Source organism: Muscardinus avellanarius (assembly GCF_963383645.1).
Source record: "Muscardinus avellanarius genome assembly, chromosome: 10".
NCBI classification, from domain to species: domain Eukaryota; kingdom Metazoa; phylum Chordata; class Mammalia; order Rodentia; family Gliridae; genus Muscardinus; species Muscardinus avellanarius.
In genome coordinates this window covers 19,795,183-19,866,645 of record NC_137796.1, presented here as the reverse complement: position 1 = coordinate 19,866,645, position 71,463 = coordinate 19,795,183, and the positions used below count along the sequence as shown (strand labels likewise).

The 71,463-nt window shown below is 50.4% G+C and overlaps 1 protein-coding gene across 1 annotated transcript; it reads left to right on the top strand.

Annotated features, from left to right (window-relative positions):
* Nucleotides 1-44,635: 44,635 nt before the first annotated feature.
* On the top strand, nt 44,636-69,771 carry CDH5 (cadherin 5; the record flags this gene model as incomplete). Its single annotated transcript, XM_080703508.1, has 11 exons — nt 44,636-44,830; nt 53,149-53,437; nt 54,593-54,709; nt 56,440-56,604; nt 57,449-57,636; nt 59,225-59,475; nt 62,306-62,448; nt 63,687-63,811; nt 64,370-64,478; nt 66,669-66,914; nt 69,266-69,771. Exons 1-11 carry the CDS (start codon nt 44,639-44,641, stop codon nt 69,769-69,771), a joined length of 2,331 nt encoding a protein of 776 aa, XP_080559634.1. The 5' UTR covers nt 44,636-44,638.
* Nucleotides 69,772-71,463: the final 1,692 nt, after the last annotated feature.

The following is a 71,463-nucleotide window of genomic DNA, read 5'->3' as shown; positions in this document are numbered from 1 at the left end:
ATCCCCAAAGCCCAGGTGGAGACCTGAGATTACTCCAGAGAGCCTCCTGCTGCAGACAACCTACCTCAAGTGATAGAAGACAGTGACTTTTAATCAAGGTATCACCAGAAAAAGCTATGAAACTTCTTAAAACTGCACCTGCCCCCTAATGTTTTTCTTTGTTGTTTGTTTGTTTGTTTGTTTGTTTGTTTGTTTGTTTTGAGGGTATGGAGATGGAACCCAGGGGCATTCGACCTCCAAGCTACGTCCCCTGCCCTATTTTTTATTCTTTACTTTGAAACAGGGTCTCACTAAGTTGCAGAGGGCCTCACTAAGTCGCTGAGGCTGTCTGAGAACTGCGATCCTCCTGTCTCAGCCTCCCGAATGATGGGATTACAGGCGTGAGCCACCACATCCGGCTGGCCCCCTAGTTTCTGCACCTGCTTCTCAAAGGCTCCTTGAGATATTCTTCCAGACCAGCTCAGACTGACCAACGTACAGACTTGAATAGGTCAGTGTAGACCTAGGATCACAGGCTCAAATCCCTAAAGGGCTCAGACACACATCACTGTTACAGGAAATGAGTTGGGAGAGAACGGGTCTAATGCAAAGTGGAGAGCGCACGTATCCCTACTCAGAAAGGGCAATCAGGACTCAGATCCAACTGGTAGACAGAAAAATGGGAGTGGAGTCTTGATGAGGCAGGAGATTTCCAGGTCATCTAAAATTCCAGACTTTTAAATGTTGGCAATTAATTCAAATATTCTGAAACACCATGACTGATTCCTTCATTGAACCATGTCTTCATCCTTGATGAAGACATGGCTGGTCCTAGGCTGGACACTGCAAAACTTCCTGGATTCACCAACATGGTCAGTCCTGGGCAGAACAGAACATAAAATTGTTGATCTGTGGATCTGGTTCTGTTCTTGAGGTACTGATTCATGACTTCTGGGTGGGTCATTCCAGCCCAAGCGGTATGAGGAGTCCTGTATAGTATGGTATAGATCATCCATTGACCAATATAGTCTTGAACTGGCAGGTTAGACTATCCTGAATTTGACAGCATGGGCAGCCCTGCTGGAAAGTGTAGACCACACCACATTAGCCAGTATGGGCAGTCCTAAACTGGATACTGGAGACCAATTTTTCTTAACCAGGAAGTGATATTTTCCTCTTAGAAGATATTTGTCAATGTCTGGAGACAATTTTTATTGTCACAGCTTGAGAGTTCGTCAACATCTAGTGGTCAGAGGCCAACAATTCTGCTAAATATCATACAATGCACAAGACAGTCACCCTCACACCCACAAAGAACCATCTGTCCTAAAAATCATGGGGCCATTATTGAAAAATAATGATGGGGACCATCCTTGATGAAGACATGGCTGGTCCTAGGCTAGACACTGCAAAACTTCCTGGACTCACCAACATGGCCAGTCCTGGGCAGAACAGTACAGAACTGTGCATTCCAAAACATTAGCAACTAGCCATATACAGCAACCGCGCATTTGCAACGTAGCTGCCGAAACTGAGGAACTGAATATTTTATTTTACCTTAATTCAATTTATAGCTCACAAAAACTGATCACTAATTAAGTATTTTCAATGGAATAGTAACATCTGAATTGAGATGTGCTAAAAGTATAAAATATATATGTATCTATACTTACATACATATATAGACTTCTATCCGTATAAATATATATACTATAAATATAGAATACTTATACCAAATTTCAAATCCATAGTGTAAAAAATGTAAAATAGCTTATTGATCATTTTTATATCAACTACATGTTGATTTGATCATTTTGTGTGTGTGTGTGTTTAGTATTGAAGATTGAACCCTGGGGCATCCTACCTCCAAGCTATCCCCTCAGTCCATTTTTATTTTTTGTCTTGAAACAGAGTCTTGGGAGGTTGATGAGAATCTCACTACCTTGCTGAGGCTGTCCTCAAACTTTCCATTCTTCTGTCTCAGGCTCCCAAGTACTAGGATCATAGGTGTGCACTGCCACACCCAGCTGATTTGATAATATATTGATCTACTGAATTAAATAAATATCACGAACATTGATTCCTCCTGTTTCTTTTCGTCTTTTTGAATGTGCCTGTGAGGAAGAATCAAGCATGTGGCACGTGTTACATTCCTGTTGGACAGAGCTGTCTGCAGACAGAGTGGACCATGGCTGAATCTCTCAGCATGGAGAACTCTGAGTGAAGCAAGGCAGATCACTCTGGGTGGGGAAGTGGGAAGGGGTGAACGTGATAAGGAGATCAGGGTGAAGGTGGGTCTCCCCCGCTCTGGCGAGGGGTCTGCGCCTCCCCTGAACTAAGCGCACAGGGAGACGCTGACGGGATGTCCTCCGGTTCGTGTTTTATGCAGATCCCTCTGGCAACGGAGTGCAAAATGGAATGGAAAAAGACAAGTCGGGCTTTTACACAGAAGACGACCCAGCAGAGGCTGTGACTGCATTTTTCTCCTCACTGCGTCCCCTGTGCCATCTGGCACAATAAATACGTGAATGAAGGAATCAGTCAGTCTGTCAATCAATGTCAGGGTGTTAAAGGAACCTTGAACTCTGTTCCCTCACGCAGAGCCACACCTGAGCCCAAGACGGCAGGGCCTTTTTCTTACCTTTTGTGAGTAAAGATTAATTCCCAGCTCCCACTTTTTTAAGAGGGGGGGGGAGAGAGAGAGAGAAAGGAGAGATTTCATTTCTTGGTGGCTGTTTTACCTCTTCAAAATCTTTAGCAAGATTATATTATTTAGAGAGATCAAAGGCATAAAACCCAGCATCCACATGCCCCAAACAATTCGTTTCTTTTCTGTGCAGAGATGAGATGGCGGAGGCAATCGGAACCCCCTGCAGCTGGGGAACGGGTGCTTGGGAGCCACCGAGAGAGCAAGGGACCAGCTTGATGAGGACATAGGGGCCGCCTGGGAGGGGGACATGGACTCCAGTGCCCCGCCCAGACCTCATGTGGTCCAGGCTGTGATGTTGCGCAAATCGGCACAACCTCTCAGGGCTCCCCCTGGGCCCCAGGGATGGTGACATTAGCCCAGGGGCCTGCATCAAAGGGTCCTGTCAGAAGATGAGCAGGCGCACTGAGGAGCAGGGCAGGGTGCGGGGACGGGGACAGGGGTTGGGAGGAACTCGAGTGTGTGTCTTCGAGGGCTATTGTGGTTGGGAACTGTCCCTAAGCTCCTGGCTGTGTGTGAACTCTCCTCTGTGGAGCGTGTGCCCCACAAGATGGACCCGAGGAAGTCACAGTGGGCGTGTGATGTCTGAGGCCGGGGTGGAGAGGCGGGAACAGGAGCAGCTTCCAGAGCGCACGTGGGCTGGGGGCTCAGGAGCAGCCCAAAGCCCCCTTCCCAGGAGATGGTAGAGACCTCCTCCCCACTCTCCACAAATCCTCCACCGGTTCATATCTGATGAAGGAGCCTCTCCTTCCCCTCCTGCAGCCTGGCGCTGCCTCAGCCCACCCCCAACAGAGAGGAAACAATGAGAAGGACATTTTTTTACTACAACTGAGGGGCCAGGGACAGATGCTTTTCCAGCGTGGTGAGGCCTGTATAGCCTGCTAGCAGTAAGCTAACCTGCGCAGGGTCAGCGCTCTGACTGTGTCCTGAAGCTGGGACAACCTGAGGGCTCCTCCCCCTGGACTCTCCACCTTTAGGACCAATTTCCAAAAGGGGCCTTAGGGGAAGCACCCAGCAGGGGTAAGTGGGACCTTAGGAGAACAGAGAACTGAGAGGGCTGGAAGAATGACAGACAGGAAGGAGACCCAGAAGAATCTGCCTCCCTTGAAGAAGTGGACAGAGGCCCCACATACCACAACAGAGCCAACCCCCCCCCACCAAGGGAGATGCCAAAGTGACAAGTCACCCCCACCGATGGGTGTGAACTGTCAGGTGGTTCCTTGAAATCAGCTTGGGAGCTTGGGGAAAAGGGGAGTGATTTCTCTGATTCTTTGTAATTTATTTCCCTCCTTGAGCCTGCAGGACACAACACAATTTATTGTGCTTTCCCACACGAGGCTCCCCCGGCTCCCACTAGGGGGCTCTGCTCCCACAGATCAGAGAAAGCGAATCCTCAGGCCGACCGACCTTCCTTCCTTCCTTCCTTCCTTCCTTCCTTCCTTCCTTCCTTCCAGGATAAAGGCCACCGGCTCCTCCAGCTCCCCTGACCTCACAGGCCTCCTTCTATTAAATGGCTGTTGCTTTTTAAGTATGGACCAGTACACTCCCATATAACAGGTAATACCTGAGGCCCCAGGGTCGGGTCCCCGGGCCTTCATACATTCACTGAGGCTGAAGGAGACTCAAGCCCTGAGCACCTGCACCCCTCCCCCTCCATGTCACTACCTCCATCGCCACCACCTGAGAGGCAGCTGACACGAGGAGGTGCAAAGGGTGCAGGCTTTGGAGTTGGATACCCTGGGTACAAACCCTAGCTCTGTCACCTCCCCGGCTTGTGATTTGGGGAGACGGCCTTTTCGCCTTATCTGTCAGGAGCCAAGTAACCTCAGCTGCACACTGGAGCCATGGTGATACAGGCCTGCTAGCATTTGGACCTTGAGTGTCTCCCAAAGGCCCATGTGTTAAAGGCCTGGACCCCAGGCTGATGGAGCCTTTAAGAGGTGGGGCTAAACGAGAGGTCTTTAGGTCATTGGTGGAGTGCCCTCAAAGGGGATTGTGGGATCCCAGTCCCTTCCACCTCTTTTATGTTTTTTCTTCCCCTTTCCTGGCTGACAAGGTTTTTCTCTGCTATATCTTCCTGCATGATATGATGATTGATTGTCACAGGCCCAATCAATCAATCAATCAGGAACTGGAACCTCCAAAACTGTGAGCCAAAACAGCCCTTTTCTCTTGAAAGTCGGTTGCCCCCAGTATTTTGTAACAGTGTTAGGAGGCTGACTAATGGGACCCCATGGAATAGCCCAGAGCAGATGAGGCAGTGGGGACGCGGCTCCCGGCACCAGGCATCACTGTCAACACCACAGTGACAGGACGCCGCAGAGGAGACCCAAGGGCCCCAAGACGCACCTGCCCAAGGTCCCAGGCGGGATCCCTGCAGGGCTGCAGACTCAGGTGTCCTGGAGCCAAGTTCAGGGCTGTTTTTTTTTCTTTTCTTTTTCCTTTTTCTATCTATTTATTTATTTATTTATTTATTTATTTATTTTGCAGTACTAGGGAAGGAACCCAGGAGCATTCTACCTCCAAGCTACATCCCTGGTCCCATTATACATACATGCATATATATACATATATATACATATATATGTATGTGTATATGTGTGTGTATATATATATTAGTATATATATATATATATGTATATATATATATATATATATGTATATATATATATATATATATATATATTTGTGTGTGTGTGTGTGTGTGTGTGTGTTTGTGTGTGGTACTGGGGGTGGAACCCAGAGGCTTTCTACCTACGGGCTATATTCCCAGCCCTATTTTGTATTTTATTTGGAAACGGTCTCACTAAGTTGCTGAGAGCCTCACTAAGTAGCCGAGGCTGGCTTCGAAACTACGCCATCCTCCTGTCTCAGCCTCCCAAGCGCTGCGATTACAAGCGTGCGCCACCACGCCCGGCTAGTCTTTATGTTTTTTGAATCAGGGCCTCACTGAGTTGCAAAGGGCCTTGCTAAGTAGCTGAGGCTGTCTGCGAACTACAATCTTCTGTTCTCCGCCTCCCGAACGCTGGGACTACAAGCATGTGCCACCATGCCTGGCTCTTCTATTTTTTATTTTTTCTGAACTTGGTTTCCAAACAGGCTGAATAGCCAAGAGCCCGACTTCTGCAGAGGCCAACCAAGGAGACTTGGGGGTTGCTAGAGCATCTGTACCCCACAGTCCCCCAGATCAGACAAAGAGGACAGGGCTTAGCAAACACAGCTCTCTGGCCACTCCCCAGGAGGCTGGCAGGGCATCAGCCACAAAGGAAACCCTGCCCAGGGACTCAGGAAGCCGCCCTGCACTGGGGCATTTAGGAAATGCCCACTGCTGCCCTCCAGTGTCCCTGTGAAGAATGGCAACCACTCCCAGGCGTGGCATTTATAATCCAAAAGAAAAAAAAAGTGCATCTGGGGAACCAATAGCCAGAAGATGTGTTCGATTCAGCAACTGTTTCTCATATTAAATTGGGTTGTGCCACTTCCTTTCATTGAAATCCTACAGTGCTGCCCTCTAGTGGTGTGTCTATTATAGTAGCACTTAGTCAACTGGGGCAAGGTGAATTTAAATTTAAAATTAAAATCTGAGCCGGGCATGGTGGTCCCTACTTATAATCCCAGTACTCAGGAGGCTGAGACGGAGGATCGCAGGTTCAAGGCCAGCCTCGGCTACTTATTGAGGCCCTCCGCAACTTAGTGACACTCTGTGGCTTGAAGGTAGAATGCCCTGGTCCAATCTCCAATACCACAAAATTAATTAATTAATTAATTAGTTAACTAAACAGAATTAATTAATTAATTAAGCTAATTAATTAATTAATTAATTAACCAACAGAATCTCTAGCCACATTCCAAGTGGAGTGGCCATCATATGGGCTGGCACAGATACAGGCCATTTCCGTTATCATAGAAGTTTCTTAGGACGAACACGTGTCCCGTCTCTCGTCCGGGCGGCCAGCCTGCCTTCCCCTCCAGCCTCATCTTGAGTCACTCTATGTCTTTTTGGAAAACTGGGGCTTATTGACTTTCCCCAAATCAACATAGTTTAAAAACTGTTGAAACTCGGACTTGAACCCATGTCTGGTCTGCAAGCATTCGCCATTCCTTTCAAGCTCTTTATCACTACGTGGCATTGAGGTTTGGCCCCTTGTCCCGTTCTTCCCAAGTACAGCTCAGCCCCGCTTTCACGACCCCCTTCCACGAGGCAAAAGCTGAGCTGCCCAAGGGCAGGCCAGGGTCAAAGGCAGAGTAAGTACTCAGGACGTGGCCCGGGCTCTCCTCTCCTCTCCCCACCTGCTGACTTTTGCTGGAGTGACAGAGAAGGAAGCAGAAAGACTTAATTTATTTTATTTTTTATTTTTTGCAGTACTAGGGATTGAACCCAGGGGCATTCTACCTCCAAGCTACAACCCCAGTCCTATATTTTATTTTTTTAATTATTTGTGTGTGTGTGGGTGTGGGTGTTTTTTTGTTATTGTTTTTTGGGGTTTGTTGTTGTTGTTGTTGTTGTTGTTGTTGTTGTTGTTGTTTGGGGTTTTTTATGGTACTTACTGGAGATGGAACCCAGGGGCCTTCTACCTCCGGGCTACACTCCCAGACCTATTTTATATTTTATTTGGAAACAGGGTCTCTTAAACCAGCCAAGGCTGGCTTCGAACCTGCGTGATCCTCCTGTCTCAGCCTCCCAAGCACGAGGATTACAAGCGTGCGCCACCACACCCAGCTTATTATTGTTTATTTTTGAAACAGGGTCTGGGTTGCAAAGGGCCTCACTACAAAGTAGCTGAGGCTGGCTTTGAACCTGCGCGATCCTCCTGTCTCAGCCTCCCGAATATTGGGATTACAAGCGTGCGCCACCGCACCTGGCTAGGAAGACTTATTATTTGTGTGTGTGTGTGTGTGTGTGTGTGGTGCTGGGGGTGGAACCCAGGGGCTTTCTACCTCCAGGCTACACAACCAGACCTTTTTTTTAAATATATATATTTTATTTGGAATCAGGGTCTCACTAGGTTGCTGAGAGCCTCACTAAATAGCTGAGGCTGGCTTTGAACCTGTGCGATCCTCCTGTCTCAGCCTCCCAAGCACTGGGATTACAAGTGTGTGCCACCACGCCCGGCAGGAAGACTCATTCTTAACCAAAATATACTTCTTGGAAGACATTTCTTGATGGCATCGTCTATGTCAAATGCGTGTTCACATGCGGGAACACACATATTGGCTGTTACACATCATGCACATATGCAGATAAACACATTTAAGGGCACACATGCTTGTTAGCATAGTCCGATGACACATTCACAAGCACAGCCAGGAAAGTGCTCCCAGCCCACTGCAGAGCAGCTTCTTTGAAGGCCTTCCCGCTTCATGTCCGATAAATCAAACTTCAGAAATAAGTGCCCATGAAGGCTGTTCAGAGGCAGCACGCAGTCTCGCACGTGGGCTGAAAGCCAAGGGATGGGCAGGAAAGGTGTGGAAAGGTGGCCCACAGGTGTCAACAACGATGGGACCTGGGAAATAAGCCGTCCTCTCTCAGCACCCAGCCAGACAAGGCAGATGCCGGAGCCGCCACCTCTGGGTCTCCCCTGCCGAAGTGTGAGGCTCCACAGCACCCAGGAGCCCAGTTCAAGCCCCTAAACAACAGCAGCCATCAGATGCCCGCAGGGAGAAGGGGGGGGATGAGGCCCGCAGCAGGAGCTCAAGATGAGTGTGAAAACCGTGAACCAAAGACAGCTCTGGCCCTCTGTAATGGCCCCATGCAGGAGAGATCCCAGGGAAGGATAAATAAATGGAGAAACGGGGTGCAACATATTACCAAGAGCTTAAAAGGTAAATATTAACCCGGGCGTGGTGGTGCACGCTTCTAATCCCCATGCTTGGGAGGCTGAGACAGGAGGATCGCACAGGTTTGAAACCAGCCTCAGCTACTTAGTGAGGATCTCAGCAACTTAGTGAGACCCTGTTTCCAAATAAAATATAAGATAGGTCTGGGAGTATAGCCCGGAGGTAGAAAGCCCCTGGGTTCCACCCCCAGTGCCACAAAAAAAAAAAGTAAATATTAACACAGTACAGACAGAACTTTGAGCAAAAAAAAAAAAAGTAGACACACAAATGCGTGTGATTGTGTGACTGTCTTTATATCAAATTCAGTAGTTGATGAGAGCAATCTGTGCAGGCAGTCAGGCGAGCACTCTCCTCTGGTGGGGCAGGAATTGCTGAGGACTTGGAAGGAATATGAGGGTGGCTAGAGATGGTTTTTGTTCACTGAGCCACACACAAAAGACGTATAAACTTAATTCCGTGCATGTTATTCTTCAATAACTTTTTTTGGTATTAGGGCTTGATCCGAGAGGCATTTACCTCTTCCTTTTTATTTTGTATTTTGATTTTTTTTTTTTTTTTTTTTTTTTTTTTTTTTTTTTTTTTGGTGGTACTGGGGTGGAACCCAGAGGCTTTCTACCTCCGGACCTATTTTCTATTTTATTTGGAAACAGGGTCTCACTAAGTTGCTGAGAGCCTCACTAAGTAGCTGAGGCTGGCTTCGAACCTGTGCAGTCCTCCTGTCTCAGCCTCCCAAGCGCGGATTACAAGCGTGGGCCACCATGCCCGGCTCTTATTTTGTATTTTGAAACAGAGTCTCACTAAGTTGCTAAAGGACTCACTAAGTTGCTGAGGCTGACCTTGAACTTGCAATCCTCTTGTCTCAGCAACCCAAATACTGGAATTGCAGGCATTCACCACTGTACCCAGCTTCAATAACTTTTTTTCTTAGAGTTTTTTCTAGAGAGAAGGAATCTGCTGGCCAAATAAATCCAAAAGAATTGCTGCAGGTGCGGGCTGGAGCTGCCCCTGCTGGGCCTGCCCCTGCATAGGGTGCCCTTCTTACCTACCTGGCCCTGCTACATCCTCTTCCAGGGGCAGCAAAGTAGCCCCAGCAGGTCTCATGAAGGGGTCTTTTGTAGGAAACAATCCAAGCCAGCAAACACCTCCACCCCAGCTAGGAGGGGGGTTTTATTTTTTCTTTGCGATACTGAGGATTGAACTCAGGGGCATTCTACCCTGAGCTACACCCCCAGCCCTATTTTTTCATTCTTTCTTTCTTTCTTTAGTGTGTGTGTGTGTGTGTGTGTGTGTGTGTGTGTGTGTGTGTGTGTGTGTTATTGGAGGTGGAATCCAGGGGCTTTTCTACCTCCGGGCTATCCTCCCAGACCTATTTTATGCTTTATTTGGAAACAGGGTCTCACTAAGTTGCTGAGAGCCTCGCTGAGTAGCTGAGGCTGGTTTCGAACCTGTGCGATCCTCCTGTCTCAGCCTCCCAAGTGCTGGGATTACAAGCGTGCCCCACCATGTCCGATTTCATTCTTTATTTTGAAACAGGTTCTGACTAAGTTGCAGAGCGCCTCACTACGTAGCGGAGGCTGGCCACGAACCTGAGATCCTTCTGTCTAAGCCTCCCAAGTACTGGGATGACAAGCGTGCACCACCACACCCAGTTTAGGAAGGGGGCTTTAGGTCCCATATATACCCCATGCCCCATTCACTACCAACCCCACCAGAAAGCCCTGCTGGGGCTGCACATGGGCAGGGCTCTCCCTCTCCCCCTTCCAAAATTGTCCCTTCTGCTGGAGAAAATAACTGAAAATGCCAGAATTCTCTGGAGAACTGTCTGGTCCTGGGCTTAGGCTGTGAGTTTCATCCTGGACATCCTTAGCACCTGAGAAACACACTTAGAAGTTAAGGTCACCCCAGACCCTGCTGTCACCAGACCTCAGGCCAGCAGAGCTGTGGCGAGGACATCACAAAGCTCTGCTGCTCCATTTGGTAGACGTGAAGGCTGAGGCCAGAATGGACAGCAATTGGTCCACTGGGGTTGTACAGCCAGCCATGTCCACACCGGAACTAGAACATGGTCTCTGGATGTCCAGCTCAGAGAAGACAACCATTGACCCAGTTTATTCCTGGCGGGGGCAGATAATGCCTATGTACATGGAAACGGCAGAGAAGGCCCCTTGAGATCTGAGTATCCTGTCATCCCACAAGCACTGAGGCACCTTCACCAGCTGCTGTGCTCCCAGGAAGCTCCTTGATCCTAAGGGCCATGGAGAAACAGTTCCCCAAGGAAGGGTGTCAGGTCTGCAAGAATGTGCTCAGATGCACATAGGGGCCAGATCACCGTGACAACCAGCCTGGAGAGTTTGGAAGGCAGCCCAGCTTAGCCTCAGCAGTGGCCGAGCCCTGACCCCTTAAACGAGGCCCTAGCTAGGGAGGGGAGGTAGTGAATAGAGAGGAAGACGTGGGTCCATGGAACAGATATCTAGGAGGGAGGCATCTCAGAAATACAGTTGATTCTATGGGAGTGGAGAAAAGGAGAGAGAAGTTAGATGACAGGGTTGTCTTGTGTCCCTGAATCTGAGAATACAGGCCAGGAAGCAAGATTGGAATAAATGGAACATTCTGGTGCTATTCATTCGACCATTTGCTAAATGAGCCTGAAATTCAGAAGAGTAGTTTGAGTGCAATTGGAATTCTAAGCATCAAAAGCTGGGCGTGGTGGCGCACGCTTGTAATCCCAGTACTTGGGAGGCTGAAACAGAAGGATTGCAGGTTTGAAGCCAGGCTCAGCTACCTAGTGAGGCCCTCCACAACTTAGTGAGACTCTGTTTCAAAATAAAAAATAGGGCTGGGAGTGTGGTTCCGAGGAAGAATGCCTTTGGGTTCAATTCCCAGTACCACCAAAAAAAAAAAAAAAAAAGACATCAACTAAAATACAGGAGAAGGCCGGGTATGATGGCACATACTTGTAATCCCAGCATTTGGGAGGCTGAGACTGGAGGATCACAGTTTGAAGACAGCCTCGGCTACTACATAGTGAAGGCCGTCTCAACTCAGTGAGAGCCTGTTTCAAAATAAAAAATAAAAAATATGGCTGGGGGTCTAGCTCAGAGGTACAATGCCCCTGGGTTCAATTCCCATTACTACAAAAAAAAATCAACTAAAATACAGGAGAAGGGAGGCAAATACATTTCATCTCCATTGCCAACCCTGACTGATTGGTAGTGAGGGTTCTCAAACTATGTGTTAGTTAGGATCAGTAACATAAGCTGCAATAACATCTAGCTCCCAAATCTTGGTGACTTAATAAAATAGTGAGTCATTTCTGGCTTATATTACAGTCCAAACCTGTTCAGATGGATCTCCAAGCAAATTCTCTTCAAGTGGAAACTCAGCCATCCAAACTCCTTTAACTCTATGACACTGCCATCTCCCACAGAGGTGTGTCCTGGTGTATAGATGGAGTTATGGTTGCTGACCAGTGCTTGAGATGGGGAGATTTTCTTGGAATATCTGGGTGGGCCCAGTGTCATCACAAGGGTTCATAAGCACAAGAGGGAGACAGGAGTTAGAGTCAGAGAAGGAGATACGGCAACAGAGCCAAAGTTAGACATACGGGATTGCTGCCTTTGAAGATGACGTGGTGGCAGATGCTGGTAATCTCGGGATTTGGGAGACTGAGACAGGAGGATCACCAGCCTGGGGAACTTAGTGAGACCTTGTTATTTTAGTGAAGCCTTATTATTTTGAGATCTTGCCTCAAAATAATAAAATAAAAAAGGCTGGGTATAGCTTAGTGATACACTGAGTTTTAATTCCCACTAACAGACAAGGAAGAAGAGGAGGAGGTGGTGGAGGGAGAGGAGGAGGAGGAGAGAAGGAAGGAGGGAGGAGAAGGAGAAAGAGATAACAATGGAGTTAACAAGCCATGGAATGCAGGTGGCCTCTAGAACCTGAGAAAAGCGAGGAAACACATTCCCCCGGAAGCTCTGGAAGGAGTGTAGCCGACATGCTGACGTTACCCTGTGAGCCCTTTGTCAGGCTTCTGACCTCCAGGCCTGTAAGATAATAATTTCGTGTTGTTTGAAGCCACCTGTTGTGCAGCAAACTGTCGCAATGCAACAGGAAACCTGTACGTGATGGCGTTTCAGTCATCGGCCAGTTGTCAGGGGATTCAGAAAGGAAGGCTGTGGGGGCATCAGAAGACTCTGGAGTTTCGTAAAGTCAGATGGGAGAAGGTGAGTGGTTGTGATGCCCACCCACTCAATACAGACAGGTTGAGCCCCTACCGTGTGACAGGAAAGTGGGGGTGGGGAAACTGAGGTCAGCCCAGAGCCCGGCAGAGAGGCGTTCTGTATAGGGCATTCCCTACGATGCTGCCCTGGGTGGGGCAGGGGCACAGAGTCCAGCAGCTCCCTCTTTGCTGGGGGCTCGAGGGCAGCCTAGGGACATCTGTGTGGCGGGCCATGCACCAGCCTGGTGCCGCTGCCTCCCTAGGCAACAGCCATCCAGATGTGCCCTTGCCCCTCTCCCCAGCCAAGGCTCCGGAGTCCAGGCATTCCAGAGAGTAGGAAGGACTCTCACTTGGTGAGAGTGACATTTTGATCCAGGCCCCATCCAGCCACCATCTCCTGAACTCAGGACCAATGCAGGCATGACCACAGGGTCTGGTATGATTACATCAACCACCCACATTCTTGCCACTCCAATACTGCTTTGAGGTGATCAGAGACAGGCTATCCCCTACCATGCCCTCCCCAACTTCCTTTCATTCCCCAAGGGAAATGGTGGCCCAGGAGCTATGGACCAGGTTGGAGGTATCTGTCCATCTGGTGTGTATTAGTTAGCTTTCTGCTGCTATGACAAAATACCTGTGACAAACAGCTTAAATGGAGAAATGTCGTGGCAAGAGCATGTCCTGGAGCAGAGCTTCTCAGCCAACAGCCAGGAGACAGAGAGAGAGAGGGAAGGAGCCAAGGTTCCAATATCCCTATCAAGGCATGCCTCCCAGTGACCCAACTTCCTCCTCTAGACCCCATCCCCTAGAGGTTCCACTAGCTCTCAAGAGCAGCATCAGCTAGGGACCAAGCCTTCAAGATAATGAACCCCCAGGGCTCCTAAAGATCCATAATGAGCCCAGCATGCTAGAATCTCAGTACTTAGGAAGCTGAGACAGGAGGATCACAGGTTCATGGCCAGGCTCAGCAATTTAGTGAGGCCCTGTTCCAAAACAGGGCTGGGGACGTAGCTCAGAGGTAGAATGCCCCTGGGTTCCATCCCCAGTACCAAAAAAAAAAAAAAAAGAAAAAAGAAAAAAATGCATAATGAGCCCAGCATGGTGGTGCACACCTGGAATCTCAGTACTTGGAAAGCTAAGACATTTAGGGTTTGAGAACTGAACGTTTGAGGCCAGCCTAGGCAACTTAGCAAGACCTCACTTCTAAATTTTTTTTAAAAAAAGTTGTTTTTAAATAATCAAATTGGGCTGGGGGGTATAGCTCAGAGATAAAGCATCTCTGGGTTCAATTTCAGTGCCACAAAAATAAATAAATAAACCAAAATAACTTGTAACAACTATATTTTAAAACTGGGTTTGTATGAAGACAACGACCCCCAGCTTGTATTAAATTATTGTTCTCTTCTGATTTTAAAAGACACTGGAACGTGCTGGTGACCCCCTGTATTCGCATTCTATGGCCACATAACAAGACGCCATGAATTCAGTGGCTTAACAGGAATGTGTTATTTATAGGTCTCGAGGTCAGAGGTCAGCGCAGTGTCACTGGGCTCAGGTGCCAGGGTCAGCAGGGCGACACTGATTCCAGGAGGCTCCTGGCCTCCTGACAGGTCCCTGGACTCTGCCCTCTTCAAAGCAGCAGTGCCGTGAGTCCATCCCTGTGGCACCATGCCACGCTCTCTGCCTCCCCCTTCCACATTTAAGGTCCCCTGTATTCACACCCGCCCACCAGGATACTCTCTGTTTCAGGCCAACTGGTCAGCCACCCTAATCTCGTCTGTGACCCCACTTCCTCTTTGCCACGTAGCCGACACTCTCTGGAAGGCTGTCATTCTGCCAGCCTTGGCCCCTAGGGGTCCCGTGGGCTCCCGGTGCTGTGCCTGCATGACCAGTGGATACCTTGCCGCTGACTTCAGTGTCCTCACTTTATTTTTTTTTTTTTTTTTTTTTTTTTTTGGTGGTACTGGGGTTCCTGGAAGCCCTTCTACCTCCGGGCTACACTCCCAGACCTATTTTTACATTTTCATTTTGGAAACAGGGTCTCCTAAGCCAGCGCGCGCGGCTGGCTTCGAACCTGCGCGATCCTCCTGTCTCTGCCTCCCAAGCGCGGGGATTACAAGCGTGCGCCACCACGCCCGGCGAGTGTGTCCTCACTTTAGAAGAGAGGAAACTGAGGCTCGAAGAGAGGAAGCAGCTCCCTGTAGTCACAGTATCAGGAAGCCCGGGGCTGAGAGGCCTGCTCAGCCTGGCCCGGGTTTTTTTGCTTGTTTGTTTATTTGTTTGTTTGTTTGTTCCATACTGGGGATGAAACCCAGGGGCATTCTACCTCTGAGCTACACTCCCAGCCCTCTTTTTTATTCTTTATTTTTGAAATAGGGTCTCACTAAGTTGTAAGGGCCTCACTAAGTAGCTGAGGCTGACCATGAACCTTCAATCCTCCTGTCTCAGCCTCCCAAGTACTGGGATTACAAGCGTGGACCACCATGCCTACCTAAGGCTGCTGTTTTCTGTCTACACCAGCCGTGTTCAAGGGGAAGGCAGGGCTCAAAGCCCAGGGGGCCAGGGGCTCCCAAGGGCTCCAGGATTCACAACCCAGCAGATGACACCTCTCTACATCACTGTATTGATCATAATAAAGCAGATTAATTTCTCTCTCACATGTGTGACTAGAGACAGAAATCAAGCTAAGGGAAATGTGTGACTTCTCAAATTTGCATTTGTTTCTTCCTGGTCACCTACCAGTAAGCAGACACAGCAAGACTTATTTGCATGACGTTACTGTTGCCCCATACTAAGTTCCTAACACACAATACTAAATGCACTGATGGGGACCAGGGTACCCGCTCCAACGTGGGGAAGCTGGGCCACAGCACTTGCTGGAGACCCCATCAGCCCGCCCCAAGATGTGGGAGCCTAGAGAGGCAGGGTCCATCCTGCAAAGGTAAAGGATGGAAGACCTTAGAGTCAAGAGACCTAAGCTCAGAACTCCAGAGTACAAGGAAAGTGGGCTCACAGCAGGATACCAGTGTGGTGAGAAAGGACAGGGTCCAGGACTTGAGGACCAAAAGTTTACTAGTACACCCCCCAGAATAGTAGCCCCTGACACCTAGACAGTGCCTACAATTCTCCAAGCACATGGCAGGCAGCTTCCCCTTGTGGTGTGATGACTGTAGTGCGATACCTTGGCATGCTGACCAGCGACGCCATGGTCCCTGCATCTCATGCAAGGCCTGATAAAAGTGTCCTGTTTCCCAGGTTAGAAAACCAAGGCATAGAGAGGCTAACTTACCTGCCTGTGATCCAACAGCTGAGGGCCTGGAATTTACACTGAAATGGGTGGGGTACCAAGGAGCGCAGAGGATCAGACTCCCCATGCTCTCCAAGGCTGGTCTCAGTGATGGAGAGTCCCAGGGAGACCCCAGAGTCTCCCCTGCTTCCCTAAATGTACCACACTGGACATTACCACCCAGGTCTCTGCTACTGATGCCCACCCTATGGCTGACAAGGTCTCAGAATGGGGAGAGAAATCACAGAATGGAGATCAATCACCACCCCTACTACAGCCGCCATGCTAGCCCCTCAAAGATAAGTCTCCTTAAAGTTTATTGCCTGGCCACTTATTTATTATCCAGGCTATCTCAAAATTTATGCCAAATCAATGTTGTGGCAACAGCCCAGCTGCAAGGATTAATTTCTTCTATTTAAGGTGGAGTTGGATTACAGTGGGGCCCAGAGCAAAATTCTAACATTGACTGAGATGGCTTGGTGAAAGGATTCCTGGGAAGCCCCACAAAGCCAGAGCCTCCTGGGTAAGGATTTATTGCTGAATATTTCTCAGATGCCAAAGAAGACCCAGAGCAAAGCCAGGCAGAAAGGTGTGCCTCTCCCTCCCACCCCCTCATTCCTAAATGAGGACACGGAGGCACAGACAGGTGGAAAAACTCACCTAGGCCACACAGCTAAACCAGGTTTGTCTGCCTTGAAATAGTCAAGACTTCCCTGAATTTAGTGACTATATGGGGTGTTTTTTTCTTCCAACATCGATTTGCTGAGTTTCTGATAATCACATCACAAAATGAATTGTCATAAAACAGGACCCATATTTCCACAAGAAGAGTGTAAGACATCCACCCTGGCTTCCTGACCAGAGTGACTGGGCACCCAGCTCAGGATAAATAGGGCTAGCCCCAGGTCATAAATACAAATGTACACTAACTATAAATGTACTAAAAATTTTAAAAGTAAACCTTAAGTGATCATCTAATATTTGTCACCAGTCTTACAACTCAGAAACAAACATATTTATCATAGGAGTAACCCCAAAGTAGTATAAATAATGCATTGCTTTCCATGTGCAAAAATTATGGTACTGCCAGGCCTGGTGGTGCACGCTTGTAATCCCAGCATTTGGGAGGCTGAGACCGGAAGATCACAGTTCGCAGACAGCCTCAGCTACCTAGTGAGGCCCTCCGCAACTTAGACCCTGTTTCAAAATAAAAAGAATTTTTAAAAAATAGGGCAGAGGGTATACCTAGGAGGTCAAATGACCCCGGGTTCCATCCCCAGACCTGCAAAAAACAAAAAAAAATTATAGTTCTTATATCATAAACTTAACTTTAAAGTAATAAGTTGCTTTGGCAGAATTATAGAGTTGCAGAGGAAAGGTGGACCTTAAACACTATTTTTTTCTAGTCTCCATCTGATACTGGGGTCCTCATCACAACAGCATTAATAGTTACCCAGCCTTCACTTGAGCATCCCCCAAGAACGGGGAGCTCACTACCTCCCTGGCCTCCTATTTTCTTTAAAGTTCCCTGTGGCTATTCCCCACAGTTCCCCCATGCTTTCTCTAAGAGAAAGGGACAGTGCTCCAGGCAGGGTCTGGCCAGGCCAGAGACAGCAGGTCCAGAGGGAGGTTGTGCCCTTGATAATACTGCCACCTGTCAGTTCTGTGACCTTGGGCAAGTTATTCACCCTCTATAAGCCTCAGTTTTGCTGTAGTTCTCTGAATTCAACCCCTTTGGAAAGATACCCAGGAGTGTATACCTATGTTCATAGCAGCACAATTCATAATAACCAAAATATGGAACCAACCCAGATCTCCATCAACAGATGAATGGATAATAAAACTTTGGGAAATGCACACAATGGAATTCTATTCCGCCATAAAGAAGAACAAAATTATATCATTTGCAAGAAGATGGAAAGCCCTGGAGAACATTATGTTAAGTGAGATCAGCCAAGCACAGAAGGAGAAGGTACATGTTTCCTCTAATATGCCCAAACTAGGAAACACAGAGGATACCAGTGGGACTCCAGATAATGGAGGGGAAATATCAGCAAAGTTTGAATGGAAAGATAGGAGAGGAGGAAGGCTGATCTTGATTAATGAGGGTCTACATCTGAATATGTGTAAAATTATGAATATGACATGGTTAACCTGGACAACCATTGGTGGGAGGGGGGAAGGAAAAAAGGGGGCGAGGGGGAGAGGGCACCAAATATAGTTTAAATGTATACCATTTATGTTCAATAAAAAATTTGTTTAAAATAAAAAAAAGCCTCAATTTTTATCTGTTGAGTGTGAATCAATACTAATCCCTCCCTCATATGTTGGTATGAAGGCTGAAGAGGGTAATCCATGTTTGCTATCATTATTTTCATTAGTGCTATTATTATTATCCCAGTCGTTGACTAATATCCTCCATTTCTCTCATAATGTCCCTCCTGTCTTTGGGCTGCCACTCTTAATTTTCTGTTTGTTTGTTTATTTGTTCAGTTTTTGTGGAGTTTGTTATTTCATTTTGTTTCATTTTGTTCTGAGCCCAAGTTCAGAGCCATCAACTCATTTTTATTACACCACATATAGTGGTGTTATATTGCCCAGTCCAGTCCTCATCCCATCAGGACACTGATTCTGTTAGTAGCCAATGAGTGTGTTCTTCTAAGTCATATAGCCTGCCAACCCTAGAACCTGATGGCATACCACTAAAGACCCCCCCCCCCCAGATCAATGTTCCCCGAACCATCTTCCTTGGAATTTTTGCATCCTTTGAGATACGATATATGTTTGGGGATAAAGGAGCCTGTGGTCAGACGTGGGTGATGCACAGCAGATGCTGAAATGGCTGGACATTACAGGGCAGCAGCAGAGGTCCCGTGGTCAGAGTCCAGGCGAGGGCTTACCTCCCAAATGTGTTCTGTCCCCTAGGGGTTATGTTTATGAAAAAGCTCATCCTGGAGTGTCCTGAGCTCACCCTGGCCTGTCACTACCTTCTTTCTTCCTACGCCCCACCGTGGTGAGAATCCCAAGCAAACCAGTCCTGAGACGCTCCCTCGGATCTCTGTGTGGACCCTGGGAAGCCGGCAGGGTGGGTGGCAGCCATCAATCTCGGTTCATCTCTGTGCGCTCCGATTCAGACGCTGGGATCCAGGTCTGAGAGGCGCCCCCTCCCACAGGTACCCCTGCTCCCCAGCCCGGAAGCAACCCTCCTCCTCACCCCACCTGCCTCCACAGGAGCCTCTTCTAACCAAGAACAGTCCCACTAGCCGGATGTGGTGGCTCAGACCTGTGATCTTAGCATTTGGGAGACTGAGGCAGGAGGATCGCAGACTCAAGGCCAGCATCAGCAATTTAGGAAGGCCCTCAGCGACGTAGTGAGGGAGGCCTTGTTTCCAAATAAATAAAACAGGGCTCAGGGTGTAGCTCAGAAGCAAAATGCCCCCTGAATTCAATCCCCGGTATGAGAGGGGGGAGGGAGGGAGAGAGAGAGAGAGGGGGGGGGGAGAGAGAGAGAGAGAGAGAGAGAGAGAGAGAGAGAGAGAGAGAGAGAGAGAGAGAGAGAGAGAGAGAAACGCCGCTTGGGCCATGGGGAACTATGCTTCTCCCCTGATGTCCAAAAGTCAGTCTCTTGGGATGTGTGTCAAGTGAATAAGTGTGAAGTGAAAGTCTGGCAGCCCCTGAGGTGGGCTCAGCCCACCTGCCTGGGCTACTGCGGGAATCCTGTGCTTCTGCTACCCAAGGCTTCTGCTACCCAAGGCTGCCTGGGACCTCTTCTTTCCCGCCCCTGAGTGAGCTCCCACCCACAGCCCTTAACCAGGAAACCCTCCATCACCACACTCTTTTTCTCAAAGGACACTTTTTTTTTTTTTTTGGTGGTGGTACTGGGGTTCCTGGAAGCCCTTCTACCTCCGGGCTACGCTCCCAGACCTATTTTATATTTTTGAAACAGGGTCTCTTACGCCAGCGCGGCTGGCTTCGAACCTGCGCGATCCTCCTGTCTCCGCCTCCCAAGCGCGGGGATTACAAGCGTGCGCCACCACGCCCGGCCTTCAAAGGACACTTTCTGTAAAACAGACCCACACCTCCCAAAAATGTCTGTCTGTGAAGGTGGCTTTGACTCTGTCCCATTGTGTATCTGGGAGGCATTCAGGCTGGGTCCTGAAGATGCCTGGCAGTTCCCGCTGATAACCACTAGATGGCGGCATCATAAACTGTTTTCTTTTCCCAGAGCAAGCTTCATAGTAGATAACACAGGGTTCCAAATTAAACAAAAAATGAGGGAGAAGAGAAAGGGGAGGTGGAAAGGCAGGGGCTTAGGGTCCCAGCCCCTCCTCCCTCTCCCTGGATACAGCACCTGGACACAACCTTTAGTCACCCAGAGCTTCTCAGCCTGCGCAATTGGGGCAAACATGGCACTACCTCACCAGGCCCAGGAGTCACAGTGGGGTCTACACCACCATCCCAGCTATTCACACAGTAGTGACGTGCAGGCTCTGCCCATGCCAGTTAAGTCAGAATCTCAAGGCGTGCCTTCCCCCATCCTAGCACTGAGGGGCCGGTGGGGACGGAGAGGGGGCTGCCCAGGCAATTCCGGTGTACAGCTGAGGTCCCCAGGCCAGAGAGGACACCAGAATCGCTGGAAGCCAGTTGCTCCCGCAGACTGCCAAAGGACATCGCAGAGTTTTTCATCCAGCAGCTCCGGGTGAAGGCTGGGACCCCAGAGTCCGCTGAAGCTGAGGGTCAGGACTCACTTGGGAAACTCTAGCCTGAATAGAGGGAGGGTGGGCAAATTGATGTATGTCAGACAGGAAGCACGGGCCTGCCCCCAAAGGAGCCTGTGAACATCCTTTTTTTCTTACTTTCTTTTTTCTTTTAATGTGGGGGGGGCAGGGTATTGGGGATTGAGCCCAGGGGCACTCCACCACTGAGCTGCATCCCCAGCCTATTTTATTTTGAGACAGAGTCTTGCTAAGTTGCCCAAGCTGGCCTAGAACCTGCAACTCTCCTGCCTTAGCCTCCCAGGTAGCTGGGATTGCAGGGGTGTACCACTGATGTCTTTCTTTCTTTCTTTCTTTCTTTCTTTCTTTCTTTTTTTTTTTTTTTTTTTTTTTTTTTTTTGCAGGTCTGGGGATGGAACCCAGGGGCATTCGACCTCTGAGCTACACCCCCAGCCCTATTTTTTATTCTTTATTTTGAAGCCGGGTCTCACTGAGTTGCAGAGGGCCTCACTAAATAGCTGAGGCTGTCCACGAACCGTGATCCTCCGATCTCAGCCTCTCAAATGCTGGGATTACAAGCGTGCACCACCATGCCCGGCTTCTACTAATGTTTTTCTAACAACCAATTCTTCAGTTCTCCAACAGAGAGCCTGGGTGTTCAACAATCCAAGTCAATTTTGATACCAAGTGCAGATTAAAGACCCAGTCCCCCAGACTGCTGACCCACAGACACCAACCCCTCAGAGCGTGCCCAGCTGACCCGGCCAAAAACAGACCAGGAGATCCTGCAACCCTCCTTCATAACCTTGAATTAGGCTATGATTTCTTAAGGGCTTCATGCTTGTAGAGTCAAGATAGGCATCCCAAAATATGACATCTTGGCTATTAAGAATTCAGCATAAGCAGGAAGTCACTCTCTGACCTTCTCCCACCTCCTCACCGGAAGCAGGCCATAAGACTCTCATTCAAGAAGTTTTCTTCTGGTTGGGCACGGTGGCACAAGCCTGTAATCTAAGTACTTGGAAGGCTGAGACAGGAGGAGTACAAGTTGGAGGCCAGCCTCAGCACTTTAGCAAGACCCTCAGCGGCTTAGCAAGACCCTGTTAGGAAATAAAAATAACAAGAAGGGCTGGAGGTAGAATGCCTGTGGGTTTGAACCCCAGTTACACACACACATACACACACACACACACACACACACACACACACACACCCTATTCTTCTACCCAGAGGAAAAGAGCATCCTTATCCTTAGAGACACAGGGATGAAAAGAAATTGAACACACAGACCTTGCTGAGTCCCCTCGGTTTATGACCCTTAGATGGCACCTGCCTGGTCCAGTCACAGTCCCCCACGCTGTGTACACTCCATGAAACCTAAGAATAAAAAGACACAGCTTTCCGTGTTTCTTCAGGTCTTCATTTCTTTGAAAGCTTCTGCATCAATAAAACTTATATTAAATCAATGTGTATGCTTTTCTCCTACTAATCTGTCTTTTATGTGATGGGGGCCCCTACTTGTCTTTTTTTTAATGGGGGCCTCAGCTGTACTTAAGGTGGGGAAGAAAAATATTCCCTTTCCCCCATAACACTAAAAGCAAAATAGAAAAAAAGAATGAATTGAACTTCATTAAAACTAAAAAGCTTTTGAATTTCATGGACACCATCAAGAAAACAAAAAGGACAGCCCAGAACTTGTGAGGAGACTTTGCAAACCCAATTTTTGACACAGGACTTATATCCAAGAAATGAATAAAACTCTTAAAAACCCAACAACAAAAGGGCAAATAATCCAATTAAAATTAAAAATGGACAAATTATTCAAAAAGGCACTTTCCCAAAGAAAATATGCATATGGCCCATAGTACAAAAAAAATGGCCCATGGCATTAGTTATAGGAGAAATGCAAATCAAAACCAAAACAAAACACGACTTCACTCCCACTGGGAGGGGCCGATAATAGCATATGTTTGAGGGATATAGAGAAATTCTAGATGGTGCAGCTATGTTGGAAAACAGATTCTCGAAAGATTAAAACTGGAGTTACCATATGACTCAGGCATTCCGTTCCTAGACATATGCGCCCCCAGAGAATTAAAATTGTGTTCACACACACACTTGTACATAGAAGCTTCGTTCATAATAATAAAAGAGCAGACACAACTCCAAGGCCCATCCACTGATGAACGGATACATAAAATGGGGTCTCAGCTGGGCGTGGTGGCACACGCTTGTCATCCCAGTACTTGGGAGGCTGAGACAGGAGGATCGCAGGTTCACGGCCAGCCTCAGCTGTGTAGTGAGGCCTTTGCAACTTAGTGAGACCCTGTTTCGAAAATAAAGAATGAAAAAGGGGAAGGGAGAGTGCAGCTCAGAGGTAGAATGTCCCGGATTCAGTTCCCAGTACCCCCCCCACACACACACACACAAAAGTGGTTTTTCCATCAATGGGTATTATTCACCATAAAAAAGAATGGACTTTTGACACGCGCTACACATGGAGGACTACACAAAAGACCGTGTCCACACAACTCCATGGGTGTGAAATGTCCTTAACAGGAAAACCCATGGAGAAAGGACATAGATTATCACCAAGAGTGGGGCTTAGAGAGAAGGGGGAGAAACTGAAATGGCTTTGGGTTTCTTTGAGGGAGATAGAAGTCTTCTGAGTTAGTGGGGATCAGTATACAATTTGTGAACATACAAAAAGGCACCAAATTGTTACTGTAATAAAAGGTTAGACTTTGCAATATGAGGATTCCATCTCAATGATGCTATTAGGTACTTTTATTGTTCTTATTCTTATTGTTACAACAGTTTTTGTTTGGGATTTTTTTTGTTTGTTTGGGGGTATTTTTTTTTTTTTTCTGGTACTGGGGATTGAAACCAGGAGCATTCTACCTCTAAGCTATTACTCCAGCCCAAGCCCTTTTTATTTTTTTATTTTAAAACAGGATCTATCTTGCTAAGTTGCTGAGGCTGGCCTCAAACCTATGATACTCCTGTCTCAACCTCCCAAGTACTGAGATTACAGGCATATGCCACCACACCTGTCTAAAGCATTAGTTTGTTTGTTTGTCTTTTTAAGTGGTAGCTATTCTTTATTGTTTTTCAAGGATAAAATAAACTTGAAGTGAATTTCAGGGAGTTGGAATGGTTTGTAGTTTTTGGGGGGTGAGATTCCAGGAAGTGGGGTGGCATGTGTGAAGGCCCTGTGGCCTCACAGACCACTGTACTTATAGATCACTCTCTTCCCCAGCAGGACTGGAGCTGAGAGGTGGAGGTGGGGCTGCAGGGGCATTAGGGCCTTGAATGTCAGGCGGAGGAGCTTGGAGCCTGTCCTAGGGGCTGCAAGTGATGGGCCCAGGCAGGAACAGCAGGCTGGTGAGAACAGAGGTGGGACAGGGTGAGATTAAGATGACCCCCATGCCGGGGTCAAGGAGGGCCATCGTGGGAACTCGGGTTAGAGAGGAAAGCAAACCATCCCATCAACCTTCCCTAGACCCAGAGGCACCCAAGTTCACGGAGGAACACTCAGACTCCAGCCCCTGCCCCAGCTCCCAGTTCTCCCTCACCGGGGCAAGGACCGCCATGTGTTTCTAGGGATGCTGGGAGCAGAGGGCAACTTCCCCAGAGACAAAGGCGGGCCTGGGGGCGTCCTCAAGGAGGGGAACCTGACGGCAGCCAGATCCTCAGAGGTGGGGTCTGAAGGCTCAGAGATAGGCGCAGCCTGTGAGGAGTCAGCTGCAGAGACCAAAGACCCCCAGCTGCCCCAGGGGCCCAGGCTCCCGCTGCAATGTCCCGGCTGCCATTCCCGCCACCGGGCCTCGCTCAGCCCGCAGCTCTCCTGCTGAGAGTCCTGCCCTTCCTTGTGGCCTCCCTGGGGGTGGGGTGGCCATGGGAAGAGGCAAGTCCTCACTACGGGTGCTTAGGGACTTGCCGCCAGGCCCTCTCAGCCCAAGGCTCAGCAGAGCATGGCCGGCCACAGCTATTTCACACCAAAGAAAATGGAAGCCAAAGAGTATTCTTTTGACAGGCCAGAACCTCTGGGGTTTCCCTCTTGGTTTTGGTGACAAGAAAGGTAAAAGGGGCTGGGGGTTCCCTAAGACCTTCACCAGCCCGAGGGAGCAGTCCCACCAGTCTTAGCTCTCGCTCGCAGCCTCCTTCCCAGGACCAGCTGATGACCCTCCCCTCGTGGACCCACCTCGGGCCACGAGACGCCACGTGGTCCAGTGGAGAGGCAGCCTGGACAGGGACTGGGCGGCGGGAGGCAGACGTCCCAGGTTGGCCTGCTTCGGAGCCCAGAGCCCAGTGCTCAGCCCAGGGCCAGAGCCGGGTCTGTTAGCCCCATCAAGACGGCCGGCCCTGACCCCCTTCCTGCCGCCCAGATGGCCAGGCCGCCGCCCATTGTTCTCCGGGCGCTTGTTCAGCTCGTGGAACTGAGAAGGAATCTTTGAATGGAAACAGGAAGTCTCCGCTTCCTCAGGTCCCGGCTCAGGCCTGCCCTCCAGACGGGGACGCAGGTCCTGGCCCGTCCTGCCCTGTCCAGTTTTCTGGGCCACTCTGAGCAAGGCCTGACCTTGTCTGGGCCTCTGTGGAGGATCCGGGTGCTGGTGGCTTCATTAGTGAGGTGTCAGGCAGATGGTCTGGACTGTGGAGGAGCAAAGGGCTCAGAGAGAGCCCCACCAACACTGCACACACGGCCTCAGCCACACACTCCGTCTCATCCCATTCACAAGTCACAGCCAGCCTGCACACGCCTGCCCGCAGCCCTGCACACACCTTCAGACTCCCCCGCACCCACCTCTCGGCTATACCATATTTGTGACCAACATGTATCGAGCCACTACTGCCTACCAGAGTCAAGTTCTGTGACCTCCTGTGAACCTTCTTGATTCTCTTTCCAGCAAGCCCGTGAGGAAGGCACGCGATCGCCCGCACTTTACAGAAGGGGAAACTTAAGCACCAGAGGCTGGGTAGCTGGTCCAGGATCCCTTGGACCGCCAGAGGATGAGGCAGATGTGCCCCATCTGGTTGCACGGGGGCACCACCGTGAACCCTGGCAGTCTGGCTGGTCCCGACCATCAGTCGCTGCAGCTCCATTTCCCCTGCTAGGAAGTTGGGAGGGAGAGATTGCAGCCATCTGGGAAAGTGCTCTGCCCCCACCCCTGCCACACACACACACACACACACACACACACACACACACACGGGCTGCAGAGACGCTGCATTCTCACTGTGGGAAATTCAGTGCCCTTCCTGGCCCTGGAGAGGCTGCACTGCACCCACTCTCACCCCGCTCCAGGAGCCGCAGCCCCAGCTGGTGACTTCTCCCTGGCCTGAATGCAACCCAACAAGGTGGCTGCGAGATGCCGTGTTGAACTGGATGGGGCCATTCTAAAACCCAGGGCTGCCCGCTTGCAGCCCTCCAGAGTTCCTGCAGCGCCGGAGAGGCCCTTCACCCGGCCTCATCTCCAGCGGCCCCTGCTCCCCTGCCCAGTGCCTGGGCGCTTCCCCAGGGCTCATCTCCTTCCCACGTGGGGTCTGACCCTGCAGCTCCCTCTGCCCATGAGCCCCCGCCCCTGCTTATGAAGCTCCTGAGCACCATTTCAGAGCAGCCTGGAGACCCCAGGCCCCCTCCTCTGAGCACCCATCACGCAGCACACATCTCTGTCACCAGCCTGGCCCATGCTCATCTGGCAACTGTGTCTCTCACTCCAGTGAGGCACCTCAAAGGCAGGAACCTAGCCTGTGTCACTGATATGTCCCCCATGCCCAACACAGGGTAGGCACAGCCTGGGCATCAGTAAGTGGCAAGCGATGATGGGTTGGCAGAAGTAGCACTGCGATGGAGCCAGTTTCTCAGCCCCTCTGAGCCTCAGATCCTTCATTAGGGAGTGTTAACAGAGTGTGTCCGGAGTCCTTGGGTGACAAGTCCAGCCCCAGTGGTCCTAACAGACTAAGCCCAGCCATCCAGAGCAATATGCCAATCAAAGAGGCAGAGCAGAGGTGGAGGGCAGGATGGGAGCTTTGGTCAGCGTGTCCACGCCTGGGAGAACAGGGTACAGTGACCCCCAAAGATCTGTCAGTAAGGGACTGATGTTTGATGGACAGGAGAACAGGACAGGCGTAGGGGCTTCATGGCTGGAGTTCACACAGCTGGCCAAGTCAGTCAACCCGTCTGTCAGACCATGGTCTTTGCTTAGGGTTGGTTCTGAGCAGCTCTGGGATGGTTATCGGTTGAGGGGGGTTGGGTTCCCAAGTGAGACGACTGCTCCTGTTGGGGGGCAGCCTCGGTCCTTTGCGGGGTAATAGCTCCCACTTCAGGGGATGATCTCATCACGGGGTGATCCGGGTTGCCAGGCTTCCCATTGCCTGGAGTAGATCTGGTCCCTCGTAGTAAAGGCACTTATCACTCAGGCCTCCAATCCTGGGATCCAAAGTAACTAGAGAAATAGGTCACTCAGAAGAAAAAACGTCTAAGAGGCGAAGGGGATAATCAGGATGGTGGCCAGGCATCCTTCAGTGGAAGTCGGGGTGCTATCAGTACCTTCTGAGGCTTCTGTGGTCACATATAAAATGGGAGAAGCCAAACAGGCTTCAGAGCTGAGCAAGTGGGTACAGGTGGGGTGGTTGGTATGGTGGAAGCTTCCTGGGGGAGAGATGCTTCAAGAACGGACATCTAAGTATTAGAGTTCCCACTTCTTCACATCCTCACCAGCATTTGTTGTTGTTTGTGCTTCTAGTGATTGCCGTTCTAGTTGGAGTTAGGTGAAATCTCAGGGTAGTTTTGATTTGTATCTCTCTGATGGCGAATGATGTTGAGCATTTTTACTGGCCATTTGAATTTCTTCTTTTGTGAAGTGTCTATTTAGTCCACCTGCCCATTTTTTATTGGGTTATTTGTTTTCTTACTGCTGAATTTCTTGAGTTCTCTGTATATTCTAGATATTAGTCCTCTATCAGAGCTAGGGAGAAAATGGGTCATAGGAAGAACTCTAGACAAAGAAGGAGAAACCATAAATGAGCATATAAGTTGACCTGAGAAGGATGGGAAGGGAGAAGAGGAAAACCCCCTAATGTACATTCACAAATATATCAAAGTCAATCACTAAGCCAAACAGGAGAAGGGAGGGGGAGGGGACGGGGTGGGAAGAGGGTAAAGGCTAAATGAGTGATGTGCACATATATGCCTCTACCATCTTGTACTCCATTAAGATATATGACTACAATGCACCAATAAAAATTTGAAAAAAAGATGGGAATCTAGGCCAGGCGCGGTGGCAAATACCTATAATTCCAATACTTGAGAGGCTGAGACAGGAGGATCGAAGATTTGAGGGCAGCCTCAGCAACTTAGCAAGGCCCTCAGGAACTTAGTGAGTTCTAAATTTAAAAAAAAAAATGAAAGGCGCTGGCTTTTATAATAGGGTGTGGCTCAGCAGTAAAACACACCTGTGTTCAATCCCAGTACCAAAAAAAGAATGGGAATCTGGGAAGGTTGGATGGAGGGGTGATGCCTTTGAGCTGGGCACTGAAGGGCCAGGAGGACTCTGGCGGGCAGAGGGAGGAGGAAGGAAGAGTGTCCTAGGAAGTCAGAGCAGCTGGGACAAAGGCTTGGAGGCCAGCAGTGGAGCAGCTCAGCCCCAGGCTGGACCTAGAATGTTCCACGAGGCTCCGCAGGCAGGTGAGCCTGGCGTGAGCTGTTCAGAGCCAGACCAAATGAGTTGCTTAGTGCTGCAAAATGGGCAGATAGATACCCCCCCCCCAGCCATCCTGAGTGTTAAAAGAAGCTCAGACCTGGGACAGGGCTGGCACAGAGGAGTACAAACTTCAAAAGGGGCAAAAGGGGCAGCCTCGGGGCTCTGGAGCAATTGTGTGGAGAAAAAAGAAAAATTCAGAAATTCCTCCAGCGAACAAATCAAGCTGGTGACAGACCCCATGGAAAGGGTACCGGGTGCAGGACGGCCCCTCCGTGTGTTCCCTGGCCATGAACTCCAACAAACATGATATTGCATAGTCAGACCACACTAGATTATAAAAATTTAAAAATCAAGGAAGAAGGAATACGGCAGTCACACCAGCTCCAGGATGGGCAAGCAGCGGTAGTGAGCAGAGACAGGGGCCATGGGGAGGGCTGCTGGGGTCCCCTCTGCAGTGCCAGTGTCTAACAGACTGGGCTGGCCACGGGGCACACCACTGCATGCCACTGTGGGCCCCTGGGAAGCCACAGAGCTCCCCCAGTGGAGCGGCCCTGCCCCAGCCTTGGGTGTCTCTGCTAAGGGGAAGGAGAGGGGACCCTGGCTTCACACAGCTATCTGCACAGCTCCAGCTCCAGCAAGGAAGGAGCTGGCCTCTGAGACAGACGCCTGGTTCTGGGTTTCCATGCCACCACTGACTGACTCTGAGATCTCAGTTTCTCCATCTGTACCACAGGGCTAACAGCAATGCGGCCCCATCGCGGTTGTCTTGAGGGTTGGTAAGGAGCCTGGGGGAGTTGTTTGCATCACCAGCACACAGGGAAGCCGTGGTTCCCATCCGTGAGGGCAGACACGCAGGTCTCGGGGCTCTCCCTTACCGGCCATCTGCCTCCATCGGCCTGGGGCAGGACCCAGGAATCAGCATCTCCAACCCTGTCCCCACCCAAGGGATCCCGAGGCCGTTGCTTGAAGACCATACGTTGGAAAGGCTCATTAGTGTTATTTATTTCCACTGTCCCTTCAATCCTCCGGACAGCCCTGCAGAATCCGAACCGAAGATCCATTTCACATTGGACAAAAGAAGCCCAGAGAGTGGCCCCGGTCAGCCAGTGATGGCCGCGGTGGGGCGGGCTGCCAGCCGCGAAGCTGGTAGCTCTCCATGCAGGGCTGCCTGCCTGGCAGCCTTCCTCTGGCAGAAGCTGGGTGGGCGTCCCCCCCCACCCCCGCCCACTGTTGCTTCCTCCCCGGGCTGCTAATCTGGCCTCGCAGACCATCCTCCCATTTCCTGCGGGTTATGGCTGCCTCCTTTGCTCTCATTGGCACTTCCTGCTCTCCGTTACCTCCTCCACCTCCAGAGGGTTCAGAGTGGGGGCTGAGCAGGGCCAGCGACCCCGCAGGAGACCCTCAGGGGACTTGAGAGGACACCGGCCTCCCCTCCCTCCCGGGAGCTGAAACACCTCTGTCATGGTGACCTGGATCCCCACCCCGGGGCGAGGGCACGCTCCGGTCCCTTGTTTACAGATGGCAGGAGCTCGGTTTGCAGGGCAGAGCCAGCTTCCACATAGACTGAGAGTACAAAGAGAGCCGGCAGATGGTGCCAGGATGAGCCCTGTCCCCACCTGCCCCCAGTGCCAAGTCTGCGACCCAGCAGGAAGTGACACCCAGGCAGGCATGTCCCTGTGAGCACGTAGGCCCTGGGGACCCACAGCCAGCACCGGGCGAGGCGAGGGAAACAGGGCCGGGCTGGGTCACCAGCCCTGTGCAGCCAGCGGCCCTCCGTGCAGGAGGAGACAGAGTTAACATGCAGGCAGAGGAAACGCTGAGCTGTTATTTATGGTACTGCATGCACGCTGTGAGACCCAGTCTCGCTCAGAGCCTACCAGGGACTGTTCTCCTGCCGACAGGTCACCCTGCTCGCCCCTATATCATCCGACCCTCTTCCTAGTCGCCTGGACACTCTTTCGGGACACAAACTTGCCACAACAGTTTTCAAAAGCTTCCTCAGGCTCCCATCCGCTGTGAGAATTGGGGACAAAGAAATGGTGGCCCGCCACCCCACTTCCTCAGGCCCCCTCCAATCCGTCTTGGGTATTCCTCTCTGTTTAACCTGCTCTAGTCAAGGTTGGTGACCTCGTTCTTCAAATTCAGCGGTCAAGTGTTGACTACCCCCTTTCCCAGGCTGGCCCACTGTCCAGGACCACCCCACCGTCCTCCCTCGGCTCCCATGGCCTCTTTTCTTTCTGGATTCTTTGCCACTGAGGCCCAGGGAGGGAGGCCCGAGGCACCAGACATCAGCTCCCAGCTTCCAAACCTCACCTCCAGGCTGACCTTACCAGGCCTCCGGGTACCGACCCCACACCTCCGCCGGGGGTCTAAAGGGCACCCCCTCTCCCTACAGTGTTCTTCCATCTTCTTCCCAGACTCCGTTCCCTGCCTCCCTGGGTGCTCCTGAGGCCCTCCCTCCAGGGTCTCTGTTTGCCCAGCTAAGTAATGGAACAAGTTTGAGAATTCCCAACCACTCACCCCAGAAAATCCAGAACTGTTCTTCGAAGGACAGATCCCAGGCCTGCCCTGGAGATTTCAAATCAGTCCATCTGGGCCGGGCTGGGACTTGGACATCTGGAATATTTTGTTATAGTTGTTTAGTTAGTTATTTTGATAGTAGAGATTGAACCCAGGGGCATTCTACCCCCAAGTCAAACTACCAGATGTATTATACTTTTTATTTTGAAACATAAGTTGCTGAGAGTCTCACTAGATTGTTGAGACTGGCTTCGAACCTAGAATCCTCCTATCTCAGCCTCCCAAGGACTGAGATTACAGGTGTGTGCCACTGCCCCCCTCCCCACTTCCCCTGCAGCTGGCTATAGTTCTCTAAACCCTCCTCTAGCTTCCTGGTTCTGAGGGGCTCCGACCCATCTCCCAAGCCCCGCTGACTCAAGACTGTGCTTATCCCCATTTGACAGATGAGGAAGCTGAGGCTCCATGGGAACGTGCCTGGCCCATCAGAAGCAACACCAGGATGCTTGGCTTTGCTCAATATTCCTGAACCCAAATGGCCCCCATAGACCTGGACCTCTGGTGCTGAGAGCCACCACCCTTTCTGTCTCCCCACTGCCCAACCCCGAGACCTCTGAAGCCCCTAATCACCCCATCCCATGTGCTGCTGCTGTGGGGCCACCATGATGTCATCGTGGAAAACCCATTCTGGGCGAGGCTGGTGCCAGCTGGTCTTCTGGTTCTGCTCCCTCCAGCCAGGTGGACAAGTGCCTCAGACCCTCAGCCTCCAAGGGTGTAAAATGTGGGGATGCCACCTGCCGTCGGGGCTCCAAGGATGGTTAAACGCCCTGGAGCTGCCCGAGTCCCCTGACTGGGCTCCAAACCCCATAGCTGAGGCCTGGAATCAGGGTCTGACTTAAGCACCCCCAGCAGGTCCAGGGCCTCTGTGGGCGGCGTCCACCACCACCCGGCCTCTGCAGGAGCCTGGTCCTCACAAAGGAACAATAACAGGAAACCATCCCGGGGAAGCTGGCCAGGGCCAGCTGGAAAACCTGAAGGGGCGGCGGCCGACCTCACTCTGGCTGGGTGTGGCTCTCCTGAGCCAACACTGCTCCACTCCACACTCGGCCAGCCTCGGACAGACAGGGTTTCGGAGCAGAGACCCCTCAGCCCCCAGGCACGGTGAGTAGGGGCGCCCCGCTCCTCCGCACCCCCGACCCTGCTGTGCGCCCAAGAGGGGAAAGGCCAGGCCTCCTGGCTGCGGGGCTCCCAGGCAGACTGGGCCTCCTCTGAGTCGGAACAGGGCTGGGAAAGGGGTACCGGGGTGGTGCCGTGGGCACAGCAGGCATCTCAGAACCTGGGTGGGGGCTCAGCTCCCCACAAGTGGACTCTCCAACTTGGTGGGACCCGAGGCCCTCTGGCTTCCGCCAGTGCCAGGCTCCGAGAGGGCGCGATTCTGCCCCTTGTGGCCCAGCATGCCGGGCAGAGGCCCGACGCTCTGGGCTTTGGCTTCTCCTCGGCATCCCTCTGTGGGAGAGGATTTAGCGAGGCCTGATATCTCCCCACCCGGGCCCCTGCCAACAACCCACAAGGCACTGTGTTGAGATTTGAGGAGGAGCCCAAAAGTGTAGCCCTGAGCCTCAGTTCCTCTCTGTTGGTGCCCCCCATTTTCAAGATGCACAAACTGAGGCTTGGCTCTGGCAGCTTAGGGACCTATCCGTGACATCATCTCTCTTCCCTGTCCCAAACACCATGGGCTCCAGCTTCCTCCTGTGGGACCCCCAGCCTGGGAAGCATCCTACATGTTCTCACTCAAATCCCAGGGCCCAGGAGCCCCCGTGGTCCCCAGAGCTCTGGGAAGTTACTCAAGGACCACAAAGGCGGGCACCTGGCTTGGAGACGGTTGCTCTGGCCGCAGATCCCAGCCCAGTAAACTGGCCTGAGTGTGACCTTGGCAAAGTTACTCAAAGTCCCCAAGCCTCAGTTTGCTGATCTGAACAATGGCAATCACAAGTCTTTTCGCAATTTGTTGTGAGGCCTAGAGCTGGTGCAGGCAGAAAGCGCTGGAGAAAAGGGTTTCTCTGTTTGCTAGCCACAATCCCGGGAAGCAGACTCTTCCCATCTCAGTGGAAGCAGCTGAGATTTGAGGCACAGATGGATGAGGATTTGAACCAGGGTCTTGGCCTCCAGAGCCCAGGCTCTTTGCAGCACCTGTGGCTTCTCCGTGCCTGAGGTTTCTCATGTGTAAAGTGGAGGAGACAGTCTTTTCCTAGGTCGATTAAATGTGATTTCACGCTTGGCCCGGGATAGCTGGTAGCAGGAGATATGAAGGATCTTGAAGGGGCTGAGGTTTCTTTAGAGTGGGGAGTGGTGGCCCCCCTGTAGAATGCATGGTGACAGGAAGGCCCAGGAGCCCTGGCTTGTCCTCTGGTGGAGGAACTACAGGACTCTCCCCTGTCAGGCCCCAATCAAGAGGGCAACAGGGAACCCCCAAGGACCCAGGACCTGCAGAGCTCCGAGGAGGCCCTGCCAGGCCTGGCTAAGTGTGCCGAGCCCCGGGGAGGTATCTGCCAGCCCCAGAAGGGTTAAGCCACTGCCAGTCTGCATCTCAGGCTGAACCATTGTGCAACTAAACAAGGGCCGGACATGGGGCAGGAAGCCAGGAGGGGCCACGCTGATTTTCTCCCAAAGCTGGATGACTCACGCATAGCCCCACTGCTGCTTGGGAGACACGTAGTGACACAATGACTGATGTCCCAGGAAAAAGCACAGGTCCTGGGCTCCCGCGGACTCCGTTCTGTTACCTCCATCACCTCCCTTTTTCCTCTTGGCTGACCTGAAGTGATGACAAGAATTCCCATTTGACATAGGGGGGTCACTGAGGCTCAGAGAGGCTAAGCGGCCAGTCCAAGGACTCGCCGGGACCAGTGATCCTGGAGGAAGAATGTTTTAGAAGGTAGATCAAGCCTGTCCTGACCCAGGTCCAAGCTGATGTTGGATGGAGAATTCACAGATGGCTTCCTGGAAGAAGAGCAGGAGCGCAGGATGCTGGGAGGCCATGGGCAGCCCCTCTGTAATCTTAGCTTCAGGCTCCCCATCTCTCTGCGGCTGGGGGTGGTCCTTAAAATCATTCCAGGGTCTCCAGGCGGTTAGATCCCAGCAATGGGAGATCCCAGCAATGGGATCTGGAAGGAGGAAGCCGGCCTGCAGGGTGGCCGGGCAGCGGCTGGGCAGCGCTCTCTCTGCAAAGGAGCAGAGATAGGTAAGAGTTGGTCCCAGGACACAATCAGGAAATGAGGTTAGGTGTGAGTCCTTCAGTCAAAGCCACAGTCACAGGCTGAGGTGGGGGATCAAGACATCTGTGCATTTATTGAGCACCTACTGTGTGCGGGGCTTCATACCTGTGATCTCACTTAACCACTCCTGCCTAGGGAGCCGGCTACTGTTTCTTCCATGATAAGGGATGGGCCCGAGGCCACTCAGCTCATGGGTAGCTGGGCAAGTTCCAACAGGCAGGTGTGTGAGGCTCCTTCTGTTGCCTCCTGCCCCCATGGTCCCAGTTAAATCCAGGCAGCCGAGAGGAGGCTAAAAAACGCAACTTAAAATGAGTCTTCTCTGTTTGAAGCTTGGAGCTGTCCAATTAGCAGATAGAGGAAGAGACTGGATGACCTGGAGACCAGAAACCCAGCACTAAATCATTTCAAATCTCCAGTTAGGCCTGGTCCATTGGACCAAGTTTCTCTACCTTAAAGATTGTTTTGTGGACTCAGGAGCTGGTTTCCAGTTTGGTGGGGGATGAACGTGGTGATCGATTAGTGATGTCTGCCATGGGTGTGGGAAGAGGCGAGTGACCACCCAGGAGTTCTGTTCTGACAGCCCTACCGTAAGAGGACTCCTGCTCAGGGTATGCGCACCTTCATCAGGGACCCTTCAGAAGGATCATCTTGCTGCTCCCTTAAATCCTAATAAATGGTGTATTTGACAACATGATGGGCCACTTGAAGGAATCAATTGGGGACAGCTTCTTTGAGCTACGCCAACAATTGCACCTACTCCAAACAGTGTTGTCTGCATGTATACAAATTGGTTTTTAAATCCTGCGAGTAGGAAGAAAACCAGTAGCAGGGATCTTGACACCCCTAGATCTCGGCCTCAGGTCCATGTAGCTGGCTACGGGGATGGAGACGTAGACCCAGAACCCGTTTACACGGAGGTATTTGGTCTAGGAGGCAGAGGCTGAGCTGGGAGCTGGTGTTAATCGTGAGACCACATGGAGGAGGTGGCCCAGGGCTTGAAAAGAATTGAAACATTCACAGCAAGCAAGGGCATGCCAGGCCGAGTGCTGGGCATTCCAAAAACTTCATGTTCTCCTCATGGCTGAGAGAGACAGGAAGGAGAAGCTGGAGGGGTGCAGAGGGCACCTCGGGGAACCTCAAAGGCTGGCTCAGGAGCCGCACTGGATCCTGCAGGGGCCAGGAGGAGCTGTGTGCGGAATGGAGAAGAGGGGGCTATCAGCAGAAGCCTGCAGCGAGGGCCAGGCCCAAACCACAGGAGCCCAGGAGGCTGTGAGAGCTGCCTGGCCTCACCCTTCATTCTCCCAAGGTCAGGGGTCTCTGGAGGGGTTAGGGGATTGCTAAGTCCCACCCCTGTCTTAGAATGAGACTCCAAGTATAGGGTAGGCGGGTGGGCCACACAGATAGCTGGGGCTCCAGGGCCTCCCCACCCTGCCTTCTGGGCCCCCTCCTCCCACTGCCCTGCCCCTCATCCCTGACCCAGGGCCTCTGGGCTGGATGCCAGAGGCTGCGGGAGGCTGGGCTAGGACAGAGCATTCCGTCCATCCTCTGAGGATTTCCCAGGAGCTGGGCTCAGCTGCCAGATCTCATCTGGCTGGAGGCCGCATGTTGGGCAGGAGCAGAGGGGTCTTGGGGGACCTCGAGTGGGCAGGTGCCTGGGGCTGGGTCCATCCTTTAGGCACCACCAAGAACATGGGGGATGCTGGACATGTCTCTGACCTGAAGCTTTACTCTGTCCCCCACCCCCCGGCTCTCCAGCCCACTGAGGGGCTCCCAGCAAGCTTCAGAGTTCCGTCATCAATTTAACCACAAAGCCAGAGGCTCCCGGGGGTCCCAAGAGAAGCTGCAGCTCCTTCCAACCTCAGGCTTCCCCTTCAGTGTGTCCCCACACCTTCAGACAGGCAATTTAGAGAGCATAGAGCTAAGCCCCTTTAAGGCTGAGCCCCAGGGACAAAAAAGACCTCAAAGAAAGATGCAGACAAGGAACAGAGGCAGGGCTCGCCCCAGTGACTGTGTCTCACACAGCCGGGCCCTTCCCGTGCCCCGCAGAGCTGCCCAGATTCCTCCATCCAAGCACACTGCATAGTTTGTTGTTATTGTTATTATTGTTTTGTGCTGGGGATTGAACCTAGGGCATTTTACCTCTGTGCTACATCCCTAGTCCGTGTGTGTGTGTGTGTGTGTGTGTGTGTGTGTGTGTGTGTGCATATTTATGTGTTAAACAGCTTTAATTAAGGTCATTGTGGCTTATAGGCACAGTAAGAAATGCTGCACATGATCTAGCGGGTCGTGGTGGCGCATGCCTGTAATCCTAGCATTGGGGAGGCTGAGACTGGAGGATCGCAGTTCACAGCCAGCCTCGGCTACTTAGTGAGGCCCTCTGCCACTTAGTGAGACCCATTTTTAAAATAAAGAACACAAAATAGGGTTTGGGGTGTTGCTTGGAGGTAGAATACCCCTGGGTTCCATCCCCAGACCCACAAAGAAAAGAAAGAAATATTGCACATGATCAACGTATTTTGTTCTGGGGATGGGGCAAGGGAGGGGGAAATTAGAAAGTGAGACCCAAGTTGGGAGGGCAGAGGGGCTGGGGAGAAAGCCCTCCCCAGGTCTGTAGCAAAGTGTAGGAATTCCTACCCCCAAACTAACCTGAGTCCAGCTCCTCTGGGGAAAACTCCTGGCCCTTTTTATTTTTCATTGTGAAACATGGTCTCGCTAAGTTGCTGAGGCTCCTGCTAAGTTGTTAAGGCTGGTCTCGAACCCGCAATCCTCCTGTCTCAGCCTCCCAAGTACTAGGATTACAGACATGCGCCACCGCGTCCGTCTCACCATGTGGTTTTCCTCCTGAGACTTACGTCCCTCCCCCCATGGAGGTGGACAGTGTCTGGCACATAGTGGGTAAATGTTTGTGGAGTGACTGTGTGGGCTGAGAACTCTTGAGAGGATGTCAGAAAAGTGGTGCATGTGACCTAAATCCGGACAGAAAGTGGAGAACAGGGCCCAGCGTGTTGGGAGTGGGGAGCTGCCGGAGTTAAGGTCCAAAGGGCCGGGACTCTGCTCAGAAGCTCACCAAGCCCCTGAGCCTCCGCCAAGCGGCTGGAGAGTAGCAGACAAAGCCCCAATCCCTGTCCGGCCCTTCTTGGAGGCCCAGTTGGCTCCATCTTGAGTGGTACCCCTCATCCCCCAAATCTGGCCTAGGTGCCTGGGCTCTGCCCCTAGGGCCCCCACATATTGTAGGTACAGACCCAGACCACAAAAGTCTCCTTAGCATGCTTGGAGGGGCTGAGACAGGAAGATCACAGGTTCGAGGCTAGCCTCAGAAACTTAGCAATACCCTCAGCAATTTACCAAGACATTTAGCAATTTAGGGAGACCTTGTTTTCAAATAAAAAGGGCTGATGGTTTAGTTTGGAGGTAAAAATGCTCCTGGGTTCCATCCCTAGTACTAAAAAATAAAAATAAAATAGTGACCTCCCATTGAGGCCTGGTGGCGCCCAGCCATCCCGCAGACTCTCTGGGGCTCTCCTGCCCCTTACCCTGGTCTCCTTGCCTGCTCACGAGGGGCTGTGGCTGGGCCACATGCTCTGTCCTCTAGTGTTGGGTCCTCTTGACCTTCCTAGAATGACCAAGGAAACAGAGGGTCCCCTTTTTTAATTAGGGACTGTACCCAAAGCATTAACGTAGCTCCAGGGACAGGATATCCCTGGATTCCAGATTATGGGAACCTGGTGGGGCCCTGGCCTCTTCGTGCCCAGCACCCACACCTGAGTGGCCAGGTTCTCCCCCTCCGTGCACCAGCGTGCTCAAGTTCCCAGGACGCACAGTATGAATATCATGTCCCCATTCCTGAGACCCTCTGGAAACCACCCAGCCACGTTCCAGCCTCTCAAAAACTAAGACTCTGCTTGTTAAAAGCAAAAGAGAAGCCGGTTGTAGTAGCTTATAATTTCAGTACTTGGGAGGCTGAAACAGGAGGGTCGCAGATTCACATCTAGCCTCAGCTACTTTGTGAGGCTCTGCAACTTAGTGAGAGCCTGTTTCAAAATAAAGAATAAAAAAACAGGGCTGGGTTGTAACTCCAAGGTAGAATGCCCCTGAGTTCCATCCCCAGTACTAAAAATAAATAAATAAAAAAGGTAAGCCTAACCCCAGCTGGGCCCCGGAGGATCCTCCAAGACTATGGCCCAGGGAAATTCTGTTTCCTGTTTCCAGCTGTAGCTGCAGCAAATCTGGCCAGCCTGACTTCTCCTCCATCACCAGAGGAGGAATGCTGGACCATAAAACCCTTCCCCATAGCCCCCTTTTAGTAGCCAAATTTCTAACATACAAATAAAAGACATAACTGGCTTATCAATAAAAAAAATAACTAAAATAAAAAAATAATCAAAAAAAAATAACTGGCTTATCAAATAAAAATGTTCCCTGAGGTCCCCCTGAGATTATATGTAGAAAGAGAGCCCCATGTTTGGAAGAGGGCCGGTCTGGCTGAGTGGTCCAGATCTGCCACTTAGGAGATGTTTTCTCTGAGTCTCAGTCTCTTCATCTGTGAAAAAGGGATGATAATTCCTGCATCCTGGGCATACTGCGGACAGTGTGAAAATTAAATGAGGTGGTACCTCTGAAAGCCAAGCATTGGAAACAGTTTATTATCATGTCTGAGTGTCACTGCAGAGATGGAGAGAGGGTGACATGATCCAGTATTTTGAGCCGGGCATGGCGGCACATGTTTGTAATCCCAGTACTTGGGAGGCTGAGACAGGAGGATCACAGGTTTTCAGCCTGCCTCAGGTACTAAGTGAGGCCCTCCACCACGTAGTGAGACTCTGTTTCAAAAAATAATAAAATACAAAAAGGACTAGGGGTATAGCTCGGAGGTCGAATGGCCCTGGGTTCCATACCCAGTAGCACAAAAATGTCTATTTTGAATGCAAGTTCAAATGCTGCCCCCACCTCTTTCTGCTGTGTGAACCAGAATGGCTCACACTACCTCTCTGAACCTCCTTACCTGCAAACAGGATTTCTGACAGCTACTCCGAAGGATGGCTGTCAGGTTTAAGTGAGATGACATGGCTCAGGGGAGGTGTTCAGAGATGCCAGCCCTCTCCGGCACCTCAGGGGGACAAAGCGCTGTCCCAGAAGTGCCCAGTGGGCCTGCGTGGGATGGGGACAGGATTACCTGATCCTGGCTCCTGAAGGCCCTGTCTCTGGGGTCTGCCTCCTCCAGCCAACTGGCAAGAGAGCCGAGTTCTCATGAATGTGCATGTGGGGAGATCTCTAGCTCTTTTTCCTGCCAAAGCTTAGTGCCAAAGCCTGTCAAATAAAATGTTCCCTGAGGTACCCCTGATTATATGTAGATGGAGAGCCTCACATTTGGAAAGACATCTGTCTTGCTTGATTTTGAATGTTGGAAGCTTTCCCATGGGTGTCTAACTGACACCCAGAGGGGAGGGCATCTGGAGCGGGGCTGGGAACGATGCTATCGGTGCTATCGTTTTGTCAGAGGCTGCCTTTGGGTGAATTGTGCACGCAGTAAGTTCAGCTTCCTGCTAGAGCTCCAATCTCTAGCCACGGCGGGCCAGCCTGTATCTGCTTCCCTGAGGGTTTGTTTAATTTGCCCTCCGGTCCACCTCCATCTTGCAGTGACCTGCTCATTTTTATCTAGCTGCCTATCATCCTTGTTTACTGCAGCAGACAGAGTGCCAGGCAGGAGACCTGAGGTTCTAATAAGGACACTTTATAAAGAAACCCAGTGGGAGATGGGCACAGGGACCGAGCGGGATGTGGAGTCACCCAAGGGCTTGTCCCTGGGCTCAGGGGACAAAGGGTGTGTGGCCTGGGATCAAAGGAAAAGCTTTACTGCTGGTCACGCTCCACAAATACTGAGTGGGGTTGGCCAGGAACACAGGTTTATTCAATGCCGGCTGGGAGGAAAATAGAGGAGACTTTTCTGTCTCGAATCTCCATCTTCCAGGGGGGTTCAGAAGTGCAGAAAGCTTTTTTTTTTTTTTTTTTTTTTTAAGAGAAGAGCTGAGCATGGTGGCACACACTTGTAATCAATCCCAGTACTTGGGAGGCTGAGACAAGAGGATCACAGGTTCACAGCCAGCCTCAGCAACTTAGCAAGGCCCTCTGCAATTTAGTGAGACCCTGTTTCCAAATAATAAATAATGCCTCTGAGTTCAGTCCCTAGTAACGGGGGGGGGGGGGGTGAGGCAGGTAAAACCAAAGGCAGGAAACGTATACATGGCGATCTCGCAAAGCTGTGTTAGTTAGAAACAAGTCAGTCTCAGCTTCCCAGCACCTGCAGGAGGAGGGGCCAGCCCTTCAGCCTCAGCTCTCCAAATGAGAAAATACAAGATGTGAAAGACAGTTCACAGAAGTTTCCCTTCATTTCCAAGGAAGTCTGTTTCAGAAAGATGCTCCTAGAACCCAACAAGGGACAGAAGGGCCGAGGAGCTGCCCATTAAGATTGCATCTTGGAGCCGGGTGTGGTGGTGCACGCTTATAATCCCAGCAATTGGGAGGCTGAGACTGGAGGATCGCGGTTCGCGGACAGTCTCAGCTACTTGGTAATGTCCTTTGCAACTCAGTGAGATCCAGTTTCAAAAGAATAAAAAATAGGACTGGGGGTGTCGCTCAGAGGTGGAATGCCCCGGGTTCCATCCCCAATACTGGAAAAAAAAAAAATCACATCTTGGAGAGATGCAGCCACAGAAGAAAACAGGGAAGAAACCCCACCCACCCACCAGTTCCTTTCTCCCACCTGGGGAGCACCTGCTGGGGCTCCCCTTGGCCAACCATCCAGGGGCCAGGGACACTAACCCCTTCCCCGGCAGCCCTGGTGACCCAGAGCAGAGGCCGGCAGGGACAGGGACGGGATCAGCCAGGTCAGGAGGGAAGTGGAATGACCTCCACATCCCCAGCAAATGGCCAGGAATACGGAGGCCAGGGAGGTCACGAGCCGAGTGCAGGAGTGTCCAGAAGCCACAGGGACAACTTCCCACGCAGCCGACTGCAAGCCACGTGAGTGCACTTATCTAGGATCTTTCCGTTCTGAAGGGCAAAGGGCTGAAATGGGTCTCGGGGAGCTGGAATCTGGAGGCCCAGGGGAGAATCCAGGTCTTTGCCTCTTCCAGACCCTGTAGGCCTCCTGCATCCCATGGCCAGGGTCTGGCACAACTCAGCCTCCTTGTCATTTATTATTATTATTATTATTATTATTATTATTATTATTATTTCTGACTCTGACCTCCCTGCCTCCATCCTTGAGGAGCCTGTGATATCAGACTCCACCCAAGAAAGATCCCATCTCCAGACCGGAAACTTGCCCATGTCTGCCCAAAGTCCCTTTTGCCATGTAAGGTAACATCCCAGGATCCAGGAAGTAAGACACGGTCACTGGGTGTGTGGCCTCGGTCCACCCACTGCGCAGACCCAGCCACTCCTCCCTGGGCCCCAGCCCCCATGGCTCATTTCTCTCTGACTCAAGTGACTCCTTTCAGTGCCTCAGATATAGTAACCACTTCTCAGCCTTGGGTGCTCTGTACCTGCTGGTGCATCCCTCTGGCATTCCAGAGCTGATGCTCAGATACAGGTTTACATCTCTCTCTGAGGACTGGCATGTGCAGATCCTCCCAAGTACTAAGACAAGAGGATGGTAGGTTTGAGGCCAGCCTCAGCAACTTAGCGAGGCCCTCAGCCACTTAACCAAACCCTCAGCAACTTAGCAAGACCCTGTTTCCAAAAAATAATAATAATAATAGTTGGGCGTAGTGGTGCACACTTAGCCTCCCGAATGCTGGGATTACGAGACAGAAGGATTGGCGGTTCATGGACAGCCTCAGCTACTTTGTGAAGCCCTCCACAACTCAGTGAGACTGTCTCAAACTAAAGAATAAAAATAGGGCTGGGGGTGTAGCTTGGAAGTAGAATGCCCTCGGGTTCCAAAAAATAAAATAAGAATAAGAATAACTAAGAATAACGATGATGATGATGATGGCTGGGCGTAGTGGCGCATGCTTGTAATCCCAGTATTTGGGAGGCTGAGATAGGAGGATCAAAGGTTCGAAGCCAGCCTCGGCAACTTAGTGGGGATCTCCACAACTTAGCAAGACCCTGTTTCCAAATAAAAAAATAAAAATAGGGCTGGAGATATAGCTAGAAGGTAAAAGGCCCCTGGGTTTCATCCACAGTACTAATAACAATAATAATAATAATAATAATAATAATAATAATAAAGGGCTAGCTGTTTGCCCATCCTAACTCCTATGTCCTTATATCGCTGTTGTTCCCACTTCAATGTCTACCAGAGGCTGGCATACAGTAGGTGCTTCCTACTTAGTAGCTCAGTGCTAGGGCTCTCACCCTGAATGGTCCTGAGGCTTGAGAACTCTCTCCTGTTTTCTGATTTCACTTCTGTTTGTTTTACTTTTCCATTTCGGGTCACTTCTCACTTGATGGGAAGGACCAAGACTTGCAGTTTCTTTCTGGGAGGAAGGAAATGGCTCACAGAGCCTGCGGAGTCAGGCCTGCCGCCTGCCTCCCTGAATCAGGACCCGCTTCCTGCCCAGGGCTCCCAGCCTCTCCCTCCCGCCTCCAACCCTCTGTTCTGCCTTCCTCCCACCTGGAAGAGCAGGTCTCTCCCAGCTAGACCCCTCTTTGAGGAAGACGGGTCTGGAGGGCACAGGACAACTGCATTCCAGGGCCCAGCCTCCTTCTGGGACCCTGGGAACCCACTTCCTCCTGGGCAGAGGCGGGGGTCGGAGGGCAGGAGCCTGGGATGCTAAGCTCAGCAGGCTCAGAGGCCAGCCAGCCCAGCGCCCACACCCCGGGCCCTCACTGGGGCCAGCCTGGCGCCAGGGGGTCAGAGGAAGTGTTACTAGAGTTTAGAAACTCCTTTGAGATACAGAGTCTGGCCTGTCCCACAGGCAGGACAGGGGAGACCAGTGAAGGAGGCTGCCTGGTCCCCAAGGGGTCCCTGTCTCTCTCCGGGTATGTACCCTGGTTCCACTCTCAACTACCCACTTTCTTCCCCTTCCCCAGCCCAGGAGCTGCGGGTCAGACACCCAGGGGACCCGGTGAGGTGGACAGATGGGGTCAGGGCCGGAAAGCATGCTGATGGCCAAAGATGGCCAACCACAGAAGGACAATCTCTGTCCCTGAAATTCAGGATGAAGCCAGGCCTTGATCTCTGGGTGACCCACATTCCTAGCCTATGGGGGTGGCTTCAAGACTGTGCAGCCTGTACAACCGTACAGGGCTTGCTTTTCAAAGGCCCTCCCCGTGCTCGGCTTTGTATTCTTTTATCTCTATCTGAAATTCTTAAATAGCTTTTAAACAAAAGACCCACATTTCCATCTTGCACTGGGCCCACAAATTATGCAGCCAGTTCTGTGAGCCCAGCCTCTCAACCACACACACACACACACACACACACCAGCTTTTGTAGCAGCTCCTGAGATGACCGCCTTCTGTGAATTCGAAAGCCAAACACTGGATTAACCCCTGGATTAAGACATTTGGGGTTTCCTAGGAGCCTCCTGCAGGCAGTCACCGCAAAGCTGATGAGGGCGTTCAGGCTGGTCAGGGGGCCGCGTGTTCAGAGCAGCCTTTAAATCCCACCTCTCAGCAACCGCTGGGACAAGAAAAGGCTCAGGAAAGAGCTCGAACTTCTGGGGCCAAAGAGATTTAGCTCAAGTCCTGGCAGTCCTCTGTCCAGTCTGGGCAATCTTTGGAATGTTGCCAAACCTCTCTGTTTCTCAGCCCATCTGCAAAATGAAGAGTTACAATTATCCCAATCTTGAGGGTCACTAGGAAGATTGACTGGGATAGCAGCTATCTATAAAGCTCCTGGAACTACAGCAGGCAAACAGTAAGTTCTCCATAGAGGTTAGTGATGGAGCTCAGACACCTGGGCTCCATTCTCAGCAACCCCCAGACACACACACACACGCACACACACACACACACACACACACACACTCACACACATGCCAGTGGGGACTGAATCTCTGGGTGCCTTCCACTGTAATCTCTGGGTTTCTTCCACTGTAAGATGCTACACCCTGAATGAAGCTTTAGCAAGTGCCATTAGCATCGGCACTGCCCCTCCGGGAGGCCCGCCCTGCAGCCTCCAGGGCCCCCAGCCGCTAGCCCAGCCCTCATACCTGCATGTAGGTGGTATCTGCCTCCCCCTCCCACACCCCATCGGATCTGGGTCTGGGAAGGGGTGTGGTGCTGCTGGTGTGGATAGGGTGACAGATCAGGGAGAGAACAGATAAAGGAAGTTCACGTCTCCACTAGTCACACCCCAGAGCCCACAACCAGCCGCTCAGCCTGGATGCTGTCTCTCCTCTCCCCCTAGACTGGCCCCTCCCGGTGAACGCGGAGGCTCACCATGCTGCTCTCTGCTCTGGGTACCTACCTGGGACTGCTGGCGGTGGCGGCAGCCATGGCAGGCTCTAACCCTACCCGACGGGACCCCCCCGGCCTGCTGCCCACCCACCGGCGCCAGAAGAGAGACTGGATCTGGAACCAAATGCACATTGATGAAGAGAAAAACAGCACGCTGCCCCACTATGTGGGCAAGGTAAGGCTCAGGGCCCCGGGGAGGAGAAGCCACGGGCAGCGGTTACTGTGGGGAGGTGGTGCCGGGAAAGGAGTTGGCGATGCCGTCGGTGATGGCGGTGACAGGGAACGGGAAGGTGAGCTAGATAACAGTAAGCGTGTTGGTGATGGTGACAATCGTGTTGGTGCTAAAGTGTCTGAAGAGGAGGGTGAGGGAGACAATGGTAATGGTGGTGGTGGTACTGGTGGTGGTGGTGGTACTGGTGGTGGTAGTGGTTATGATAAAGTCTCAGGAGATGACATGATTCCATGAAGGGTCTCGAGGGGTCCCCAGTAGAGTAGGGGGGCAATGACACCCAGGATCTGTGGGGTCCCTTGATTTACGTGATGGAAAAGAATTTCAGCCCTCGCCAGTCAGAGACATAGAGTTTTACTTAGGAAAGCAAGAAATACATATTCAAGGGAGAATGCCGGTCCTCTCTGGAGTGAGAGAGATGCATTTTGGGAGACAATGGCTCTTTTTTTTTTTTTTAAAGAAACTCGGTGAAGGGTGTTATGGGAAGGTACGTGAGGATGACATCAATCTGGCGACGACAGGACGATCTTGGGTGGTCTGTCATCTACCAGATCCTTGCGCTGATTGTGGTCTCCATTGTGTGATTCAGAGATAAGGGGGAAGTCCTCTGAAGTATAGGAGTCTCAAGATATTGTATCTGTCCTGCTAACAGTGCACAGTGTAATTATAGTTGTTTTTTTTTTTTTTTTTTTTTGGCTAACTTTAAGATTTATAGATTCTCCAGGAATTTGGGAGAGAGAACCAGTTTAGCAATTTGGGAGGCAGAACCAGTAGAGTGATGAGGAACATTAGCATCAAGTTTTTTTGTGTGTTTGGTACTGGGGATGGAACCCAGGGACATTCTACCTATACACCCCAGCCCTATTGTTTATTCTTTATTTTGAAACAGGGTCTCACTGAGTTGCAGAAGCCCTCACTAAGTAGCTGAGGCTGTCCCCTAACCCAGATTCTACTGTCTCAGCCTCCCAAATGCTGGGATTACAAGCATGCACCACCATGCCCGGCTCCTATTTTTAATTCTTTAGTTTAAACAGGGTCTCACTAAGTTGAGGAGGGCCTCACTAAGTAGCTGAGGCAGACTGCAAACCTGTGATCCTCCTGTCTCAGCCTCCCAAGTACTGGGATTACAAGCGTGTGTACATCTTGTCTCCTTTTCTATCTCCTTTCTACCTATTTCTTTTATTTATTCTATCTCAATAATGTTGATGGTGATAGTGCTAGTGGTAAGGGTGGTGGTGTTGCTAACTGCTTTTAGATAGATTTAGTAAAAATTGGAAGCAAAAAGTCAAAGCAAATAGATTTGGAAAACCTGCAGTTTGACCAGAGAAGGATCAAGTTACCACAGTGGGCTAGGAGGATGGAGAACAGGGACTTGTGTTTGCCTGGGATTCATTTGAGACATCCAGACCCTCCAAGACTGCTGCAGATGTGGTCCATGCAAGTATGGCTACTTCTTGAGCCAGGGGCAGACGTGGGCATTGTACGTGTGACACTGGTCTCACAGGCAGGCACAATTCGAGAGCTTTGGGGTCATGGAGGCTTCCGCTGAGACTTCAAAGGAGAACCTGGAAGGCCAGGCACCACGTGGAAGGGCTGGAGTCCCAACAAGCCACCCCTGACCATGCTCTGAGAGTGACCCGAGTTGCAGTGGACACCCCAGGAAGCTAGAGACCCCAGGAATGTAGGGCATCTGCTGAGGGAAGCTGCAGCTGCAAGCAGAGCCAGGCCGGGAGAGGCCACATGGTATGCAGCCAGCCAGGGTGCTGGCATCAGGCCCCCAGTGCCGGACCTGGAGCTTCAGGATTTAACGTTCACCCGGCAAGGTTTCAGTCTTGCCGGGTGACTGTTTGGTCTGATCGCTCGTTTATAGCCTCCTTTTCCTCCCTTTTACAAAAGTTCCTTTGTATCTTGGAAGTAGGCAACTTTGTGTGTGTGTGTGTGTGTGTGTGTGTGTGTGTGTGTGTGTGTGTGGTGGTGGTGGTGGTACTGGGGTTCCTAGAAACCCTTCTACCTCAGGGCTACACTCCCAGACCTATTTTTATACTTTTTTATTTGGAAACAGGGTCTCTTAAGACAGCGCAGCTGGCTTGGAACCTGCGCGATCCTCCTGTCTCCACCTCCCAAGCGCGGGGATTACAAGCGTGCGCCACCACGCCCGGCTTATTGTTTTTATTTTAATATAGGAGCTCACAGCTCAAGAGTTTGCCTTGAGTCTCAGAGGCAACTGGAGTTGGACTTTTGAGACTTTTGAGACTCTTGGAATTGGACTAAATGCATTTTAAATTGGTAGCTGGGTACAAGTCTTTAGGGTCTGGGGTGGGTGTTATGGTCTGAAGTTAAATATCCCCCAAAGGTCACGTGCTGAAGGCTTCATCACCAGCCTATAGCACTATTGGGAGTGGTGGAACCAGGTAATCAGATCATGACCTCAAAGAGGATACTGGGACGTGGTCCTTCTCTCTCTTTGCTTCCTGGCTGCTGTGGGGGTAAATAGACCTCCTCCACCAGGCACATTTATCATAATGGTTTACCTTGCCACAGGCCCAAAGCCAACCAACCGTGGACTGGAACGTCTGAAACCATGAGCCAAAATAAACCATTTCTCTTTTTTCAGTTAATTATGTCAGGTGTTTTATCAGAGCAATGGAAATCTGATTAACACAGACAGGGAATGGCGGTAGGGGTGACCATGTTGACAGTGGTAACGAGGATGGTGGTGGTGGTAAAGAAGTATTGGCGGAGTTGGTGGTGATGTTGGTAGTGATGGTGGTGATGAAGGAGGAGATGCTGATAGAGGTGATCATGGAAGCAGTGGTCATGGTAAAGAAGTATTTAACGGGGTTGTTGTTGTTGTTGTTGTTAATGAGGGAGTGATGGTGAACACTACAGTTCATCTTATTCTCAACCTTGCTCTGGAGACAAGTTTTCACTGAGGCTCAGGCTAAGGAGACCAGCCTGGCCAAGAGGTTCAGAGCCTAGGAAAGAAAGAACCAAACCTGCCATCAAGTGTTCTTATTGAAGAGACCAGGAGTGGCATTAGCAGCCTTCTCCAAAATTGTGCTGGTGGCAAGGTTAATCATCAAAATCATAGTTTGTCAATCGTGCTCTAGGACTCTGAATCCCCTCAAAAACTCCATCAGACATCCCTCCCAGGGTCTCCCCAAATACAGGACACCTATCACAAGGCGCTGCCCCAAGGCTGTCCTCCAGGGTAGTTCCTAGGGCTCTGAGCCTCCATTCATTCTCCTGTAAGACATGCCCATCCCAAGCCCAGCCTCTAAGAGCTTGGAGCCAGTCTGAGTGAGTGCTGAATTTACCATCCCATAACCAACTGTCATGGACCTCAAAAACACCCACTCTAATTCAAAGGAACAGCCCTCATGATGGAGTCTCAAACACAGTACATGGAGTAGGTATTGTGAGAGTTTTCCCATGAAAAAGAATGTTTCTCAGTACATTAAAATCTTACCATTTCACTTTCTTGGAACCTATGCATTAGCTACAAGAAATAACAGGTCACATGTACCGGAAAAAGGCTGGATAGCTCCAAGCCCTAGATGGAGTGATGAAAAGATAGCAGTGGGCCAAGGTGCACATGAGCCCCACTAACATGGAGCTGGAGGTCTATGGCAGGGATCTGCATACTACCACCTGTGTGTGTTAGATCTGGCCCCCCTGCCTGGACTTGTAAATAAAGTTTTATTGGAACACAGCCATATTCATTCATTTACACATTGTCCATGGCTCCTTTCATGCTACAGCAACAGGGTTGAGGAGTTGCAACAAAGACCATATGGCCCTCAAAACTGAAAATATTTACTCTCAGCCCTTCACCGAAATAATTTACCCACCTGGTCTAGAAGAACAGCATACATCAGACAAACTCTGCAAATGGTGGTGATGGAAGGCCAAAGAGGACCCTTGGGGACGAGGGGCCCCATCTGGCCACAGCACCAGAGATGCCCCACAGCCAAAGGAAGGGAGTAGAGCCAGCAGGGCACTCCTCACTTGCAGCCCTGCCCACACTCAGCTGACCTTGCCCCTGGGCTCTTCTGAATCCCAAGAATGGCTGACTAGGAGATGAAAATCTTTCAGCATGCCCAGTCAGAGGTCCAGGGTCACAGAGTCCTAGTCAGAGCTCCTGACTCTTAACACAGACGTAAGCCCTGAGTCCTACAAGGAAATGTCGCCATTCCACGTCTGTCATTCCCAGTGGAATAACGGTGCCATGACTCATCCTCCGAGGAGATGGCTGGCCCCAAGGAAGATCTGTAGGGTGAGTCAGGGAGAGTCAGCAGGGGTCACCTGCGTCAGGCCAGCCCCTAACAGGACAGCGTTTAGGGGGCTTGCCCAAGAGTCTTCCAACAGCAGGAAGAGAGTCAGGCCTGCGTCATCCGAAAGAACATCACTTGACACCTGGCATGGGGCCTGCAGGAGGTGGATTGGGGAAGAGAAGAGACATATGGTCCCAACATTGAGGAAAAACAAGCACCCACCCCCATCAGCCAGCTCCCAAGGAGCTGGAAGGAAGGAAGTTCCCGTGTACCAAGGTCAGAGACAAGAGCCTATGTTCACAGACCTGGATGGACAATGGGAGCCGGCCTGAGCAGCCTCCTGAATCCACAGATATAGGTCAGCCTGGCTTTTCTTGAGATGCTCTGTCCAAATACAATGATACTAGAAAGGAGGGCCCCCCAAAACCCTTTACCCAAATCTAATCATGATAAAAATATCAAATAAGTTCTAATAGAAGGGAATCCTCAGCCAGGCGTGGTGGCGCACACTTATAATCCCAGCATTCAGGAGGCTGAAACCAGAGGATCGCGGTTCGCAGACAGCCTCAGCTACCTAGTGAGGCCCTCTGCAACTCAGCGAGACCCAGTTTCAAAATAAAGAATAAAAAATAGGGCAGGGGGTGTAGCTCGGAGGTCGAATGCCCCTGGGTTCTACCCCCAGACCAGACCCGCAAAAAAAAAAAAAAAAAAAAAAAAAAAAAAAAAAAAAGAAGGGCATCCTCCAAAATTCCTAATACCGCTCTTAGCTGTTGAGGCCATCAGAAACAATGAAAGAGAGAAACTGTCAACAAGCTCAGAGAAAGATGATAGCAAAATGTGATGTGGTACCCCGAATAGGATCTTGGGACAGAAAAGGGAAATTGGGTAAAAACCAAGGAAACCTGTAATAATGTGTCAATCTTGGTCCCTTCTTTATAACAAATGTACCACAGGGATGTAACATGTTGGTATTAAGCCAGGAACACACTTGTAATTCCAGCATGTGTGAGGCTGAGACAGGAGGATCCAGGTTGTGGACAACCTCAGCTACTTAGTGAGGCCCTTTGCAACTCAGTGAGACCCTGTTTCAAAACAAAGAATAAAAACTAGTGCTGGGGGTGTAGCTCAGAGGTAGAATGCCCCTGGGTTCAAGGTTCAATCCCCGGGTTTGCGGTTTTTCAACCGGAAAGAAAACGATGTTGGTATTAGCAGAAAAGGAAGCAGAATACAGAAGCTCTAAGTACTTGCTTTTTTCCCTTTTTCTGTAAATCTATAACCAATTTTTTTTTGAGGTACTGAGAATGAAACCCAGGGGCATTCTACCTCCAAGCTATACCCCCAGCCCTATTTTTTATTCTTTATTTTGAAACAGGGTCTCACTGAGTTACAAAGAACCTCACTAAGTAGCTGAGGCTGTCCACAAACCACAATCCTCCTGTCTCAGCCTCTCAGATGTTGGGATTACAAGCGTGCACCACCATGCCCGGCTTATAACGATTTTGTTTAAATGAAGTCTATTTAAGAAAAGCTGGGAGGAAAGGAAACAGAAACTTCTATGCACATAAAATCTTAAGCAATTCCAATAAGCAGCAATTTTATACCCCTCCCCCATTGCCCACTATGGGATCCTGACACATCAACCCAAAACCCACCTTTTCCTAATCTGACCAATTTCCTCAGAGCCCCAGACTGTCCCTTGTCCTTGAGGCTCTTCTAACCCACACGCCACAAGTTACAGAGCCCAGACGTGGCTTCCTTCCCCTCCTGCCCACCCCGAGCTGTTCATCAAGATAGGTCCCTGCCGGCCACTAGTCCTGGGGACATGATACACACCCCCTGCCCTGGTTATCATCAGCTACTGCCCACCACAGGGAAAGGGGCCTCCCTCCCAGTCTCTAGCACCTGCATTCTGGACTCTTCCCTATGCCTGGCTTCTCAGCCCGCCACCAGCTGCCACCACTCTGCCAAGGGTTCCAGTGACTGCACGGCTGTCAAGGCTGGGAACGCCGTGCAGACCCCACAGGATCGGAGCTCCGTCTCTCCTCCAGTCTCCCGCCTCTCTCCTGAGACCCGTGCTCTCTTGGTTCTCCTCCAGCTTCCAAAGCTCCTGCTCCATCTGACCCTTGGGTGCTGCCCTCCCTTGGGTTTCAGCCCCCAACGCACCAAGCCTGAGCCCTGAAAGCCAGGACAGAGCTGTACTGTCTGTCCCCGCGTCCCCAGTATCGGGCCTGACACCTTGTAGGCACCCAATTTATATTTTTTAAATTAAATTCTCTGGGCGCAGTGACGCAGGCCTGTGATCGCTGTACTTGGGAGGCTGAGACAGGAGGACTGCCTGTTCAAGGCCAACCTTAGCAACTTAGCAAGAGGAAGACCCTATTTAAAAAAAAAAGGCTCGGCCCAGGAATGGTGGTACATGCTTGTAATCCCAGGACTTGGGGGACTGAGACAGCTGATGAGATAGGCATATCACAGGTTTAAGGACAGCCTCAGCAATGTAGCCAAACTTCTGACAACCTAGAGAGACCCTGTCTCAAAACAAAAAAAAAAATAAAAAATAAAGGACTGAGGGTGTAGCTCATAGGTAGAATGTTCCTGGATTCAATCCCTAGTACCACAAAAAATGGGAAGAGATGAGGTACAGCTCAGAGATAAAATGGCCCAGTACCCCCCAAAATTAAATTCTATATATTTAGACAATCTAACCTTCTGTAAGACTATCATTTATGTGCAAGAAATGCTGTCATCTTATGGCTCCAATATTCTCTAAGTGGAATGCTCGGCCCTTCTAACCTTCTAATATCCCTTAACTTATGGATCTATCGTTAATAATAACTAGCATTTATTGAGGGCCCTGTCTGTGCAAGGTACTTGACATAAATTATTTTCCAGCTCTTATTCCCTGGAATATGAACAGTGTGTGTTATAGAGAAAAATGGTTCAGTGGTCTAAGAAGGACAGAAAATCCTGAGTTGAGCAAAGCTCCCTGGAGTTCTTTTCTGCAGGACTGGACATGGTAAATCTCCAAAGAGAACATTCTATGTGCCGTTCCAAAATGAGACTGACCGGGACCCGTGGTGTGCTGATGAGTGTCTGACAGCTGGCTCTCCGGGGGAAGGTCCTGATGTGTAGCCTTTGCCAGTTTTCATGGAGTAAACAGTTCTCACCATATCTGATTTTAAGCTACCAAGGAGATCCTACTGCAGGCAGAGTTAAGAGAAAACTGAGATGTGCACGGGCACATTCTTACTTCATATTTCCACCACGCTCGAACAAAAGACGTAGATAACCCCAAGAACGGTGCAGTAAAATAATTAGGAAGAGACAAATGCTGTACCCCTAGTCTTTGTTTTGAATACAATTTATCTAAGTTTATGAAATTCAGTTTTTAATACTGGCTGTATTTCACAACCGTCACACAAATACTTCCAAATTTGAAGCCACTCTGGTACAAGCTAGCCCTCAGCACACTACTGAACCCCGTTTTTATGTGAAAAAACAAAACAGGCCAACGTTTCCTGGTACTCACTTTCAAAAGTGCCACTCTTTGTCCAACTCAGAAGTGGTATTAGCTACATTTTGCAGACGAGGAAAAAAGAGAACTCAAATACCTTCTAAGGGGCAAAAGCACCTCTTGCCTCCCAATGGCACCAGATATATTCTTCCACTCAAAAGACTGTCCTCTAAACACCTGCCCTGATCCAGGGACTGCTGTGGACACTGGGCGCTCGAGGTACCTCATACCAGTAGCCATTGCCAATGACCTGGCTAAGAACAACTTGCAGGTGACCAATCGGAGGTTCTTGACAAAACCCTCAGTGTCACAGTTGGGATCCCTGGCCAGCATACCCACACAGGTGCACACACATGCACACATACACGTATACATGCACACACATGTAAATGCACATGTGTGCACAGCTAGGTATATGTACACATGCTCACAGCCACCACCGCCCCTTCCAGCTCACGTGGTCTCTTTCTCCCTAGATCAAGTCGAGCGTGAACCGCAAGAATGCTAAGTACGAGCTCAGAGGAGAGTCCGCCGGCAAGGTCTTCAAGGTCCAAGAGAACACAGGGGATGTGTACGCCTTCGAGCGCCTGGACCGGGAAAAGGTCTCCGAGTACTTACTCACCGCCCTCATTGTGGACAAGGACACCAATGTAAACCTGGAGCCTCCTTCAATGTTCACCATCAAAGTTCATGATATCAACGACAACTGGCCAGTGTTCCCGCACCGGCTATTCAACGCGTCCGTGCCTGAGATGTCAGCTGTGGGTGCGTGCCCGATCTGTGCTCTCCCTCCCCTGTCCCTCAGCCCCACCGGTCACAAGCAGCCGCTCCAGGGGTCAGGATTCAGTGGGTGCCGGGCACTGGTTGCAATGCTTATGCTACCATTTTGTATGATTCAAAAAGATTTTCCCTAGCCGGGCATGGTAGTACACGCTTGTAATCCCAGAATTTGGGAGGTTGAGACGGGAGGATCGCAGTTCATGGACAGCCTCAGCTACTTAGGCCCTTTGCAACTCAGTGAGACCCTGTTTCAAAATAAAAAATAAAAAAATAGGGCTGAGGGTGTAGCTCAGAGGTAGAATGCCCCTGGATTCCATTCCCAGTACTGCCAAAAAAAAAAAAAAAGACTTTCCCCAAAGGCTAATAATAAGCTCTGACAGCCCCAGACTAAGCCCTGATTCTAGTCACTGACTGAGCCCTGATCCTGTTCATAGACTGAGCCCTGACCGCCAGAAACACACACACACCTCACTCCTCTTTGGTATGAACCTTAATCCCTTCCTCTAACTCCCAGGAATGAAAGTGTGACAGACACTGTCAGCAAAGCAAGCAGGGTCATCTCCAGGACTTTGTAGGAAAGGAGGTGAGGGACAGAGACAAGCCCCCAAGCGTCACCAGCCTAAACTCAGGTTCGGAAGATTGCTGCTCCTTCCTCAGTCTTCCCCGGACTCCAGAAGGAGCTAGAAAAGAGCTTCTCTCTTCACCCCATTAGTCCAGGATCCCTGACCAGAGCTCTGGGACCAGACGTTGCCTTTCAGCGTAAGGACCCTGGAATTCAAGGGGATGAGAAACCCGACAACACCCCTTTCCTTTGGGCGCACGCAGCCCTTGATTCTCACCCTTTCAAAAGAGGGAGAGATGGTTCATTATTCATCCTGGTTACTACTCCTGGCCCCATCCTCCACCGTCTCCCTCCTTTCTCCTATAAATGTACAAACACCTACACTCTCGCCCCTTCCAAGCTGGCCTGCTGGTCCCCACCACCACAGCACTCTGTCCTCATGCGGGCCCTAAGGAAACAAAGCAGGTGGCTTCCCGCTGGGGCTGGGGACAGAAGAGCACAGAAGCCCATCACCCTCACCTGGAATGAGGAAGGGGCCACAGTCACTAGACAGCAACCCCAGGACTCTCTCTCCACAGGAACCTCAGTCACGCATCTGACAGCAGTGGACGCAGATGACCCCACCGTGGCTGACCACGCCTCTGTCACCTACCAAGTCCTGCAGGGAGGAGAGAATTTTGCCATCGATAGTTCCGGTCTGTGAGACTCACCCTCCTGGGCAGGCACCGACTTGAAGGGTGGAGGGACATGAGTGCTCTGGGTTCAGATGCTGGGGGAAGTCCAGCCTTACAGGTGTCATCTCTGAACACACTGTCCTACGGATATGATTGATACTATGTAAGAAGATAAGGTGGGGCTGGTTGGGTAGACAGAAGTAGACAGATGGCCAAGACACAGACTCAAGTTCAGGGGACAAAATCAGACCTTGTTACCCAAGTGGTGATCAAGAGGCAGCAGAGAGTGCTGGGTAACAGGTTCCAACAGATCTGAGCTGCTCTCCTAACCGAGCTCTGCTCCGTAACCTTGTCAAGACCTCAGACAAGTCTATTGACCTCTGCAAGCCTTAGTCACCTTATCTAGAAAATGGAATTGATTTTAGTCTTCTTGTGTGGCAGCTGTGAAGTCTGAATTAGAAACGTCTAGAGATAGTCAGGCGTGGTGGCGCACGCTTGTAATCCCAGCATTCAGGAGGATGAGACTGGAGGATCACATTTCACGGACAGCGTCAGCTATTTAGTGAGGCCCTGTTTCAAAGTAAAGAATAAGCCGGACGTGGTGGCACACACTTGTAATCTCAGCGCTTGGGAGGCTGAGACAGGAGGATTACACATGTCCAGTGCCAGCCTCAGCTACTTAGTGAGGCTCTCAGCAAAACTTAGTGAGACCCTGTTCCCAAATAAAATATAAAATAGGTCTGGGAGTATAACCCAGAGGTAGAAAATCCCCTGGGTTCCACCCCCAGTACCACAAAAAAAGAAAAAATAATAATAAAGAATAAAAAATAGGGCAGGGGGTATAGCTCAGAGGTCAAATGCCCCAAGACTCCATCCCTAGACTGGCAAAAAAAAAATGTCTAGAGATGACAGCCACATAGTGTTTTTGTGACTTGTTAAAAGAAAAACTTTAGACAAATTAAATTTAACAGAGTTTGACTGAGCAAAGGACAATTCACAAATCAGGTTGCCTCCAAATCAAAATGGGTTCAGAGAAACTCCAGGGTTGCCACATGGCTAATTAACATTTATGAGACAGAGAAAGGAAAGGACAGGAAACAGAGATGAGATCCAGAAACAGCTAGATTGGTTAGGGCTGGAGCCTGTGCCTGATTTGAACAGGTCTGCACAGTTGGCAGCCTGCCACCTGAAGCACAGCTGCTGTGATTGGCTAAGCATATTCCTTAGTTAGGTTTTCAGCTCATTTACATACTAAGCTAGGTTGCAGTTCATGATGGAAGGCCCCAAGTAAGCAAGTGTAGATGGAGGCTTTCTCCGGCCAAATTTAGTTCAATTTAACAGATATAACAAAAAGCCTTATAAGATCCGAGTCTTGGAAGCAAGAAGACCAGTTAGTCAGGCTAGGGAAAACTTTCAGAAGAAGCGAAATACATAGCACAGACACCACCACCATCCCATGGAGCCCCGAGCCAGACATCGCTAATCGGTCACAGCACTCTTTCGCTCTGGGCCTGGATGTGGCCTCACAATCTTTCTCAGCACAATGCTTGTCTGGCTAGGACCAATATCAGGCCATACTGTTTGGCCAGCTCTAACTGCGCAGGACGGGGCCCAGATGCAGGAGGCTGTAGGCTCATGGTTCTCAGTGCAGGCTGCATGGTAGAATACCTAGGTTCCCTGGATAGGGCCCAGGAATCTGCATTTTCTCAAAGCTCTCCATGTAATACGGCTCACGAGGACATATTTTGCAGGACTCATTTTCACCACGACCAAGAACTTGGATCGAGAGATGCAAGCCAAATACCAGATTGTAGTAGAAGCAAGAGATGCCCAGGGCCTCCGGGGAGAATCGGGCACGGCCACGGTGCTGGTCACTCTTGAAGACGTCAATGACAACTTCCCCATCTTCACTCAGAGTGAGCTCCTCCCCTAGGGCCCTGGGCAGGTGGGGTGGGATGTCCAGAGAGTGGGGAAGATGCTCCAAATCCCGCCACCGCTCCCCCCACCCCAGGGCTGTAGTACTTCCGACCCTGTACTACACTCCCAAGGCTGCCCAGCTGCCCCTGGTCATGGTCTCATCACAGACCATGAGGAGGTCACTTCCTGCACGAAGCCATCACTGTGCCCAGAATCCTACTATGCTACATTAACGGTTTCACCCAGATCCCATGGGCTCAGGAAAACCCAGGCCCTGAGACTCAGACCCCAGCCAGAAAATCCCCATGCCTGTGCTCCAGTGAGCAGGAGTACAGCCAGGGCTGGACTCTGACCCCTCCTATGAACTGATGCCCCCAATCTAGAAAAAAATGTCTGGCAAGAGCGTTTTCCATGCCTCAGTGGGGCTGGGTAGAAAGTCAATTGGCTGTATTCAATGCATCCTCTGGTGCTGATATAAATCAGAGGCTCAGCCACCCAAAAGACAGGCCAGTTCTCTTGCAATTGCCTCATGGCACATGGCGTATGCTCCCTAAAAACAAGATTCAGCTCTCTTGCCAATTGGTAGAGCCCTAGAAAAGTGTGTAACATGCAGTAGGTGGTCAATAACCACTTGGATGGATAAAAGAATGGAAGAATGGATATCCACAGATAGAGCAGACCTTGAGACCCAGAAGCCAAGGGGTATTATAATGGTTTTTGCCATTACTTTATAAGTCCCAGTTCCAGTTCAAAACATGGCAGGATAGGATGAAAATAGGAAGGAACAGTAGCCTTATCTATCTCATTGATCCAATGCCTTTTGTGGCATCCTGTGTTCATCAGACAAGTACATCTTTACGGTACCTGAAGACATCCGTGTGGGCAGCCCCCTTGGCTCTCTGTTTGTGGAGGACCCAGATGAGCCTCAGAACCGAATGACCAAGTACAGCATCGTGCAGGGCACATACAGGGACACCTTCACCATCGAGACTGACTCCACCCGCAACGAGGGCATCATCAAGCCCATGAAGGTTTGTAGGCCTATGGGAATGACCTCAGATGTGGGGGGTTGAGGCTGGTAGCAACCACAGGACCTGCCCCAGGGCTGATCCTGAGCCAGAGGCCTTCAAAGGAGAATATTCTAGGTCAGCTCAGGAAGTCCTGAGCACAGGAAGACTGAGACCCACTGTGTTGGGCTGAGTTACCTCAGAAGCAGACCTGGAGATTTGGTATCTCAATTACCCTTCTCATTAGCATAACCCAAAACACTGACCATATAACTTAGAGGAAGGAAGATTTATTTGCTCACAGTTTGGGAGATTTAGGGGTTCAGTCCACGTGAGTCCAGGTCTGCTGAGCTCAGACACGGTGGCAGGAAGCAGAGAGAAAGAGTACGCGTCCATCTCACATCACGAAGGCCAGAAGCAGAGAGGGATCAGGGGAAGGAGGAACTGCACAATCCCCGGGGACCTCTCCTTAGCAACCAAGCCCCACTTCCAGCACTGCTCCCTTGTTTCTATGAGGGATAGGAGGACATTCAAAATCCAAACCATTACACCCCAGAAGCAATCTTGGAGGCGAGGATTAGGGTGTGGATTATTTAGGAAAATGCTCCCCAGAAAGCCCCAGGAGAAGTTTCAGGTAAAATAAAAGAGAGAGAGAGAGAGATAATACGAGGTCATTAATGAATACATAGGCAAGTGGGACCCAATCCCATGGTGGGGCTCTGGGGGACAGTGGAGAACGCATCTCAGAATGGCCACCGCTTGAGGGTGAGGACTAGGGTATTCACACACCAGCCCCTGCAATTTTGGCAGAGGGCTTCTCCTAGAGCACGAATTCTCTGAAACTGTCTGGACTGCCCTGTATCCCCAATTTGAGAGCCATCAGCATGTGCAGAAACAATGGGTGAATGGGGACATGAGTGGCCAGGGAAAGTGGCTGCTGCTGACAGTCAGAGAAGTCAGACTGAAAAGGAAGAGGAGGGAGAGGGCCTGTCAGGGTCATAAAAATGCCTCTAGAACGGCCATGCAGAGGACTGGGGGTTCTGGTCCTTCTCTAGCCCAGCTCCATGCTGGAGACCAGAGATACCGGGGTGAGACCGATAGCCTGCGTGGTCAGTGAAGCTCTCAGCTAGTGGGGAAGACAGATACACACATTAAAAAGTGTAGCTGTTATGTTTCCTGCCACACAGCAGCTCAAGACAGAGAGCATCACCCATCAGAAGGAGCTTCTGAGAGAGCAGGTGATTATCTGCTCATCGGCTTCTTGGGAGATGAATAGGAGTTTGCTAGGCAGGAGAAGCTTGTTGGAAAAAGACATAAAGAAAAATAAAAACATCCTTGAGAACCTGGAGATGGAGCTACCAGTCTGTGAACCTTTGAGAGCAGGATCACAGCTGATAATGGCCAGCCTTTGATACTTGGAATGGGGCCAGGCACAGAGCCAGGTTGGGGGTGCAGACCTGGAGCTGGTGAAATGAAGCAGAAGGTGGCTGAAGACAGGCCCCAGGCTCAGTTGTTCTCTCAGTGACCCTGGGGATGTCACTGGTCTGGGCTGTCATCCTAGTCCTATCTTGCTGGCTCAGAGCAGGTGTCCCCATCCTTCCCCCTCATGCAGCCCCTGGACTATGAAACCATCCGACAATACACGTTCACCATCGAGGCTACAGATCCCACCATCAACCTCCGGTACCTGAGCGGCATCTCCGGCAGAAACAAAGCCCAAGTCATCATCAACGTCACAGATGTGGATGAGCCCCCCATCTTCCAGCAGCACTACTACCACTTCCAGCTGCCGGAGAACCAGAAGAAGCCCCTGATCGGCTCGGTGATGGCCATAGACCCTGATGAGGCCCGGCACAGCATTGGGTAAGGGAGAGGCAGGTGTGTTGATGGGACAGTGCAGGCACAGTTGTTTTTACGACTGCTAGTCTGAGACCAAGAATCAGAGAGGGAAACCAGCTTCTTCTAGCACTTATATGAGAAGTAACAGAGGCAGGACCAGAGGCCCTAGCTCCTTCCACCAAACCGCCTGGCCTGCTGGGATCCTGACCCCCCCGACCTTGCTTTCCTGCACTACCTTAAAGGGCCTGCCCTGTCTTTTGGGCCATGGCTCCCACAGTTCCCATCTAATGAGATCTGGCAGTTAAGAGAAGAGCCCATCCAATGACTTGCCTGAAGTCCCTTAGCCAAAAAATTTTACTAAATTTCTCTCCCGAAAACCACAGAAGTATGTATTTCACACAGTGAAGGTGTGAAATACAAGGTCTATCAAGTAACGTCTTGATCACCCGCACTCCCAGATAGCTCACATTAGTGGCTCGAAGCGGTCGTATCCCACCTTTCTTGGTGACCACCCAAACACGCAGATGCATTTGTACTGGATTTGCTGTCGTTTGTTTCTGTCGTTTGTTTCTACTGGATCATGTTGTGCCCGTCCCATCGGTACTTTCTGTCTGAGTCTATTCTGTTGCTATAACTGAATGCCACAGACTGGGTCATTTATAAAGAACAGAGGTCTATTTGGTTCACGGTTCTGGAGACTGGGAAGTCCAAGAGCCTGGTACCTCGTTGGCATCTGATGGGGACTTTTTGCTGGTTCAGAACATGGCAGAGGGCATTACACAGCAAGACAGAGCGAGCTGGCCTGAGTCTCTCTCCCTCCTCCTACGAAGTCACTAATGTCAAGACGGGGCCCATCCTTATGCCTCGTGCAGTCCTAATTATCTCCCAGAGGCTCTCTCCAAAAACTATTAACATCTGCCCTGGGGATTAGGCTCCCAGCACGTGAAGTTGTGGGGGACACAATCAAACCAAAGCACTTGCTCATCCATTCTAAGGAGATAGATGCCTCTCCTCCACCTTCTGGATCAGAAGACGTAGTGGTAGCTCAGACTTTTTAGAGCTACATAATATTGGATAGTAAGTGCTAATTCAATCCAATCTTACTTTCATCCACATGAGTGGGTGGCCAATTGTGCTAACACCGTTTAATAAATGTCATCCTTTCCCTGACACTTTTTATATATTAAGTTCTTATATATACCTAAATCCACTTCTGGATTCTTTACATATCGTTCTGTGGCACACTGTTGTATTGTAGCAGCTTTCTACTAAATTTTCTTTTGCATAAGGAAAGTCTCTCTCTCTCTCTCTCTCTCTCTCTCTCTCTCTCTCTCTCTCTCTCTCTTTCTCTCTCTCTCTCTCTCACTCTTTCTCTCTCTCTCTCTCGCATTATTTGTGTTGTTGTTTTAGTTTGGTTTTTTATTTGTTTGTTTGTTTGGTTGGTTACTTGGTTGTTGGGTTTTGTGGGGGGGGTTTTGTACTGGGATTGAACCCAGGGTCATTCTACCTCTGAGCTACATCCCCAACCCTATTTCATGTTTTACTTTAAAACAGGGTCTCATTAAGTTTCTGAGGATCTCACTAAGTTCCTGAGGCTGGCCTTGAACCTGTTGATCATCCTATCTCAGCCTCCCAGGTTTGGGGATTTCAGACATATGCCACTATACCAGGTGTTTTTTTTTTTAATATAATTTTTGCCCATTCTTAAATGTTCATTCTTTCATATGAACTTCAGAATCCTTTTATCTAGTTTTTTAAAAACATTTAAATTCTGCCGGGCGTGGTGGTACACGCTTGTAATCCCAACACTTGGGAGGCTGACACAGGAGAATCACACAGGTTCGAAGCCAGCCTCAGCTACTTAGTGAGGCTCTCAGCAACTTAGTGAGACCCTGTTTCCATAAGTATAAAATAGGTCTGGGAGTATAGCCCAGAGGTAGAAAAGCCTCTGGGTTCCACCCCCAGTACCACCAAAAAAAAAAAAAACATTTAAATTCTAATAAGAATTGTGCTTATATCTCAATTTTGGAAAAGCTAATATTTCTTTGATATTAGGTCTTCTTGTTAAGGATAAAATTAGTCTGTTCATCTATACATTCAAGTCTTCATATCAGGAAAGTTTCTTTTATCATATTTTCTGTTATTTCTTCTGTTCTATTTGTTCTGGAATCTTCCTCAATAATAGCAACTTTTTCATATGTGTGACACATATAGAATACATTTCTATTCATCTAATAATATCTGTTCACCTATACATTCAAATCTTTCTTCACATCAGGAAAGTTTTCTTTTATCATATTTTCTGTTATTTCTTCTTATTCTGGAATCTTCCTCAGTAATAGCAACTTTTTCATATATATGACATATATACATATATATTCATCTCTTCATAACTTTTTCCTGATTTCTAGAACTTTTCAAAATCTTACTTCATAAATTGGATCTTCTTTATTACTTCTCTCTTTCGGCTCCTTTTCTATTTCTTCCTGGTTCTTGCCTACCTATCTTTTCATTAGTCATAAGAAAAAAAAAATAGCAATCCTAGCCGTGGAATAGTTGAGTATGGCGTTACCTGTTCAGCTCTAAAAGTGCTGCTGACGGGGTCTCGGGTGTCCACTTTGCTCCTGAGGCAGCAGCATCACTCAGATCACACACCACCTTGCTCCCGTGAGCGCCTCTGTGTCAGTGTGGGGGCCAGATGCTCACTGTTTCTGGACGGCACAGAGCAGTGAGCAGGGAGAGGAGGATGGGAAGGATGCAGGGTCTAGATGCTGAAGGGCCTCATCTGTCACGCTGAGACATTCAGACTGAACAAAAAACAATAGAAATCCATGAAAGTCTCTCTCCTGGACAGATACTCCATCCGCAGGACCAGTGACAAAGGCCAATTCTTCCACATAAGCAAACAAGGGAATATTCACAATGAGAAAGAACTGGACAGAGAAATCTACCCCTGGTATAACCTGACCATAGAGGCCAAAGAACTGGATTCTAGAGGTGAGCGGTCCTATTCGCCAGGGGACTGGGGCTCTTCTCTTTTTCCCTCATCCTTTAAAAAGTGGCATCACCCATCATTTGGGGTCTGTAGAGTATTATAGGCACCTGCTGAAGTGGTCCTAGGCAGAGATGCTCCTGAGCTTCCGTGCCTAAGTGTGGTCCTTGGGCCAGCAGCTTTGACATCACCTGATGCCTTGCTGGAGGTGCAGCATCTTGGGCCCCACCCTGGACTGAATCTCAGTCTCACACACATCATAGTTTGAGATGCAATGTTTGAAAGCAGGCTGCACAGATGTCTCTGCTAGAATCACCTAAGGCACCAATTAAACCCAGGCTTCTCCCTGGAGGTTCTGGTCCATTGCACAGAGATGTGCATTTAACAAGTGCCTTGTGGTTCTTCTGCCAAAGGATATTTGGGAAATGCTGTTTTCAGGGGTGGCAGTGATTGTACCAGTTAATAGATTGAGTTCAAAATCTGAAGCAGCTTTCAACTCCCAATTGTCAGGGTCTCTAAAAATTCATGTAACATCTGACAGTGTCTGGAGTTTCACATGTTTGACCTAAATGATAAAGTCACCGCTACCCTCCAAGCAAGATTAAGATTCCTACTGAACCCAGGTCCCACAGGGCCCAGAGGGGGACTGACTTATTATTTAAATAAGTACATAATCTTTTTTTTTGTGTGTGTGTGTGTGTGTGTGTGTGGTACCAGGGATGGAACCCAGGGGCATTCTACCTCTGAACTACACCCCCAGCCCCTATTTTTTATTCTTTATTTTGAAACCGGGTCTCACTGAGTTACAAAGGGCCTCACTAAGTAGTTGAGGCTGTCCATGAACTGCGATCCTCCTGTCTCAGCCTCCTGAATGCTGAGATCACAAGCCTGCACCACCACACCCAGCCATAATCATTTAATTATTAAAGTACATGGCTTTGACCAGTTATATTTTTCTACTTAATTGTTAATTTTATTAATTTAATTAAGCCCTTTTAAAATGCACTCGATTTTTTTTTTATTCAGTAAATTTCCTCCTCTACCTTCTCCCCCCACCTCTTCCTTTCTCCTCTCACCCAGAACACAATCTCTGGCCTCTCTTCTAGAGGTCTCTTAGTGTCCTGTTCCTGGAAAAAGTAGCTTCCACCAGACAAAATTCCAGGACTATCTGCCCAAATACCTTCCACCCTCAGGGGTCAGCATGGGCTGAGCCCGCTGTGGTGACATGTCCTCTCTCCTGCAGGGATCGCCACAGGCAAAGAATCCATCGTGCAGGTCCACATTGAAGTCCTCGATGAGAATGACAACGCTCCAGAGTTTGCCCAGCCCTATGAGCCCAAAGTGTGCGAAAATGCTGCCCCAGGCAAGGTGAGGTATGAGGCCGTGTCGCCTGGCCACAGACTGGGGACCAGGCCCTCCCACCCACAGCCCACAGTAATTCCACTACGCTGAATGCAACCTGGACAACCCCAAGAAAAGTAATACTGTCCCCTCCCATTTTATAGATGCAGAAACTGGGCCTCTGTCAGGCTGCCCAAATAAGAGATGGAGAGGTAGAGAGAGGGGGACAGGGCAGGGGTAGCTTTGTGGGGACCATGGAGGTTAGTGCTACAGGTGAGAGGCAGTCATAGGTCTAACCCCCGAGTCTCCATCCCTGAACCCCAGGCCACTGCAAAACCACACTAGTCGGCTGGGCATGGTGGCACACACTTGTAATCCCCACACTTGAGAGGCGGAGACAGGAGGATCACGCAGGTTCAGAGCCGCGCTGGCTTAAGAGACCCTGTTCCCAAATAAAAAGAATATAAAATAGGTCTGGGTGTGTAGCCCGGAGGTAGAAGGGCTTCAAGGAACCCCAGCACCACCAAAAATTTTTTTAAAAATTTTAAAAACCACACTGGTCATTTCTCCTCTCCCACACTCCAGGTGGTCATACAGATCTCCGCAATAGACAAGGACATAACGCCACAAAATGTCAAATTCAAATTTGCCCTGGGCGTTGAAGACAGCAACTTCACCCTCACGGATAATCACGGTGCGTACCGAGCAATCAGCGGGCTCCTAGCAGGGAGGTGATTGAAATCTTAATGCATTGGGTCAAGAACTGGACCAACAAATGGGGAGGCAGGCTTCCATGGGGATTTTCAAGATACGGGATATTTTGTACGACTCCTGCCACAAACAATGCATCTATACAGTGGTCAGAGATGCCCTGGCCAAATTGCCAAGTCCACATGGCCTGCCATTCCCCCCTAAAGAAGCTTGGGTCCAGGGAAGTATAGAATAGATACAAGAGGGATGCAGGCAATCAGCTCAGTTCTCAAACCATCCAAAGGATTCCTTTCCTTTGCTGGAATCACTGAGACTCAGCAAAATTACACATTGCTCTTTGACATAGAACTCCGAAGTCACTCCCCAAAAGCCAGAATTGGAAATGTGATGCTTCAAATCCCAAGGATATAATGACATTTTTTTGTAAGCTAGCACAATGACTACTTACCACCCAGTGGCCCCTACATGGGATCTGGTCCACGGATCACAGCATGTCACAGTACATCTGGTCCACCAATCACAGCATGTCACTGTACATCTTGTCCACCAATCACAGCATGTCACAGTACATCTGGTCCACCAATCACAGCATGTCACAGTACATCTGGTCTACCAACCAAAGCCCAGAGAGTACTATGAGGTCAGAGTGGCCAATCAGAACTCCTGGCAAATAAGTGCTTCCTGGAACGATAATGCAGAGTGATTTAATTCTAGCCAGAAGTAGAAAGGCCTTCATGACTTCTCCAACTTCCTCAGAAAAAAAAAAGAAAGAGAGAGAGAGAGAAATTTCTCCTGGGGTTTAAATAGAGCAATCCTTCACCCAACCAGGGGAGGAGATCTCTGCCTATCCCTTACTGGTAAGATTCTGAGGACCTTGAGAGTGAGAAGCAGACCTAGGGGATGAGCCACAGGCCATCTTAAGGAGCCTCCTGTGGGTTAAGGAAGGCGACTCTGTTGTGTCGAGCATCCATAACAGACTATTCAAGGCTCAGCCATCTTCAGTAATAAGTAACACTGCAAAAATGCCCATCGCCCCATCCCCAAAGCAGGTCTACCTCAAATGGACCTGCTTGGGTGGGGTGCTACCACGGGGTGGGGGAGCCTATGTGCTGCCCCAGGGCACCCCACAAAAGCCAGGAGGCAGATCTATGGGCCTCAGGTTCCCATGCACACACGAATGTCCAAAAATATCTCTTTTCTCCTAGAAAGTGTCAATGGCTTATCTTTTATTTTCAGTTATGACATTCTTAAGACTGAACTGCAGCTATGAGTAATAAAACATAATTGGCTTGCATTTGAAACCCTTGGCTTCCAGCTGGTTTCCTGAGTGTGCCCATCCTGTATGGCTAAGTGAGTCTTCTGACCACGGGCATTACAAGCACCTAGGAACCTACAAAAGACAGATTATCTTCCTTTGCCCAGAGCCACTAAAACAGAGGGATGTGGCCGGGAATGGTGGCACATGTTTATAATCTCAGCATTCAGGAGGCTGAGACCAGAGGATCACGGTTCATGGACAGCCTCAGCTACTAATCCAGGCCCTTCACAACTGAGACCCTATCTCAAAGAAAGAATAAAAAATAGGGCTGGGAGTGTCACTCAGAGAGTATACAAGCTACCTGGGGGGGGGAGGTTATTTTATTTGGTTGGGGTGTGTGTATGTACACCCAGGAGCATCTTACCTCTGAGCTACATACTCCCAGCCCTTTTTATTTTTATTTTTTTATTTTGAAACAGGATCTCACTAAATTGCTGAGGCTGGTCTCCCTCCTGCCATACTCCTGTCTCAGGAGTGCACCACCACGCCCAGCTTTCTTCTGTACAGAAAAGCAGTGGTTGGAGCCAGGAGGAGAGGCCAACATTTGGCTTCAAAATCAGTCACTGAGTGGAAGAGAAAGGCTCCTGTTATTGGAAAAGGGTTGGGAGAAAAGAAGGGGACAGACGTATCAGCTGCCCACAGGATTTTACATGCTGCCCGAGCCATTCTTCCATGCTGGGACAAAACATCTTCCTGCAGTATACCCTCTGGAAAGGAGCAGGGAGACTCAGGGCCCTTGGCAGTCTAGGCCCAGGGGCTGGTGCAGTGAAAGGCACTCCACGGAGGACGCAGTCCCTCCATTGGGAAGGGCGGGCGCTATTGGCAGAGCCTCACCCGCCGCCTTGGTGTTTCCAGATAACACAGCCAACATCACCGTCAAGTACGGGCAGTTTGACCGGGAGGGCACCAAGGTCCACTACCTGCCCGTGCTCATCTCAGACAACGGGAAGCCGAGCCTGACGGGCACGAGCACGCTGTCCGTGGCCGTGTGCAAGTGCAACCAGTGGGGCGAGTTCACCTTCTGCGAGGAGGTGGCCCCCCAGATGGGCGTCAGCTTCCAGGCTCTGGTGGCCATCTTCCTCTGCATCCTCACCATCACAGGTCAGTGCCCTGGGATGGGGAGCGGACTCCACTGTGTGTCATAGGAGAGGCCCCAAGGCAGCCTAGCCAAGCACAGCATCCTAGGCTTTGGGGTTCCCCCTGTAGAAAACAGGGATGCAGGGCTCCATCCTCAGGTGTCTTTCAAAGGAAAGGGTGGGTACAGGGGAGGGGAGGGGCTCAGGACCCCTCCCCCATTCTTGAGGTCAACTCCACTTCTTAGCAGTGCAGCCCTGCCTAGCTTGCAAGAGGTCCCAGGTTCCATCTCCTCCAGCATCATAAAAATTTTAAGTCTCTATTTAGACACTGACTTATTCAACATATAGGTGTTAAGTACTTACTTGTGCCCGGCACTGTTCTGAGCATTTATTTACATAAAACCTATTTGGGAGGGGTGGTACTGGGGATCGAACCCAGGGACATTGTACCCCTGAGCTACATCCCCAGCCCTTTTTATTTATTTATTTATTATTTATTTGTTTATTATTTGAAACAGGGTTTCACTAGGTTGCTGAGAGTCTTGCTACATTGCTAAGGCTGTCCTCGAACCCATAATCCTCCTGTCTCAGCCTCCCAAGTACTAGGATCACAGGCATGCCCCACCATGCCCAGTTAAAACCATTTTTAGTTCTAAAATATTCAGGTTATAACTTTTCTTCCAGTTCTAAACCACTAAGTTTAAAAACATCTAGTTTGTGGCTATTTTCTTTCCTTTTATAGAATTCCTCGAGGAGGTTTGATATCTATTTATTTTCCTTTGCCTGGGCCTCGTAAGTTTGAGGAACATTTTAGACCTTGCCTTAGTTTGAATGTCCCAGGAGCCAGAGGTGTAAGTGGCTTCTCTGGGAGGTGGTTTTGGAGGCCTCCTAGGGAAGAGGTGAGACAAGAGAGGCAAGGTGCTCCATCCATCCCTTGATAGCCCAGAAAGGCGTCCCCCCGCTTTACTTATGTACAAAATAGCTTTTTTGGGTTTTTTTTTTTTTTTTGGCAATACTGGGGATAGAACCCAAAAGCATTCTACCTCCGAGCTACACCCCCAGCCCTATTTTTTTTTATTATTTTGAAACAGGGTCTCACTGAGTTGCAAAGGGCCTCACTAAGTAGCTGAGGCTGTCCGCGAACTGCGATCCTCCTATCTCATCCTCCCAAATGCTGGGATTACAAGCGTGCGCCACCATGCCTGACTCGAAATAGCTTTCTAAGTAACTCAAGGCTAGAAGGACAGAGCCCAGGGAAATGGCTGGGGTCTGATTTTAGGAGCTCTCTGCCCAACATGGTGCATCCCTCCTCAGGGAGCCGAGACCCTCATAAAGCCACACAGCCGCAGAGCTTCCAGCAAGGTGGACATCCACGCCACCGCCTGATCACGGGACTCGGGGAAAGGCGCGCTTGGCCTCTCAGAGTTCAGTTTGCCGGACTGCAAAATAGAGATAACCATCAACAGGATCCCAGTTGAGCGAGATAATGTGAGAATGTTTCCAAGACAGGCCCCAGTATGTACATAGTATGTGCTGCCACCGGATGAGCGTCATGTCTCCCGGCACCACCATTACCTATTAGCATCATAGCCTGGACAAAGGAATGGCAAAGGATGTTTGCGCTCAAAATTCCAGCTCCGCCAGGCACGCTGGTGAATACTTGTAATACCAGTTACCTGGGAGGCTGGGATGGGAGGATCTCAGGTTCCTACAGGCCAGCCTTAGCGACTTAGCAGGCCCTGTTTCAAGATAACAGCAACTGAGACCCTGTTTCAAAATACATAAAATAGCCGGGCGTGGTGGCGCACGCTTGTAATCCTCGCGCTTGGGAGGCAGAGACAGGAGGATCGCGCAGGTTCGAAGCCAGCCGCACTGGCTTAGGAGACCCTGTTTCCAAATAAAAATATAAAATAGGTGTGGGAGTGTAGCCCGGAAAAGGGTTCCATACCCAGTACCACCAAAAAAAAAAAAAAAAAAAAAAAAAAAAAAAAAAAAAAACATAAAACATAAAATAGAGCTGGGGTATAGCTCAGAAGTAGAATACTGCTGGATTCAATCCTCAGTACTACTACAAAAATAAAAAAATCTGTCTCTACCCCTCTCTCCACTTTTGCCCTAACCTTGGCCTCCTTGCCTCTTGGAGATGATGTAGGAAATGTCAGAGCCGCAGAGAGGCTTCAGACTGGCAGAGAGAGAGTGAGCTTGAGGGTGCCCCTCTCTGTTCGACCCCACCTTGTAGTTTGCTAAGCTCTTGCATGGAAAGCGGGGGAACAGATGACCCTGTCCATGGCGTGGGGGTGGGCCCACCAGATGTCGGCGAGTGGCCGAGGCGGGAATCTGCAGGGCCTGACCATCTATCACCTCACCCCCCTGCAGTGATCGCCCTGCTCTTCTTCCTGCGGAGACGGCTCCGGAAGCAGGCCCGCGCCCACTGCAAAAGCACAACCGAGATCCACGAGCAGCTGGTCACCTACGACGAGGAGGGCGGCGGCGAGATGGACACCACCAGCTACGATGTGTCGGTGCTCAACTCGGTGCGCCGCGGCCAGGGCCAGGCCAAGCCCCCGCGGCCCATCCTGGACGTGCCGCCGGCCGTGTACACCCAGGTGAAAAAGCCACCGAGGCTGGCGGCCGGGGCGCACGGCGGGCCCGGGGAGATGGCCGCGATGATCGAGGTGAAGAAGGAGGAGGCGGACCAGGACGGCGGCGGCCCACCCTATGACACACTGCACATCTACGGCTTCGAGGGCTCCGAGTCCATTGCCGAGTCACTCAGCTCTCTGGGCACAGATTCCTCCGACTCCGACATCGATTATGACTTCCTCAACGACTGGGGCCCCAGGTTCAAGATGTTGGCCGAGCTGTACGGCTCGGAGTACTAGAGATCACGGCCCTCAGGGCCTAGGGACCTGAACCACTTGCAGCCCAGGCACTGAGCCTTCCAAGTGCCACTCTGACCCCCCCAGCCCAGCCTCCCCCGTTCCCCGGGTGCCAAACACCTCACCTTCCCCAGGGTAGCCAACTTTAGATCACTGAAATATCCAGGAACGTATTTTGGTGATGGCTACCCCAAAATGCTGGAAAGGCCCAGTGTTCTGCCTGGACCGGCACACCCATGTGCCCCGGCTCCCTCCCACCACTGGCCCACACACCCACACAAACACCGAGGTAACCCAAAGACTTTGGCTCTGCAAAGCTGCTAAGCAAAGCAGCCTGTGTTCCTCTGCTGAGGTTCCTAAACCTCTCGGTGAGGCTGCTGAGATCCTGGTGCATGCCTAGCTGGGGCAGAGGACTGTACGGCGTGACCTGTGGGACCAGACTTTCTGCAGCCTTGTCCGGGGGGACACTGTGACTGTCATGATGTCTGTTCTCAGGAGCCCACCCTTGCTGTGACCCCTCACACCTCCTCAGTGCTCCACCACCCCCAGACCCCCTGAGGCCCAAGGGGGGAAGGGGCCGCCTGGTAGCTCCGGACCTTGGGCCCTCACTGGGCTGCCCCTCCAGTAACTGTGCTATACTGAGCGTCTACCCATTCTGCCAAATTCAGGGAACTGGCTTGCTGAACTTGAAGCAACTGTGAATTCATCCTGGAGGGACAGTGGAGCCAAGAGTGACAGGTCATAGGGCGAGGGCCACCTCCACATCTGCCCTCTCTGGAGAGGGCCCCGAGCAGCCAACACCCCAGTTTGACACTGGCCCGGGTTTGCCAGTGTGCAGGAGGGGGCAGATGACTTCTCCCACCTCTGCCTCACCTGGTCACTCATGCACTCTGCTCTTCTCTGTCTACTTATCTTTTGACATAAAGGCACCCAAGACGTGCCCGATGTCCAAACCCAAGCATGACCGTGCAACAGAGCCCTGCCGGTTGCCTTCCTGCCTCGGTGTTGCCATATCTCAGGGAACCAACCCTCGGGCAACCCGGCGGGAAGGCAAGGCTGCTGCTCTGCCCAGACCTGGCGGCCCCTGTGCACGTCCCACCCGGAGCCAGGAGCAGGGCTGTCCATCATACCGTGTCTGTGGAAGTAACGTCCAGGTGCAGAGAAGGGGAAGGATGGAGACACGCTCTCCAGCCCACTTCTTCACGGACCAGGCTGCCTCCCGTCAGCAAGGACCCCAACACCAAGGGCACTGTACATACAACTGACATCTTTTTAACCAATAATTAGTTCCTTGTAGCGATTTTTGTTTACTAATAATACTTATAAGTTTCTAGCTCTCATGAACATATAGTGTTTTTGCATAATAGGCAGGTTACTCTTTAGGGTTAACAATTTTAATTCAGGATTTTTTTCGTTGGATAAGCAATTCCTGTAACCTTCTATTTCCTGTCATTATGGTAATGACTCTACAGATAATGACTGTATTTTGGCCACACTGGTGCATGAGATGTACTGTATTTTTTATACCTAAATAAAGAAAAATCTTGAAATTTTCCCATTTCCAGAGCTGAGAATGTATATGAAATATACACATACATTCACACACACACACGCACACACACACGCACACACGCACACACACACACACACGCACACACACACGTACATATACCATCAGCAGTAGAATCCAGAAGG